At 42.3% G+C, this 60948-nt stretch overlaps 1 protein-coding gene across 1 annotated transcript; it reads left to right on the top strand.

Annotated features, from left to right (window-relative positions):
• The first annotated feature begins 754 nt into the window (after positions 1-754).
• Positions 755-46737, top strand: LPAR3 (lysophosphatidic acid receptor 3). The gene is made up of 2 exons (XM_032604210.1): positions 755-1490; positions 46395-46737. Exons 1-2 carry the CDS (start codon positions 755-757, stop codon positions 46724-46726), a joined length of 1068 nt encoding a protein of 355 aa, XP_032460101.1. The 3' UTR covers positions 46727-46737.
• Positions 46738-60948: the final 14211 nt, after the last annotated feature.

Raw genomic sequence — 60948 nt, 5'->3', positions numbered from 1 at the left:
GAGAATAAGAAAGAAGTGAACAAAAAGGTAAGGAAGGAGGATTGAGGCCAAAGTCGCCAGCCCTGCACCACATGCTTAACAAGTGTTGTCATTGTAGTTTGAAACTAAAAGATGGCAAAAGCAGATCAGGATTGGAATCAGAAGTGGTAGAAAATTAATCTCTTGGGGAAGCCATTTGGTCATGTGAAGAGTAACTCAACACCTGTTATCTGGGCAAGAATGTGCCTGGCATTACCAACCTGCCCTTGATTAATGAACAGAACCTATAAGTAAGAAATGAGCTGGAAACCACCAGGAGAAGCCTTAACGTGCTATGCTATAATTGTTACCAGTGCGGGGGGGATTATTGCAAGGCTCAGAATATTTGACCTATTCCTGCCTCCATGACCATTCATTCATTCAGCCAACCAGCCAGCCAGCCATTCAGCAAATACCTGTCTTGAGGCAGCCAGGGCAGATGGGTCCTGGGGTTATCATGATGAACAAAATAGACACAGACCCTCCCTCACTGCGCTTGCACCTAACCTGGGAAACAGACAACGATGACTGATATGAGATAAATGCTGTGATAGGTGGTCGGGGGCCAGGGTCCTGGAGCAAAGGACATTTACACTGAGATTTGAAGGATGAACAGGGGTTGACTAGAACAAGGGGCTTAGCAATGGCAATTGGTGATTTAGTGATTGACTTTTCCAAAGAGTGATATTTGTTTCTTCTTTAAATTTCTTTCTAGGATGTTCAGTTCTTCTCCACAATGAATGAGTGCTACTATGATAAGCAGATGGACTTTTTTTATAATAGGAGCAACACTGACACTGCCGATGAGTGGACAGGAACGAAGCTTGTAATTGTTTTGTGTGTTGGAACATTCTTCTGCCTGTTTATCTTTTTTTCTAATTCTCTGGTCATCGCAGCAGTAATCAAAAACAGAAAGTTTCATTTCCCCTTCTACTACCTGTTGGCTAACCTAGCCGCTGCAGATTTCTTTGCTGGAATTGCCTATGTATACCTGATGTTTAACACTGGCCCAGTTTCAAAAACTCTGACTGTCAACCGCTGGTTTCTCCGCCAGGGGCTTCTGGACACTAGCTTAACAGCCTCCCTGACCAATCTGTTGGTTATTGCCGTGGAGAGGCACATGTCAATCATGAGGATGCGAGTCCACAGCAACCTGACCAAAAAGAGAGTGACGCTGCTCATCTTGTTCGTCTGGGCCATTGCCATCTTTATGGGGGCTGTCCCCACATTGGGCTGGAATTGCCTCTGTGACATCTCGGCCTGCTCTTCCCTGGCCCCCATTTATAGCAGGAGTTACCTCATTTTCTGGAGTGTGTCCAACCTCATGGCCTTCTTCATTATGGTCGTGGTGTACCTGCGGATCTACATGTACGTAAAGAGGAAAACCAACGTCTTATCTCCGCACACAAGTGGGTCCATCAGCCACCGGAGGACACCCATGAAGCTAATGAAGACGGTGATGACTGTCTTAGGTAAGAGGAACCAAGTCAGCCGTTATTCCCCTTCATTCAGCAAATATTTGTTGAGCACCTGCTGTATACAAGGCACTTACTAGGTAGTAGGAATGCAGCAGTGAACATGAACAGACCTAAACCCTCACCTGTCTGGAGCTTATACTCGAATAGGGGAAGAAAATATAAGTATCCTAATGGGGACAAACAAAATAATTTTATAGTATATTCTATTATAAAGTTTGTAAAATAAGATGTTGAGTGGTCTAATGGGGAAAAATAAAGCAGGGAAGAGAGATAAGGAGTGTGCTAAGCTGTTATAGTTTGCAATTTTAAAAAGTGTTGTGAGGGACAGCCTCACCTAGCAGGTGACGTTTTAGCCAAGATGGGAAAGTGATGAGGGAGTGAACCATGTGGGTGTGGGGGGGAAGGGTGTTCCAGGCAGGAGATGCAGTGAGCGTAGGAGGCTGAACAGCAAGGGGGCCAGTGTGGCTGGAGTGGAGTGGAGGGAGGGTGGGAGGTGATGAGGTCAGAGAGTTGAGGTGGTATAGGTGGAGTGACTCAGATTCAGTCAGGCTGCACAGTTAATCACAAAGCCTTTGCTTTTCTGAGGGAGAGGAGGAGAAGCCATTGGAAGGTTTTGAAGGAGGGAGTGACGTGATCTGACTTGAATTTTTTTTTTTAACATCTTTACTGGAGTATAATTGCTTTACAATGGTGCGTTAGTTTCTGCTTTATAACAAAGTGAATCAGCTATACATATACATATATCCCCATATCTCTTCCCTCTTGCGTCTCCCTCCCTCCCACCCTCCTTATCCCACCACTCTAGGTGGTCACAAAGCATAGAGCTGATCTTGTGCTATGCGGCTGCTTCCCATGACTTGAATTTTAATGGCATCTCTCTGGCTGCTGTTTTGAGGAAGTACTGTAGTGGGGCAAGGGTAAAAACAGAGAACTGCTTAAGAGGGTATTTCAGTACTCAAGAGAGATGGAAATGACTAGGACCAGAGGGCAGTCTAGAGGTGATGCAACAAGGTTGCATTCTGAATTTTTTTTTTTTTTTTTTTTTTTGCGGTATGCGGGCCCCGTTGCGGAGCACAGGCTCCGGATGCGCAGGCTCAGCAGCCATGGCTCACGGGCCCAGGCGCTCCGCGGCATGTGGGATCTTCCCGGACCGGGGCACCAACCCGCATCCCCTGAATCGGCAGGCGGACTCTCAACCACTGCGCCACCAGGGAAGCCCCTGAGATTTTTTTACATGGTAGAGTCAATAGGATTTGCTGAGCAGTAAGGTATGAAGAAAGGCGGGAGGAGGAGGGGAGGGTGGAGCACGTCATTTGTGGGGATGCGGAAGACAGAAGAGATTTGGAGGGAAGGTTGGGAGTCTGGCTTTGGACTAGCTAAGTTTAGGATTTTATTAGACAGTGAATTAAATTTCTCCTATTGAATCAAGAGTTGAGGATTTAGGTCTGGGCTGGAGATCTCTATTTGAGAGTCGTTTGGGGGAAAAAATGGTATTTTAAACCACAAGACTGGATGAGCCCACCATGGAGGTGAGTGTGGATGGAAGAGAGAAGAGGACCGAGGAACAAGTCCTGGGGTACTCCAACGTAGGGAGGGTGGGAAGGCAGGAAGCAATGTCAGGAGAGCCCAGGAAAAGGAGAAGCCTGAAAACCCAGGAGAATACGGTGGCCTGGAAGCTGTGAGAAGGAAAGGGTGTATCAGCAATGTTAATACTCCTGAGAGGTGGAGCCAGATGCAGTCTTAGCAGAGTGGTAGTTGTTAGGTGACCTTGAGAAGATCAAAACTAGTGTAGCCAAGAGCCTGATGAGAAGGAAATGAAGAAATGGAGGGAGGAGAGTCTTTAAGACAGAGTTTAAACAGCTCTGAGGGGTTTTGCTCTCCACTGTGAGCCCTGGACCAAGAAGATACTTTTGGGGCAAAGAATTTTCCCTTCATTTTGTTTTCTCTATGGCAGGTAGCCAGTTGTGCCCCAATTCCAGTCCCGGGTTACAGGTAGAATTTGTGATATGTGGGCAAACAACTTCTGTGGCTTCACAGGCCTTGTGTTCTATGTTAGAGAGGTAATTTTCTCACCATGTGTGGTGGCTGCAGCCATGGGGACCATTATTGAGAGAGAGCCAGGAGTATATTCCTTTTAATTCCCAATGAATGAACTATAAAATGAATTCTTGGGAAACAATTCATAACGGAGGATGCAGGGTATATATGGTGTGGTATGGGAGCCATCATGATGTCTGTAGGTCCTGAAACTGCTAATAAGATTTGGAGGTCAGCAGACACATAGTGTGATAGTTAAAATAATTTCAAACTGAGGATTTATTTTCATTAACAAATATTTATGTAGGGTTTAATATGTGTCAAACATTGTCCTAAGTGTTTTACAGATACTAACTTATTTAATTCCCATGGCAACCCTGTGAGATAGGTGCTACTGTCATCCCCCTACCAGATGAAGAAACTGAGTGGAGAGTTTAAGCAAGTATGCCCAAGGTCATTTGTTGTTAATGGTGGAAGCAAGACTGACCAGTTGGCCTTTGGAGTCCACATGTTTATTACCCCACTCTGTAGCTAGTTTTGCTTTATTTGGACATTTTACTGGCCTCCTCTTTGTCCTGTCTTCTGCTTTGACTGCCTCATTCTCCTTTTAGTGTCTTGACAAGAACATAGACAACAGTAAGAAAAAGAGTAATCACATTAATCCATTTTTCCACTCTTGAGCTAGAGCTATTGATGTTTTTGGTATTTATTGGTAGTGTCAGCAACTCTGCTGCTTTCCCTGCTTAACTTGCAAGCACAATCATTTGCTTGGCTCTGTATCTTGAGAAACTACCTGCCTAATTAAAGAGAAAACCTTTTTTCCAGCATGTTCTGTATTATATACAGCACGAGATGGCAAAAAAACTTCTGTCATCCTAGGTAGGACTTTTTGTGAGATGGTCATCATGGTCACCAGCTTCAGTGTCATATGTAACTTTGTCTGGAATGTATGGAAGGGCTTAAAACAGCTGTGTGGTTTGGGCGGGTGTGGTGTTGGATAAGGACAAAACCAGAAGAAACAGTGAAATTGCTGAGTAGGTTAAGAGAAGTCAGGGCATCAAGATGAAACAACATTGGGGAATTGGTTAACATCAGGAAGACAGTTTGGTGTGGAGGACCTGGGGAAGTTCCTCAGTGGTGAGACAGAGGGATCTGGTGGAAGACAAGAAGTTTGGGGACGGGGGAAATGAAACCGAAGAGCTAGGTGGTATGAGGTTTTTAGGCTTCCAGCTCCTGACTTCTTCAGATAACAGATTTGGGTTTTAGCCCCACCTCTGGGATTTTCTACAGGGGTGATCTGAAGCACATTAGCTCACCTTTTCTTGGTTAAATTTCCTCATCTGAGATTGAATAGGTAAACTTTAAATTCTTTCCAAGTTATGAAATTCAGTAATCCTACCATGACAGTAAGTAGCCAAAGCCAACACAGAGTTCGTGGATTGACTGTGTATCAAAGCACAGAGTCCCCTTCCATGAGAGCATCTTTCATGGTGCTCCTTAGGAAGGAAGCCCCTTAGTTGCTCTATCTGGTACATGTAAGAATTTGGTTGCCTAATACAGGTGTCTCTCATATGGTAGTATATGCATTAGAAAAATCAACAGGACTGGCAGGACCTACCATCACTGTAGTCATTGGTTCTGAGTATATGGAAATTAATAGCTTAATACTTATTTCATTAATGATTACCTGATTTAAATATCTTCATGATAAAATGCTAAACCTTTCTGTTTACTCCTTGATATATATTTTGTAGGAAAGGTTAATTTAAGATTAAAGATTCTTATATATGTAACTTCTTTTAAGTCTTAGAAAGTTAATCAATAAATATATATCAACTGTCTGTTAAATAGCATCTAAGAGGCAAAGGGCTGCATGTATTCAGTTAGCTTAATCTCATTTCAGAGAAGGAAGAATGGATAATTAGGGGCGGTAGAGTTTGGGGAAGGCTTCTTAGGGAGCTTGGGGTGTGATCTGGAAGGATGGGTGGGATTTGTATTGGCAGGAGGGAAAGAATTCTGTGTAGGAGAAACAGTATAATCAGCAGTGTGATGGCAGAGACATGTAAAGCTTGTGCAGTAACACAAGGAAGGCCCCATGGAACTCAGATGCATGTTGAGGTACAAGGGGAAATAACTCAGCTATGAGCCAGAAAAGTTTAGTTGGCCATGCTCTTTGGAAGGAGAGGGGTAGACCAGATGACCTTTGTGTTTCTTTCTGGCTTTAGGATTTTGGTTGAACACAAAAAGCATACAGAGCCAGATGGGTCGTAGTGATGATGGTGGGGTGGATTTTAAATCTGTGTGTGACCGGAAAGGCATCTAGGCATTGTGTTCCCATTTCAGCAGCCCTGAGGCAGAATGCTGCTCAATTCTGGGTTACAATGTGTGATGGGCCTTTTACGTGAAAGAAGTTGCTTATTTTTTAATTTAATTAATTAATTAATTTATTGGCTGCATTGGGTCTTTGTTGCTGCGCACAGGCTTTCTCCAGTTGCAGCAAGCTGGGGCTACTTTTCGCTGCGGTGAGCAGGCCTCCCATTGCAGTGGCCTCTCTCATTGCGGAGCACGGGCTCCAGGAGTGTGGGCCTCAGCAGTTGCAGCACACGGGCTTAGCAGCTGTGGCTCACGGACTCCAGAGCTCAAGCTCAGCAGCTGTGGCGCACAGGCCCAGCTGCTCCGAGGCATGTGGGATCTTCCCAGACCAGGGCTCGAACCCATGTCCCCTGCATCGGCAGGCAGACTCCCAACGACTGCACCACCAGTTGCTTGTTGAATGTTCTCATCGAAAAGACATTGGAGACATATGATCCTACTTTCCACAGGGCACCAAGGCCCTGCCAAGAGAGACTCCTGTATTTTGAAATCTTACTTGTCAGCCAGCCTAATCAGTCACAGCAACCCCAAACACACAAGATACCCCGTGTGGAAACCTCTTATTTATTGTCAAACAACATACGATGTGAACTGTGCACACATGGATGTTTTATTTTCCAGGAAATGGGCTGGGCTTTCTTTTATTCTGCAGTATCTTGAAATGCAAAAGAAAAGAAAGATTCAAAGGATTTGTGAACCATACTTTTGAAATCTTTCATAAACCTTCCTGTCTCTTAGGATGGTGATTTTCAAATTGTAAGTTGTGACCTACTAGCAAGTAGTGAACTCAATTAGGAGACTGTTACTGACACTTTTAAAAAATGACATAAAGTAGAAAAGAAGAGAAAATATCAGAGTGCATTGCATATAGTAGGTATAAGTGTATTTCATAATGTTTGTGTGAGACTGGATTATGGTGTGTGTGTGTATATATATATATCTTGCTATGGGTTATAGTGAAGAACATTTGAAAAGCCATGGTCTTAGGGTCCAGGTTACTTTTTTGGCCAATAAGGATAGAGCTTTTCAAAAATATGAGCAACATTACAGTTAAGGGACTTTGAAAAGGTTTGCGGTCATCGAAACAAAGAGCTGGAATTTTTTATTTCTCCCTTCTACTTTTCCACTCCGATCAATGCTGAATCCACCTTGCCTTCTCTCAGGGGAGAGGTGAGGGAGACAAAGTGGTGGTAAGAGGATAAACAGTACCAGGAGTTCTCATGCTAGGAAATGGGTGAAAACTTAGTGCCATATAAGCCTTGCTGGAGTACTACTAACAATCATACATGACATTTCTGCGACACTATGTCTTTTTCAGTGTTTTAATACATTATTCTCATTTGGTCTCATGGAAATTCTGTATGGTAAGTGGGGAAGATAGCATTATCCTATTTTCTTCCTACTCCCCTAAATGCACCCTCTACTCAGCTATAGGTAATTATTTACAGTTTTTCACTTTACACTGCTAGGCCTTTGCTTCAGCTGGAATACCTTTCCTCTTGTTTTGCCTGGGAAACTTGCATTCATCTTGTAAGATTCAACTCAAGGGCTTATCTTCTCTGAATCTTGCCTAGATGAATCTGATCCTACCTCCTTTGGGCCACTCTCTATCTTGTCCATACCTCAATCAGTGTACTTCATTTGTTTACATGCCTTTATCTTGAACTAGGGTGTACATTCTTTGAAGTTGAGGGTGTACATTCTTTGAAGTTTACATGCCTTTATCTTGAACTAGGGTGTACATTCTTTGAAGTTGAGGTCTGTACCTTATTTATCTACCTTTGCATATCTAACATGTAGCACGCTGTCTGGAACACACTTGTTGAGGTTATAACAAGGAATAAGTGAGGAAATCAAGGTTTAGAGGAGTGGCTTTTCAAAAGCGGAAATAAAAGTAGAACCCAGGTTTCCTCATGTGCAGCCTGACCTTTGGCACGCTCTGGCTGTTACACGCCTGTGAGGTAAACAATGGCATGAGAGGAGTGAGTGGGTATCCCATTTCATAGGGTGGGAAACAGAGGTCTCTCTTGGGAAGAGGAAAACAAATGAACATTTGTTGATTGCTTACTATGAGGAGGTCTGCATCTTACACTCTTTTAGGATTTTATTTCATTTAACCCTCATGACAGCTCCCTGGAGATCTGTTTAATAGATGAGGAAACTCGGATGGACTTAAGCATCTTCCCCATAGACCCATACTGGAAAAAATAATAATAGTTAATATTCACCGTGTGCAATACATGGTGTCTGAGACACGTTTTATGGCATTTAATCTTCATGACAACGCTATGAGGGAGGTTCTGTTATTATTACCAGGAAACTGAGGCCCAGAGAGGTTCAGTGTCTTGCCCAAGATTAGTAGCAGAGCTGAGATTCAAATACACGCAGACTGGCTCCAGGAACCAATTTTTCAAGGTTAATTAGCAGCCTCTTGAAAGTGATAGGGCTAGAACAACATCTACCCAGGTAATGACATTTATAACTTGTATCTCCCTTAATTTCTAGTTAAGTTTATTTCAGTAAAGGTACTTGATCTCTCGATGTTTACCTTGCTCTTGATTTGTTTTAAAGATTCTGCAGCTTGGTGACAGTTATGACATCTCCCAGGGAATGACAGCTCCACATTCTTCAAACTTTATGTTCATTAAAGTATATGGCAAGAGTAGGGGCTTTGGAATAGGGAGGGAACCAGATTTAAATCCTGGCTTTGCAGCTTCCAAGTTGCATAACCCTGAGCAATTCACCTGACCTCCCTGTGACTTAGTTTTCCCATCTGTAAAATGGGGATAATATCAGTACCCCTGGCATGGCAAGTTTTTATGGAAACAATGAGACAATGCACTTAAAATACCTAGTGTAGTGCTTGACACATAGAAAGTACTAAACAATTTACATAGTAAGTACTAAGAAGAGTTAGGTAATCTGAAGAGCCTTGCCCTGTATTCAAGCAGAGTGCGCTTGTTCCCCAGTAATGTCACAGGTACTGTGGAGAGGGGGACTAGGGACCTACCGTTGGCGCCATCATAACGGCAGGTTTTGTACTGTGGACAAGTAGCCAGGAGGAAGCTAACTGGATGTGCTTTGCAAAGGCTATCCGACAGCAGACAAATGGCACCAGTTAAGTTCCTGGAGACCCAGGCCAATCTGAAAACACGGTCACCACAGATCTGAAAAGCTCTGTGCTTGCGTTGCTAAGTCCCTATAAACCATCTTCTACCACCACCCCCCCACCCCACTGCCCCCAGTGCCGGTGAAATTCTGTTAATGATTCCTATCTCTGCCAAATGATCTTTGCATTAATAATTCATTTTGCTTTTGCAACATTTATGAATAAAACATGATAAGTGAGACCCTGACCATCAAGTGTTAGCTTAATAAGAATCCTGTAATATAGCACCAACATCTTGTGTGTGGATCTATAAAACATTCCTCATGAGAAACTGTCCCCATCTTGCTAATGAATCCTACCAGGATTCCTAGTTAACCAAGTACTATTACCACCTTTACTAGGATTGGGAAATTTGCCCTTTGTCTGAAAAGAATTGGGAACACACACACGCACGCACGCACACACACAGAAACTAGGAGTGAAGAGAAACTAACTGTGGTCCCCAGGAATTCTGAAACGTTTGTTTTTAGCTTCTGTGACCTTGTAGTGGCTTCTACATCACAGAAGCCTGCTTTCAATGTTTGCTGCCTTGCATGCCTTTGTAATCAAATATCTGTTAAAAAAAAAAAAAAGTTAAAGCTTTGCTTTAAGAAACGCTGAGTGAAACGATCAGATTTTTGGCACTCAAGAGTTTGCTTGTTGCTGTGCAGTCATATCAGAATGACTAATTCTTTTCAGAGTCAAGCCACCCAGGCACCACTACTCAGTACATTTTGTCCAGGGGTGTTTGTACTTTTGTCTTGAAAACAGCTAATCAAAGGAGCACCTTTGTGGCAGACGCTTTTCCTCTGGGCTTCATGTCATTGCAGCAGGGGCCTTCGGGAGAGGGACCTTTGCTCCCAGGCAAGCTGTATATGAATGAAGGCAAAAATGTAATCGCTCCCCAGGTGCTGCCCCCAACAATACAGTGTGACAGACCCCTCCATTCGGAGGAGGAACGTGGTGACTGAGAAAACCTCAACGTCTGATGTTAAAGGGAAGATAGCTGCAAATTTTAAAAAAAATCAGTCACTGTATGCCTCTCCATCCCACCTTTTCAAATTGGCTGCGCTTCTTGATATCTTTTCTTAACCCCACAGTTTTAGGAGTCTGTTCCTCCCCTTCTGCCTCTGCTGTACGTAGCCCTTTGTTATCTTGAGTCTGGCTTTTGGTTCTTTTATTTTTTTCCTGCTTTACTGTTTCAGATGCCTTCCTTTGCAGTCAGTTCAAAAGTCATTTTACCAGATCTTTGTCGTCGTTTCCGGTGTAATCACTGTTTTGCCTTCTTCCTGCTTCTGTTTCCTCCATATACCCCTTCAGTTCTGTTCTTCTAAATCCATTCAGCTTCTTTTATTTCCCTATCACACTCCCTCCTTCAGAACTCTTTTTTTTTTCCTGGTTTTTCATCTTTTCAGAAACCTGAAACCTTCCTCTTCAGCCGGAACAATTATTGAATATTTCCTGAGTACCAGGTACAGGAACACTTCTCAAGTTCTACCTCTTTGTTTGTTTCCCCCCCAACTTTATTGAGGAGTAATTGTCAAATATAATTGTATATTTTTAAAGTACACAACATGATGATTTGATAGACATACACATTGAGGAATGATTACCAAGATCAAGATAATTAACACATTTCATCTGTCACATAGTTAACTCTGTGCCTTTTTTGTGGTGAGAATGCTTAAGAGATGCTCTCAGAAACTTTCAAGTATACAGTACTGTATTATTAACTACAGTCATCATGCTATACATTAGATCCTCAGAACTTACACTTCTTTTAACTGAAAATTTGTACCTTTGACCTACATCTCTCATTCCTCCTCCCCCTGCCTCTGGTACCCACCATTCTGTTTCATTTCTGTGAACTCAGCCTTTTGTTTTGTTTTTTTTATAAAGATTCCACATATATGTGGTGTGTACAGCATTTGTCTTTCTCTGTCTGACTTACTTCACTTAACAGAGAAGTTTCATTACCCAACTACATCCAACTCTCCTGCACCCAGCCTCCTGGAAGGGTTAGAGTTCCAGAACTCAGTCAGGCCCTCTCTCAGGGCCTTGACTTCTGCCAAAGGAGAATGTAGTTGTTACCTGTCACATCACTTGACTAACTTAACACCTGGAACAGCAAGGTATATGTTGATCCATGGTAGAATTTTTACCAAATCCGTGTTAACATTGTACTTTTAAAATTTCCACTGGGGACTGCATTCACTGTGTAGCTAAAGCAAACATTTTGGGGAGGAATTAGGAGTAAAGGGTGTTTGCCGGAATCATAGCATGTCACAGACCTAGGGGTCAGCATGGAAGCTGGGATAAAGGGTGGGCAAACCAGGCAGTATTGGCGGGGGTATACCAGGTAGGCAGCCCTTCCCCCTGCTGTAGGCCAGGTACCTACTCTTTCTCCCTCCTCACCAGACTGGTATCATAGCTCTGCAGAGTGTGAGAAGGAAAGATCCCATTACCTAGAAAATCAATATCTGTTGAGAGATTTATCCAAGTTCATCTTGTAAATCATTGCTAGTGTTGGGGCCAGAGCTCCGGATTTCCTAGTTTCTGCTGCTTCTTGTGGGTCTCTCTTCTTGCTTTGGTGAAAGACACCTGTGCTTGGGTGCCTGAGTGGCAGTGATAAACAATAAGTTGTTTATTTCCATCAAGTCAGAGAGTTTACGGTGGGCCTATTTTATCCTTTACATTTTCTTAACAAGAAGAGATTTCTGCTTTTTTATTGAGTACCTACTTGATTTTAGGCAGTATACTAACTCTAAGACATGGCCTCTGTCCTGAAGGCTACGAATCTGTGCTGCTCTGAAGTTTTATGGTTGTCGGGAGATAGCCATGGTTTGAGTCAACGGTTGGGTTACGTATGAGATAAATTACACCACGGCAGATCTGCTCCGTGTGGCGTTTTGGGCGAATGACTTATAGGGAACCCTGTTTATAGGCTTATCTGAGGAATGAAGAAGCTTACCCCAAAAAAGATAAAAAGAAATATAGGAAAAAGAAATATAGATAAAAAGAAACAAAGAATTATATACAAGAGCCAAGTGAAGGGTCCAGGCAAATAGTGCTGTGGGTTTGGATGGTCTTTGGAGGCCTCCTTGAAGAGAGGGGATATGAGTGGATCTCAGTGTGACAAGTGGAGAGGAGAGGGTAAGGCCTTACCGATAGGGGGAAAGATAGGGTAGGAGACAGGCATACATACATCTAGGGAGACCATGCCAGGGCCGGGACAGGGAGGAGGGGGGAAACAGGGCAGAGGCAGGTTTCTGGAATAAGGGCTTTGCATGGTTTGAGAAGTGACTGGACCAGAGATTGGAAGGCCTTGAGTCCTGAGATTGTGTGGACTTTATTGTCAAGTGTCTACAGAGACTGAGTAGAACACCTTGGTGTGTGGATTGGGCCTAGGGTAGGAATAAGGCACTAGGGAGGGGTGGCACCTGTGGCTAACGGGACAGTTCAACTTTTGTTAAAAGCCCTGCAGGCGAAGTTAAGTAGGTCTGTGGCCAGTCATAAGCCCATAGCTAAGTTGCCTCATCTGGCAGCAGAGAGCCCCTGTAGGATCTTGGGGTATTGGTGGGTTGAGAAGAAGGTGGGAGCTGCGAGGTGGGCTGGAGAGGGAGAGATCACTTAGGGGACTGCTGGGATTGGCCCAGGGCTCTGTGGGCGGTAGGTAGCTCAGATGCCCGAGAGAGACAGAGCTGGCTCGTCATAGTAGGTGCTGCAGGAAAGTACATCTGTCACCAGCAGGCCCAGTCTACACGGGGAGGGAGGAACAGCCAGGGAGGACCAACGGGGACTGCAGGGGAGCAGAAGGGGAGCATGAGCTTGTGGAAATCTGGTAGGAGACAAAGGTGGAATAAGCAGGTGGCCAAGGTCAGAGAGATCTGGAAGCAGGAATCCATCATGGGAACTGAACTAGGATTCAGGGCCAGGGGACTGGCAAAAACAAGATTGGACCTAATCAAGCTTTTCCCACTTCGCTTAAGGCTTTTCAGCTTTGCCCTTCCCCCTCCCAGCTGACTTCTCCTTCCTTGCTTCCTTCTAACCAAGAAGATAGAAGTTACCTGGCATGAATTCCCCTAATTTCCCTCCCTTCACCGGCTTAGCCAACCTACAAAGGCCCCCCCTGTAACCTTCTAGCTTTTCTGTGAGAATCATTTCCCACCTCCCCAGGGGCCTCATCCTTATTCTTGCTCTCCTGTGCTCTATTTTTGGTCATTAAGAAATATAACCCTTGATCTTACCTCCCTTTTCTAACTACTGCTCTGTGTCCTTCCATTTATTCTGTTTTCTTAATACCTTAAACCATGATAAGCTAGCTCTGACCCTGCCACTCTACTAAGACCGTGCTGATGAAGCCATACTGTTGCTTAACATTGAGTCTGTCTGGATTCCTTCCTCCCTGTTTTCCCTGCTCCAGGCCTTCCTCCATACCACCAGCTGAGGGATCTTCCTAAAAAGCACAATTAACTCTGATCTTTTCTCTCTCTTCCTACATATTACGTAAAACTCAAATGCCTTAGCTGGAATTGCAAGACCCCTTTCACAGCTCTGTTTCCGGTCTTCTTTTCCAAATGCCTCTTCACACCCACCCCGCCAGCCCATGCTTCCGTTGTGTCAGACTTCTCACCACCACTCTGGAGGAATGCAGGGATGGCTTGATACTCCTTGTGGTTTTTCTTAGCAGGGCAAACTCCTATCCATCTTTCAGGATCCTTCTCTGTGATATTGTCTGACTCTCTCAGGCAGAGTTAATTATGCAGTGCTTCTATAGCACACTATTTATATGCATAAAAGTATTTAGCTCACTTTATTACAATTTATTTACTAAATGCCCTTACCTCTACTAGACTGGGAGCTTGTCAAAGTCAGGACTGTGTCTACCTTCATTCTGAAGTGCCTGGCACACAGTAGGTACTCAACAAATGTTTATATAATGAACTAACAAACATATTTACTGGATGGGTCACTGGGAGGCAGCTGTCCCAGCCTCCATCCTTGTCCTTTTCATAACCACAGGGATGGTCCTACTGCCACTCAGGATCCTTCTTACTAACCCTAGGGTATCTTAACATGATTTCTTCCTGGAATGCAGGCCCCCTATGTCCTGCTTCTCACCAGTGGTCTTGTTTTGAGCTGGGGGAAATTTGAAGAGGGTAGCAAGTAAAGCTGGGATGGGAATTGACTTGTGTGAGGAGTGACCCTAAGGCATCAAAGGAGATTTCTTTGGGAGGCATGGGGCTAGAGGTTGAGGGAGCTCCAGAAAATACCTGGAGTTTATGTTACTTGGGAAGCAATTACATCAGGGCTGCTGACAGGTCCAGCTACATAATTTGTGGACCTCTTGTAAAGAAGGCAGGAAAGGGGAGGACTGAGAGTGGATTGAGAGTTTAGGGTTAGCAGATGCAACCTATTATATATAGACTGGATAAACAGCAAGGTCCTACTGTATAGCACAGGGAACTATATTCAATATCCTGTGATAAGCCATCATGGAAAAGAATATAAAAAAGAATGTATATCTATGTATAACTGAATCACTTTGCTGTACAGCAGAAATTAACACAACATTGTAAATCAACTATACTTCAAAAAAAAATTTTTTTTTAATTATAACAAAAAGGCAGGGGAAAGAAGTGCTGCCTTCCTTCCTTCTGCACCTCTCCTCTACTCACACCCATGCTCATCGTCCCGTCAAACTTTACTTACAAAAAAATAAGTTCAAAGGTACGCTTAGGATTTCAAGGCGGCCGCAGCAGAGCTTTAAGCCAGGCGCAGGGCCCTTGTGAGTGACTTGTGACTGCACAGGCTTCATGCCCACGGGGCTGGCCCTGGCTGCTGAGTTTGACCCCTTGACCTTAACTAGCCCAGGACCCAGCTACTGTGATGCACAGCACTTTGAACGACTTAGGTCTCATTGAATCTGCTCCTTCAGTTTTACGAGGACCAGCCATGTGTGTCGTTTCATGATGTCTCCTCGATTGCGAGAGAGGTGTTTTCTTAGAGGCTTCCTTGTCTTCACTGGGGCCTGTGCCTGTTTCCAGGGTCCTGTTTCAAGGGTGATGCTCCTTATCACCAGGCTTGAGTACTCATGGGAGGTAAAGTGGGGCTGTGTGACTGACACAGGCCCAGGGCTCTCGCTTAGAGCTTATATGTTACTGGGCTTTCAGATCTGGACTCACCCAGGAGTCAGGGAACGGTCTGTTCCTGCTCTGTATCTGCTCTGAGTTGCCTGTCTGGGTCCAGGGCAAGGCTTATGAGATAAGTGCTGTATTCAGAGCACTCCACCTCATGACTGGGTCACCTCAAGAACCCTGCAAGTGGACCTTGTGCGAAAGGTCAGGACTTGTCACTCGAATAATTCCTCCTTTGAGAGGTCCGTGTTTTCCTCCCCAGGACACGTTTCAAGCTCCTCAATCCTGGGGCTCCTCATTGCTAGGTCTGACGTTCTGTGGAAGGCTCTGGGTTCCAAAGGAGTTGTAGTGAGTTTATTCCTGAGGGTCCAGATGCTGGAAAGCATGTAGCCAAGTTCCTAGGATCTGCATGGCCGCTTAGGTATCTCGCTGTTTCTCCAGAGACACATGGCAAGCCTTTCTGTTTAGGCTTACAAACACACATTTATTTTCTCACAGTTTGGAGGCTGGAAGTCTAAGATCAAGCAGGGCTGGTTTTTACTGAGACCTGTCTCCTTGGCTTGTAGATGGATGTCTCCTTGCTGTGTCCTCACATGGCCTCTTCTCTAACCATGACATGGCAGACTTTTGAAAGCCATCTCCGAGTGGAGTTCAGTGCTGTCACCGAGACTAGGGAACATAAGGATGTTGAAGTGGCACAGCAGACCTGAGTGGTTCTGGGCGCTCCATTGACTCTCTGTGCAGCTTGGAAGCTGAAAGTGTGTCTCTTCAGTAGCATGGAATGGACCCTCAGAAGGACATTGAAGTGGTCCTACAAGAGGTTAATGCTAATTTATGGGGTAATAACTGGACTCCCCTCATTTGGAGGGGAAATCTTGTTCCTCTGCTTTAAGGCAACCTGCAGTTCAGAGACGGCAGCATTGGCATGAGCCTGGAGAATCTTTAGGATTCCTGATTCTTCTTTGTTGGCCTCTGTATAACAAGGGGCCATGTAGACCCTCCCGACTCAGGGAGTCTCGCTGAATGCAGTCCCCAGGGACAATGCCAAGAACCAACCCCTGAATTCTGGATTTCTGTCATTTGGGAGAAATATTGGCCAGCCTGGGAGCCCTGCAGGGACAGTCTGGAAGTTCTTAAGTTGAGGGCTTTCTTGGATTCCCTCAATCTCAGGAATGATGTAACATAGGAGACTTCACTGTTAGGTGGGAGAGTTAGGCCTTAACCTCCCCAGATGGAAAAGTGATGCTTGGGCTCAGCCTGGGGGTGGTCTCAGTGATTATAGAGTGGAGGAGCCGTGGCCTTCAGGATCTGGCAAAGAAGGATGGGGATCTCTAAACCGAGGAGTTCCCTGGGATCTGGCTCTGCAGCCCCTCTGAAGCCCCCAGGGTTAGGCTCTGGGAAGCTGGGATTTCAGGGCAGCCTCAAGAAGCTTCAGACTCTCAGGGTCTCAGGAGAGAGTGGCCTCTTTGGATCGTTTAGAGGCACTGGCCATTCAGAGAACACAGCCAAGCCAGAGCTCATCAGCCAGAGGCAGCCCTGGACAATGGAAAAGACAGTAGGCTAGGGTCCGAGGGTTCTGTAGGAGAGGCCTCATTCTCTTAAGGTCCCTTGAAGACTTTTTGGAGCACAGTAATGCCTGTTCCACATTTGTAGGTCAAGGGCATAGGCTGAGACCACCCTTCCTATGCTGAGCAAGGAAGGCTAGGTGCAAATCTCGCTGGATTCATGTCTCCATGGGAGATAAAGTTCTCTAGCAGCTGTGGGCTCCTCTGGAGTTTCCTAGGGAGCTCTCTGGGCATTCCCTTGGCATGGGAAGTGGATGCCTGGAGACCTGAGAGGGCAGATGTGCCCCTGCAGTCCGGTGGCCACCTAGGTGGAGCTTTTCCCCTGCACTTCCAGACCAGGATAGGGTCACAGAGTGATGGCAGGAGCCCCATGTAGGGTTGAGGAAGTAGTGCAGGTGGGGGCTGGCCACGTTCAGGAGGAGAGCACTGTTCCCTTCAAGCTGCCAGTGTCCGATCTCTGTAGCAGGTGCAGGCTGGGGCGGCTGGCAGGCGGGGGCTGGGCTGTAGGGGTCATAGTGGAGGGAGGGAGCTGACTCTGGGCCTGTGCCTGCTGTTAAAGGAGGTACTGAGGGAGTGCCACGGAGTAAAGTGTAAAGTGGCAGGTCCTCAATGGCAGCACGGGCCCGAGAATAGTGCCCAGGAGCCACCAAGGAAGGGTTTGGGATCCAGCCAGGAGAGCTGGTGACGACAGATGCCACTTCCTGCAGCAGCCAGGTACAGGCAGCCCTCTTGGGAGCAGCAGCTGGAAGTCAGGGTCAGGGAAACCTGGCTGTGGATAACGGGAACCTGATCATCGACCCAGACCCGGCTGGGATCACCATGGGTGGATGCATGCATGATGGGCGGGGGGCCGGAAGGTCCCTGACAGGCGTTGGGGAGAGGCCCAGCCTCAGCAGACCTTGAGTGTCAGGTCACCATGGAGACCTAATTAGTGGGGCAGGGATATAAGGCTGACACCACGGTTAAGGCTGAACTGAGGCTTGGGGCTCTTCAGATTCCTCCTGTTCAGAGATAGGCTCTAACTGGTTCGAAGTGCTTGGTTTGGAGGGTTGAGGAAAGAGGACCCAGACAATTCATTACAGAATGTGGTGGTACTTTGCATCAAGATCCCCCGGGCAACATTTTCCACATATGCAGAGCTCTCTCTCCCCTCCTACACACACACACCAGTTTCTACTTCAGTGGTCTGCTGGCACAGCCCTGACATGCATGTTTTGGAAAAACTACCAGGGTGTTCTGAATGCCCTCATCCCATGCATAAACACTTCAGAGGCAAGAGTTCCTGTGATGGCAGTGAGAAAAGAAAAGGAAAGATGGAATTAAAAGTCATTAAAATGATAGATGCCTCAGAAGGTGGAGACATATCGACATGAGGGGAGCAGCAAAAGGATGATTTCAGCTTCAGAATTTTACATTTGGATGACTGAAAGAACAAAGAAAATGCTGGTGTAGAGATGGGAGAAGTTCAGTGAAATAGAGAGATCCAGACCCAAATCTCTGATAGAAAATATCATTTCTTTAAAAACCTTTAGAAAATACGTGTTCCCCCAAGCCCAATCTCTAGGAGAATGACCTGCAGGGTAGACCCTCACAACTTCCAGATACCACATCAAAGCTGCATCATTTGCTCTGATAGGACCCATCTATTTAATACATTTCTTCCCTTCTGCCTCTATATCATGGAGACTTAACACATTTTTTGTCCTTGTCTTGTTCTTTTCTCTATAGGAATAAACTGTTTTGTTAGGTTGAAATTAGCCAGTGTGAATTTGTGTCAGATCTCATTTGCCCTGATACAAATAACCCCTTTGTGGGTCATGAAAACAATTTAATGGTGTGGTCTAAAGGAGAAGACAATATTACTCAAGCGATTAACACCAGGGGACTTCTCGCTGACCTCTCACGATGACCTGCAAACTGTGCTTCCAGTATTATTGCACTCTTGAGAGAGCATGGAGTGAAAGCTTGCCCCCAGATATTTTAGAGAATGCTTTATGTGGAAAAAGTCATAAAATACAGGCAGAGAAAGATAAGTAGCTATAAATAAGAGGGGAGAAGGGACTTTGGGAATTAACCTGATGACAAGGTCGACTTGTTTGGAGCAGCACGTCTTCAACACCAGTATGTCTGAATTGGGCACAGGACCCCGTTGCTATAGCATCTTGAAGACAAAAATTGCACGGGGTTCTGCAATATTGCGTTTTGCGATTCTCTAATAGGACTGCAACTTTCAAGGAAGTGCAAATTAGGCCTAGCATCTCTAGCCTTAATTATTCTTTTTTCTTTTAATATTTCTTTATTTTATTTCTTTATTTTCTTTATTTTTTTGGCTGCATCGGGTCTTAGTTGTGGCACATGGGATCTTTCCTTGCAGCGTGGGTTTCACTGCTCTCCATTGTGGCATGTGGGCTTCTCTCTAGTTGTGGCGTGAGGGCTTAGTTGCTCCACCACATGTGGGATCTTAGTTCCACCACCAAGTATCGAACCCGCATCCTCTGCACTGGAAGGTGGATTCTTTACCACTGGACCACCAGGGAAGTCCCTAGCCTTAATTCTGAGTGTCGGGTGAACGCCTTTGAGGCAGGGAGTGGTGCCTCCATTTGTTCATCTTTATATTGTACTGTGAACTACACACAGTTGGGCTCAAGAAATGTTTGTTGATTTGAATTATCCAAGCAAAGAAATCTTTGAGAAGACAGTCTTTTCCTGCCTTGAGACATGGATGATACTCCCAAGGAATAATAATTATTATTTAAAACTAATGTCTAGGAGCAGTGTAATTGGTAGTTGTTTACTGTTTAGTTATATAGCTGAAACATCTTTAAAATGCCTGTTTTAACACTTAGGAAAATTTATCTGGGAAGTCTTTTTGACAATCTTTTATGATCAATAAACATACTATCTCAAATTTGGGTTTTAGACCCATAGTAGTGGGAAATTGATAGAACTTTGTAACATTGATTAAAATTTTCTTGCTTAGGCAGAAATAGAGATACAGATGTAGAGAACAAACGTATGGACACCAAGGGGGAAAAGCGCGATGGGGGGTAGGATGAATTGGGAGATTGGGATTGACATATATACACTAATATGTATAAAACAGATAACTAATAAGAACCTGCTGTATAAAAAAATTCAAATAAAAAAAGAAAAAGCAGAAAATCTGAATATACCAATAACCATGTAATAAATTGAAACACTTGTCAAAGAGGTATTCTCTGAAAAGGTATGAAGCTCAGATGGTTTTAGCAAGAAGTTCTTCCCAATTCTGAGAAGGAGTATTTTTGTCCTGTTTGAACTGTTACAAAGCATGGAAGACATGCAAAATGTCACAGTTCATGTTATCAAATTATGTTGCTGTTCTTTATAACTACTCTTCCCCACACCCCACTCAGCCCCAAGCTTTATGATTTGTAATTTGCTGCCTCAAGGATTTTTGAACAGTTATCGCTCCTCTTTTGCAAAAACTCCATTGAAGAGATCAGTTTAAGTATTTTCATGGTGGAGACCAGTTTTTCCTTAGAGGAAAGCCACGAAGAAGTTCCCTTGAACTGGTAAGAAAGAAAGATTTATAATTCCCGAAAACATCAGGGACCTGTACTGTGTGCTCTGGCATATTCGAGAAAGCAGTAAAACCTCTGGGGAAAATGGCAGCACACGGATCTAGGACTGAATAATAGGTGGCTTGGGAGCAACTGAGGAGCAGAGGTGACTGATGACAAGGGTTTCTTCCAATGCCTTGGTACTTTGTAAGACCCCAGAAGCTTTATACTACCTCAGTAATAGGAAGGGGACTCAAGGATAACTAACTGAATTTCCTGCCAACCTAGGGGCATATGTGCTTGAAGTTGGAAGTAAATTGACTTAAAAGTAATAAAAACTGATATTTCTGTAACAATTGAGTTTGTACATTAAGATCATACCTACTACATACAGATTAAAAAATTTTAAATGTATTTCTGGTGAATTAAATCTGGGAGAATAATTTAAAAAATCACACTGGGATAATTCTACAAATATAAGAATGTTTAAATATTGAAAAAAATTTGCTTGATGGAGGGAATTCCCTGGAAGTCCTGTGGTAAGGACTCCACACTTTCACTGCTGTGGGCCCGGGTTCAATCCCTGGTCAGGGAACTAAGATCCCACAAGCCTCATGGCACAGACAAAAAAAAAAAAAAAAAAAAAATGCTTGCTTGAAGCTGAGGGAATTGGAGTCCACACACCTTATTTAGAAGTGAGCCCTCTTATTTGTTGAAGCCTTGGCAAGAGTTATAACTTACGGGACGATGGCTGGGTGGGACAGGTAGGACATGTCCCACCCACTTGTTTGTACACCGTTTGTATATAACGGTAGCAGTGCCACAACAAGCAAACCCTCAGAAACTTCCCAGTGACTGAAGTATCCCTTTCTGCAATTTGGTGGAATCAGTGTCCCTGCTTTTTTCTAAGTCTTATTTTTCCTCCAGGTAAATGCATGTTTGAATCAAGACCTACATTTTCTTCCTTTTTAAAATCCTGAATATTTATTCTGAAGAAGTTTTCCTAAACTGCTCTGGTTTTAGGTGCATAAAAGCATTTATTTGAGCATAATTCAAAAGGTTAATTGGCCTTGGTGAATATGGACCAACACACTTTGCAGGAAAAGAAACACATGGGGTATTTTTCGCTGCAGTTGTATGTTATTTTATAGTTCCAAAGGTGCTTATTACTGCTCCTGACTAGACCCAGTCCCTTTCACCTTGGAGGGAATCATAGTCTACAGAGTCTACTCACCTACCTTCTCTCTGGGTAATGCATGGGATGAAGCGGGGGTTTAACCTCAGAGCATTTGATTCTAGTTCTGCAATCTATGGGGGAAATTTAATTTCTCTCTGCCCAATTTTCTTTACCTGGAAAAGTCATAACACAGATCCTTCCTAGAGCGTATCCTTAGGAATAAATGATAGCATGCTAACAAGAAGCTTAAACAATATACATAATGGCTTCTTGGAATTTAAAATGTTTTTAAAACTCATGCCATCATTTTGATTTAGCTACCCAATAACCCTGAGCAGTAGCCTCATTTTATGGGTCAGGAATAAATAAAGCCTAGAGAGGTGATAGAATTTGTTAATCTGAATGTTGGCGACGAGAGCTCAGAATGTAAATAATTTTATAAATATTAAAGTGTTCCAGCTCCAGAGTTTAAATGATGTTTAAAACCTTTATTATTTTTGTTATTAGGAATGTGGCATTTGCTTGTTGCTAAAATGTACACATGACAAATGTATTATATTTAGAAAGTGAAAGTCCCACTCAGCCCTCTCTTTAGAGCAGTCAGCACCACTGTTAACAGTTTCATGTGTCGTCTTGGAGACATTTTCCCTGCAAATAAAAGTGTGTGATACACACACATAGTGATGGTTTTTGTACAGAAAGGTGTTGGGTTTTTTTGCGGTACGCGGGTCTCTCACTGTTGTGGCCTCTCCCGTTGCGGAGCACAGGTACCGGACGCGCAGGCTCAGCGGCCATGACTCACGGGCCCAGCCGCTCTGCGGCATGTGGGATCTTCCCGGACTGGGGCACGAACCCATGTCCTCTGCATCGGCAGGCAGACTCTCAACCACTGCGCCACCAGGGAAGCCCCCAGAAAGGTGTTCTTGACACTCATAATAGTTCTCTAGCTTGCTTTGTTCCCTTGTCCATAATATCTTGGATTTGTTTTTTTTGGTTTTTTTGGTCATGTCAGTATCAACATATGTATCTAATTCTCTTTGGTGACTATATAAGATTACATTGTATTCCATACTGAATTGTTGATAATTTACAGACTACTTCTAATTTTTCACCCTTATCAATAATGCTGCAGACTGGGATTCTAACCGCTAAAATCCAGCAGCAAGTCTCTGCCAGGGTCCAGCAGATGTGGAGTTTTCACACAGTCTCTCTCCCTAGCAGTAAGACTACCTGTGTTGAAACATAAAAGTTTAAAACGGACCCACTGCCCCTCCAGCCTGGAGAAGGTTAGACCAACACACTTTTATGACTGACATAGCCTTCCTCCTGCTTTCTTGCTTCCTAAGAACCCAGTTCTTTGTTAAAGTGTTTTAACACCACCGGAGAGAAGAAATCACAATCAAAAACCAAGTTTGTTTGGAAGATGGTTGCAGAAAGAAGCTTCCACTCTCCAGGCCTAGGTTGAAGAAAGAAGCTTCCACTCTCCTGTGTCTAAGGATGGGTCACCCCGCCCCCCCTCCTCTGACTCAGGCAAAGGCTGAGGGCAGCAGCCAGGAGATTGAGGGGTAGCTGTGTGGGGCGTGAAAGAGGATGTGCTGAAAGCAAAAAGGCAGCTTTAAATGTGAGGATGAAAGCTGGAGTTAAGAAGAGCCTCCATAGGCACTGAACTTCTGGCTCATCCCTGACACACACTCTAGGCTTGAGTTCCTTTTAGTGATGTGAAGACTGAGACAGGAGTTTACTTCCTCGTCAGCACGTGGTCCCCTCCTTTTAGAGCTCATCTTTTAAGGAAAGCATGAAGCTGCCTGGCCATAAGGCTTATAGAGGCCAAGGCCTTGCATATTGGATGGTTTCTGTTGCCTGCGTACCAGCTCCTCTGTGTCTCAACATGTGGCGAATCTTTTTTTTATTTTTCTTTGTCCTTCTCCAAGAGTCTTACTTAAGAAGGCTCAAACAAGAAAAACCTCCCTGTGAACAAAGCAGCACCGCTGGAAGATTTTGATATTCATGCCAAATGTGATACTGAACTTGAAATTCAAACATAGGACTGTTATTATTATCTTCTACTTCTAAAAGGAACTCCCAAGTCTACCCTCATTTACCTGCATGAAGAAAAAATGTGCTTACTCAGAAGTGCTTTAACAGATAATTTTTTTAAATGACAAGTTTGTAAGAGTGCTATGAATAAACAGACTGATGAGGTTTAAAATCTGCACGAATACCTTGCATTTTATAGAAATGAAAACTAATCTACTTAAGTGCATTTCTTTACTACATCTCTTCAAAGCTCTAACTTATGAAGCTAAAGGAAATGTAGGAAAATAATTTCTGCAAGTTTATTTGCATCATTAAAACCAGTTGTGTGGCCATACAGTATGTTCCCCCCATCCCAAACTCTTTGGGAACTTTTTGGCTCTTGACCAATGACTGAACTCCTTTTGTCTGCGACTCCAAAATTACAGCGAATGATTGATCTGATTGTGGTGGTTATGAAATATCTGGAAGAAACTATATATTTCAGTTTCTGGCCCTATGCTTAAATTTAGAGTTCCATTCATTTATTAACTATCCTCTTAATTGCAAAAACAGGGACCAACTCATGTCAGCTGAAGTGAAAAAGAGAGGAACAGCAGTGCCATAGAACCAAGAATGTGTAGGTCACCAGACCTAAGGAATGGCCTGGAACCAAGTCTTGGAAAGCCCTGTGTTCTTCAGGAAATTCTATTCCCTTTTCATCTGAGTTTCTCCTATGTGCTTATTTTATTCTTATCTCCTTCTGCAAACTGCTTTTTATTGTTCAGCTACTTCTATCTAGATTGTGCAAAATATAGCAGCCAGTAGCTCCTGTGTGTGTATATCAAGGTCTCTCTCTCCTATTGACATATTCTCTGGGATGGGACTCAACTGGCCCAGCCTGAAATCAGATGCTAAACCTTAGACCATTCACATCTGGCCAGAAGCTGGGGTGTGTGGATGGGATTTTGATTGGTCCAGTCTGAGTCAGGTGTTTCAAAGGAACCAATTTTGGTCAGGAGTAGAATCAGGTATGCCAGGAACCTCACCTGTGTAACCATGTGGATGGAGTGTGTGAAGGAGAGCGAGAAAGAGAGAATGACAGAGAGAGACAGAGACAGAGAGGGATAAGGGATGTGATACTTAATTACTACAGATCTGAGACGCAAACAGAGAGATTAAGAGGGGTATGCAGTCACCAGAGAAGAGGGAATCTTTGACTTGTAGGTGTCCATTTTAATCCCAAAACATGATGCCCTACACACTGCATAACTTGAAAGTGTAGAGGTGGGTACTCGGAGAATGACAGAAGAGCCACTGAGAATTTCCTAGAATCTTATGCGGAGAGGGAGGGGTCTTCCATTTTTCTTTACCACTAAAGGACAAACTCCACTTCAGTGAAATCTAAGGACTCTCCAGATTTTTAGTTGTAGTGGGGTTTTATTGTTACAAAAATTTTTTATTAAATTAATGAATAAAACAAACATTATCTGTCCTAAGGCACCATTGGTTGTTCTTCTAAACCTCTCAGGCAAATAAAGAATTTCATGATTATGCTACATTTTAAATAGGATTTAATCTCCATCACAAAAATGGGAAATGGAGTTTCAGGAATTCATTTTTGACTTGGGATCTAGAAAGAAAAGATAGGAACCTCAGTGAATACTGTATTATTTTCATTGCCAAACATTGGCAAAGAATGGATCATTGTTGAGAACTAAAGGATAACGTTTATAGTAAAAGTTCTGCTGTTTCTTCACAGGGAAATTCCAGTGAGTATTTAAATGGGTCACGGACATGAGGACCAAGGCTTTGGATTGCTCAGCAGAGGGTCTACTCTGAATGAAACTTTTCTCTATTTATGTGTCTCTTTTGGTGAAAACCAGCCACTGTTTCAGCAAATGGGGTCTCCATTCCAGTATTCTCTAAGCAAAGACACTGTCCCTAACAAGGGATGCAATACTCAGTTACTCCACAAAATCCTGGCACAGTGTCTATTCCTTTGGTTATATCTTTTCTTAGATCAAATTATTGTTTTAATAAGACATCTGCTTTGTTTTTAAGAGCAAACAATTAAATCCCTGTTGAGATCTGAGGATTAAGGTTTTTTCACTGTCAGTGAGTAAATTGTTCAGGAAAATTTCCCCGTAAAATGGAATTTCTTTGGTCCTAACGATTCTCACAAATCTGAGCTTGTCCTATTCCTAAGTTAGTCTTAGGGAACATTTCCCAAAAGCTTTCTTATAAATTTGTTCCTCATATGTAGGAGTTTATCTTTTATGTAAGTAAGTGGTGTGCTCTGAAACTTCTAGATCATTTCCTCTTTAGAGTTGGTTAGAGCCGACTTATTCATCTGCTCTTTTTGTTAGTTAGTTGTTTTTGTTGTTTTTTAAAAAGTCTACTGATGAGATTATTTTGTAAGGAATCCATCCTTAAGCTGTTTCCTTGATGCTTTGTAACAAGTATTTGGGCAGTGATGTTTAATTCTAAGACGAGCATACTTTTGAGGTTTGTCACTTTATCTTTCTCTTGCCTGTAAAGTTGAACTAATGATATTCATTCCATTTTACAAGTGCTTTTAATTTCTTCCTTAACGTGAATGCTAATAATAGCAAACACTTGTATAGTTCTTCTGTGTTCCAGGAATTCATCTAAGCACTCTACAGCTATCAACTTATTTAACTCTTACCTGAACTGTGTATTATCATTATCCCCATTCTAGGCAGAGAAGTTAAGTAACTTGCTCAAGGTTACACAGTTAGTCATTGGAAGAGCTGAGATCTGAATGCAGATTGCTCCTGGCATGTGCTCCTAACCCTGCACCATATCGCCAAGCTCTGTCATCACTTATTAATTCAGCAGTCATTCACCGAGCTTCATCTAGGAGACCACCAAAAATCAGACATGTCTTTCCTTCGGGACCTGCAGTCTGTGGTGCAGAAGATTGGGGAAATTGATAATTGTAAGTTTTATGATAAACACAGGGGGCTCTGGGAGCGCTTAGAAGAGGCACATAACCCACCTTTGAGAGATCATGGGATCTCATCTCTAAAAGGGGAACACGATAATCCCTACCTCAAAGGGTTGTTGAGAGGACTCAATGACTGGATGCATAAAAATGCCTTGAACAGAACCACTCCTATTAAGTGGAAGCTACTGTTTTTATTAAACTGAACACTGGAAGCTGTGGAGTTGTGTGAGGAACTGGCCCATGGATCTTTAAAGTGTGTTGGAAGCAGAGGGAGCTGCAGGGACAGAGACCCAGAAACGAAAGACGACATGGCCTGTTCAGGGCACTGCCAGTAACACAGAAGGGAGGAACAAGGGGTGAGGGGAGCAAGGAGGCTGGTGGATCAGTCAGGGAGAGGTCATCAGGGACCTGCTGGTCAGGCTGTAGACCTTGGACTTGTCCTGAAGATGTCCTAAACAAGGAGGCAGCTTTGTCAGACTTGACTCATATAGAGATCTCTGACCACACTTTGCAGAATGTAGAGGCAGGAAGGCCATTTGGAAAGCTATTAAATTAACGCAGGCTTGGGATGATGGTGATCTGACCTAAGGGAAGCATAGGATGGTTGGAAAGAAACAAACGCATTAGAGAGATATTAATGAGGTAGAACTGACAGTACTTGGTGATTGTTTGCATGCGAAGGTGGGAGAAGGGAAAAGTCCTTTGGGATGACACCCAAATTCTGGCCTGGACAACTGAGTGGACAGTGGTCCTATTGCCTGGAACTCATGGCATGTAACCCATATATGAGTGCAGTTTCTGGTAGCATTGAGAAAGGAACCATGAGAGATGGTAGAGTACACAGTGAAAGAGGATGACCTATAAAAGAATCCACGATGGATCCGGCAACAATACAGGGTGGCACAGATTTCTTAACATTTGTACAGAGAGGCTAATAACCAGACTGTTGGCCACAGTGATCCTCACCCTCAGACACCTTTTGCTCTGAGGATCCCCACTGGCCCCCTAGCCTCCAGAGCCTGCCCTAGCAGGAGATGAATGCGACTTGTTTCTCAAGGAGTTGGCCTCATGCTCTTTATGCCCCAATACATGTTAGACCTGTGTTTTACAGAGCATTGGTGTTCTAGGGGGAATTTTAAAATCACATGCTATTATGCCAGGAGGGATCTCAAAGGCCATCTAGTTCAACCATCCCTGGAGGATATTTCACAAGCAGATGTGATAATACTGAATTACATGTATGGTAAGGATACCGTTCCTGAGTCACACCATTTTTCTTCCAGCTCCGAATAAGATTGTTTTCACCCTAGTTTTTGTGCCAATAAGAACATATCTCTCCCCAGCCTCACTACCCTCCTGTTTCTGTATCTTGTTACCTCCATTGGATTTCAGCCTTTCTTTTCAGTGGCAACAAACTGATATGAACAGTATTTGTGTGTCATATATATATATGTATATATACCAAATTTCCATGTTTTATGATGAGAAACTCCTGCCTAAGTTTGGCATTTCATATACCTTCTGTTAATTCAGTCAGAGTGGATGTCACTTGGGTTTTTTCTAGAATAGGAAAGGACCCCAGATTCTCCTAACTGGCCCCAACCTAGCTCAGAACCTGCAGGAAAGCGTATCTGCTGACCATGTAGAGTCAACCTGGGGGAAGTTTCTGTCTTTCTTTAACTAAAGTGCTATGTTCATATCAAGGGAGTTTTTAAATAAATAAGTGATAAAGTAAATGTTTTTCTTTCAGGGATAGAATTATTTTTTTTTCTTAAGAATATAGGGCTTTTAATTTGTTAAATAGATCAGCCTTAATTGTATGGTTCGCTAGTAAGATTTACTAACCCCTCTGTGTCTCAGTTTCCTCACCTATGAAGTGAAGCAATTAGAAAGCACAGAAATGACTGTTTATTTTGAGACCTGTGGTTTTAAGATTTTGTTCTAATTTTCTAAATAAAGTCCCAAATGAGCAATTATGGCTGACTGTAAATGAAATGTTATTCTTCTTCCCTAGGATGCGGTGTATACGTGGGAAAAACAACAGTTTTGAACTTTAAAATTTTAAATTTCATTTTCTGACCACCTTTACAAGATCTTTGAGTATTTTACAAAGATGAGCAGTTTTGTATGAAGTCAGAAGATAAGTCATGAATTCATATTGCATAACTAACTACTTTAATGTTTGATGAAGAGTCTTACATGCTCAGCAAAATTGTAGAATAGATTTTTAACTAAAAAAATAAGAAGTGGTGCTCGTAAAACACCACATAAATTAAATAACGGATTAGCTCAGTTTATAATTTGTGATAAGGTTGCTAGGAGAGTAGATAAGAGCATGCTATAGATAGTATGTATATGTGGATGTCAAGAAGCCCTTTGTTAATTGGACGTCGTATTCTGGTGATCAAGAGGAACCGTGGGCAGGATGATAGAATAGTCAGAAGATTCACCAGTACCTGAACAGGTACCCCTGAGCCCTGGTGATTAGGGACAGGCTTGATGTCAACCTAGCAAGAATCTCAAGGATGCCAGAGAACTCTGCGCTTGGTCTGTATTTCCCCAGCAAAGCAGCAACGACTTAGAGAAGATGGAAGAAACATTACTTGCAGGTGTCAAAATATGTAGGTAGCAAAAAGAGAGAAGAATAGCTAATATGTTAGGTAGGAGGTTCCTATTCAAACAGCTGTCAACAGAGTAGAATGATCTGCCAAAGCAAGCGAGAACAGCACTTTATAAGAATAGATATGGTCGTTAGGTTTAGACAAAACACACACACACACACGTGCACACGCACACACACACACACACACACACACTGCAGTTATACAACCAAAACATAAGTAAGATCTTAAAAACAATATATGTATATACGTTTGGGGGAAAAAAAAGAACTAAGGGTTTTTTTTTTTTTTTTTTTTTTTTTTTTTTGCGGTACGCGGGCCTCTCACTGTTGTGGCCTCTTCCGTTGTGGAGCACAGGCTCCGGATGCACAGGCTCAGCGGCCATGGCTCACAGGCCTAGACGCTCCGCAACGTGTGGGATCTTCCCGGACCAGGGCATGTACCCATGTCCCCTGCATCGGCAGGCGGACTCTCAACCACTGTGCCACCAGGGAAGCACGAACTAAGAGTTTTTACTGACCAGAAGTGCTGTCGTGTCGAGGACATCACACTGTACGACTGTCCCAAAGGGGAGTGTGGTCATAGGCATGTTCATGGAATATGAAGGATCTATGCTTAGGAAAGAAAGTGTGCTGCTTTCTCTGGATACAAGGACGTCCACAGTGGTACCGTAGGGCCAGATCTGGACATCGCATTTTGAGAGGAATATTGTCAGTGTAGTCAGTACCTACTGGAGAGTGACTGGGGTTTGAAAGGATCCAGAACAGATGAAGGAACTGGAATTGTCACCAAAGAAGAGAAGAAATGAGGACATAACAGTTATTTTAAAACATTATGTGTTCAAACAAAGGAATTATATTTTAGAAGTTTGGAAGTTAAAGCAAGGATTAAGGGGTAGAAATTAGAGAAAGAATATTTTAACTCATTATCAGAAGAATTTTGTGAAAATTAGAGCTGTTCTCCAATGGAGCTGGCTGCCTAGTGATACGGGTGGGCTTCCCCTTGCTGGAGGTGCTGGGTAACTGATAGATGACTCTCATGTGTAGTGCTACTTAGGGATTCTTACACAACGTGGGAGGATAGATGGACAAACTGTAAGAACGCTTGTGAATCTCAGAGTCTATGACTCTATAAAAAATGTTTGTTAGATTTATTGATAACATTTTTGTGCAGGTATGGGAAGACGACCTGATCTTATTTGAACTGGGAGCAAGCATTAAATACTTTAGTTGGTTGGGTGTATATCATCTACATAAAGCAAAACAATCTTGCCAAAGGCCTCATGCAGTACATTAGCTCTGGCTGGGCTAATTAGAATTGCCAAGCAAATGAGAGGATTCATAATAAAACCTCCACACGGTGAAAACTAGGTTCTGTGAAATTGAGGTTCCAGGGTATAGACGTCACTCCTGTTCATTTATCTTCTCATTTGCTGTTGGCTCCTACCTGGTGATGCAAGAGTCAGATTCTGCTCTGATAGGATGAAAAGATCTTCTTGTACTTGGACAAATATCTACATGTATCTTTAGACCATTCTTCAATTCACTCATTTGATCACTCACTCATTAATAAGTATTGGTTAAGTGTCTGCTTTATGTCAGGCATTCTGCTAAGAACTGGGAATGCAAAAGTAAATTGGCTGTATCTAGTCGTAATCCTTGAGGTACATAGGGTCTAGTAGAGAAAACAGGCATGAAAATGAAAAATATTTGCAGCATTGCTAGTGCTGTAACAGAGATGTGCTGAATGGATGGGACTCCACAGGCTACTTCTGTCGCTCAGGTCTTTTCACTTAGTTCCTCCTATACAGCTATGTTCTAAAAGACTTAATTTTAAAAAATAAAGACTAAATATATTGAAAAAAATCATTATCCCTATGGGATTACTTAGGAGATAGCAGCTAGTTACTGCATCTCAAATAACTCTAGTTTCTTAGTATTTTTCCGCATCTTCCCACTCTGGAGTTTGATTCTGACCATCTTTAAATCTGGAAAGCAGGGTCAACAGCAAGAATGACTAACACATCATGTCTCACTCAGTGCTGAGCAATGATCTGGGTATTTTATGTATAATCAGTGATGTAGCCCTTACAGCAATCCCAGGAGGTGGGCGTCCTTATTATCTCCATGTTACAGATAAGGTAACTGAGGTACAGGTGGGTTAAATAGGTTAAATAAGAATCACCCGAGGGTACCCCAAAGCAAGTGTACCTCTGGGATTTGAGCCCAGTAGTTTGGCGCTAGGGGCCGAACTGTTAACATGCTCCTATGACCAATGCTGTTTTAGGTTTTACAAATATCAGATCACAAAAGGAATACACATAAGAGATGCTGATCACGATGATGTCTTTGTGCTAAATGCTGCACTGAAATGCCTTATATCTATTCTCCCATCTGGGCCTCACCAACCCCACGAGGGGAATTTTAGTGTCTGTTTTACAGATGAGGAAACAAGGCTTAGCAAGTTTAAGTAAATGACCCGAGTTTACCTAACTAGTAAATCCTTCAGTGTATGTATATCATTAGGTTAAAAGATCAAATTACTCATTGTACCCAATAATAAACACATTTGCTTCAGGAAAATAAAAAGGTATATGTTGAAAGAGGAAGGGTTTAATGTTTTCCTGTGGGGGAGGGGCTAAAGGATAAGAAGATGAGCTTTCTGTTATTTGAGTAGCACGATGTCTTTAGTTCCACAGTTTCAGTGAGACAGTATCTCAGACGTTATTTATTTGCCCTTTATTGAACTTAGGGTATTTGATGTACCCAATATCCCGGACCAAGGTAAATAGATAGTCTCTAGTTCAAAGATAGACTCCTTTAAACTTTGAACAATCTTTCTCAGCATCTATATTTATGTGATTTGGATGTTTCGTCTTCACTGATTAACAATGTATAAACTATTTATTGTCATTTACACATTTTGACTTATTAATATCACTTGATTAATAGGATAGTAAAAGTAACCTTTTAAACACAGAGTTCTTTCAAGCTATGATATAATAGGGCTTAAATGTGTTTGATTAACCCAAATGTGGAAACACTTGGACTGTAAGAAGAACCTCAGACTCTTCTGTTCTAGATTATAATAAACCATCCCAAATCAGAAGAGGAGTCCTTGGTTTTCCAGGTACCTATGATAACATGGTTTATAGTTTCTCTGAGAGGAAAATGCACGGGGGGTTGTCCGAGCTTACTGGTATTACAGCACCAAGTACAGTGCCTGATCTCAAAGGTATTGGTATATTTATATGTCATGTGTGTGGTCAGTAGGTTAGGGACATTTCAGCTTTCCTTTCCTGCTTCCTTGGAAACTGAGCAACTACTAAGCATCCAGCCCCAATCAGGTGTCAGGAATCCAAGGTGAGTATGGCAGCATCTCTGCCCTTCAGGTGCTCTCAACCCAGCTGGCCGGATGGAGGGATAATCCACTAATGGTGTCTGATTTGACAGTAAGTATGTGGAGAGCCTATGGAAATGTGGGATGGGGACACTTGGCTCAGCCTGGGAGGAGTGTCTGAGGAAAGCTGCACATAGGAGGTAACAAGGGAGCTGCTTTCAAATGAGGAAGAGGAGACCATCAGGCCATCAGGTGGCAGAGGGGAGAATGTGAATCAAGCATGGCACCACAACCGGTTTGCCTCCTTCCTTCCTCCCTTTGGCCTGCCCTCTCTCTGGATTGGGTGTGTGTGTGTGTGTGTGTGATTAACTAGAATGCCATCGTATTTATTTGGATGGAGGAAATAAAATTACCAAGAGGTTTAGATACTCAATACCTGGCAAATCAAGTTACCATTGGATGTTTTTTTGTACAGAATCGGAAAATAGAGACATCCCAGCCATGAGAAAGGCTGACCTTGACCAAGAACTCTTCTCCCTCTCAATTACATACAGTTGTTCTAGACATCCCTGGCTCTGATGACATTCTTTCTTCTGAGATGTTAGTGCCTTTCAGTCAGATTTCAGAAAAGGTGTTGCAGGTCTGGGAACTATAATGTCTCTTTAAGATGACTTTGGTATAGGGCTGAACTTAAAAAAAACACCTTTTTCCTCTCATTTCCAGGTTCTTACAGGATACTTTGTTGGCATCTCCTTGTACTTGGCACTCCTGGCAAGTGTACCCCTGGCACTCCTTGTTTGCAGTGTCCATAGTCTCTTTCACTGTTATCTGTTATACATATTCTATTTATGTCCTCCAACCTTACTTTGCTTTCTTATCCTTTCATCCTTACTGTATACTTAAGCCACCCATTCCCTCATATTCCTTCTATCAAGCTTTGAAAGTTTGTTCAATGCAAACTGAGAATATGCTTCCAAATAATGTTTTTTTTTCTTTTTCTGATTACATAGTTTGTTCATTAAGTTATTAAGCAGGTTGTGCTTTACCAATAATTTTCTTTTTCTTGAATATGAACCTGATGGAGAATGGCTTTTCTTAAATTCCTGTAGACCTACACCATTCACTGTCACCAAATTACATTTCACAGAGGAGTGCACAGAGTATAGCCAAATCGAAGACTTTTCCTTTTCAGTGGAAGGATCCCTAAGTGGGATGTAAGCAGATATGGTCATCAAACTTTAAGACCTAGGTTTGTATAAACTCCAGCACTTCACACATTCACCCTGAGCATGAGACTCCCTTGGGGCATCTGTTAAACATTCAGATTCTTGGGCCCCACTCCAGGCTCCTGGAATCAGAACCTCCAGAAGGGAACTAGAAGGGCTGTATACAAGAAAGGTGTTTGTAGGTGAGTTAAATGGGCAAAGTCCTCATTTTCATGTTTTCTGTCCAACTGGGATGATGGGCAATTAGTAAATGAAGCAACCAACCAGTCAACAAATAAACAAGGTAGGTGCAGAGAGTGATATAAAGAAATCAAACAGAATAATATTTTAGGGAATGGCTGGGCTGGGCTACTTTATATGGCACAAAGGAAAAGCTCTCCAAAGGGTATACCTGGAGCTAAACTATGAGAAGGAGCCAGTGAAATCAGGAACTGGGAAAGAGCTAGTATGTCTCACCTTATTTACCTGTGTCCTGGGTAATTGACACAATTATTGGCACCTCTTGGGGCTCAATGAATTTTCCTTGGTTGATGCATGCAGTCCTGGGATAGCAATGCTTATATCACAAATAGGATACAAGCACAATTCCTGAAGAAAAAGAGAAAATGAAGCAAAGTAGATAAAGGAGAGCATCTGGGATGAATAGGACATGGCTGGGGGTTGGGGAGGGTGGCAGCAGGGCAGCTAAGGAGTTGAGAAATAAAGAAAATTAGAAAACAAGGCTATGTTTGCACCTCTAGCATCGCTGTATTGCTAATTAAAAGGTTAATCAGTAATTATTGCCATATTCTTGGGATTTGAGCACTGTGCTCTGACTAGCCTTGCTTTCTAAATTACAAAGTAAACTGAAAAAAGTCTTTAGAAAACGAAGACGGTGTCACATTACATTCCTTTAAAGCAAATTATGGTAAATACCAATTCCAACAAGCTTAGGGACAAGTTACATGTGATCAAAAGTAGCAAGTTAAAGGTGTTTTGACAGATTCTGAATGGCGCTCTGATTCATACACCTGGCAAGTTGAAACTGTAGATGTTTGTCACTTGGATTCTTTTTTTTCCTCACTTGGTAGCGGAAAGCATAACAAACGCAAAATGAGTTATTGGAGAAGCTGGCTACTTCAGAACTAGTGGGGTGGATTTACAGCAGACCATCTGCACATCTACATGTGGAGAAGGAAGCTGTAGGTGAAACTCAGAATCAGCCAGTGTAGGAGCCAGAAGGAAACGTACAGGTCATTATGGTCCAGATCCCTTAATATACAGATGGAGAAATTGGAGGCAGAGACGTAGAATGACATTTTCAAATTACTCTAGTCCAAGGTCTGGATTTGAATCAAGATCCCTTACTTCTTCATTTAATAAGCTTCTATTAAGTACCTATTATATGTATGGCACATGGCCAAGCACTGTGTATCCCAAGCTGAAGAAGGTGCAAAAGGGATCTCCTCTGAGGATGTCAGTGTAGCAGGGTAGCCAGAATAGGATAGAGTGTAATTGTGTACGTGTGTGTGTGTGTGTGTGTGCGCGCACGCGTACACACAGGTGTGGGCCTACGACAGCGACCAAAGCTTTCACACTTCAGCAAGCTTTCACACGACAGCAACACACCAGATGTGTTCATAAATTGCCTGAGGAAGCACAGCAGGGGAAGTGTCCGACACCATCTGGGCAGTCACGATGAACATTTTCTGAGTGTCTTCTGTGTTAGGCACTCTCCACCCATTATCGCAGTAAATCTCCCAAAAAATCCTGTCAGGTCAGTATCCTTCATGCTCATTCCATAGGTAAGAAGTGGAGGGAGGCTCAGGAAGGTGAACTGATTTGCCTGTGGGCATAAACCAGGATTTCAACTCTGGGTCTGCTTGATCTTTAGCCTATGCTCTTTTTTTTTTTCTTTTTTTACCGTAATAGGGATGGTAAGTGGATGTCATCTCAAGGGCAAATTCCAGCTGATTGCTAGAGGCTGAGCACTGTGCTGTGAGGGCTTCCAGGCCATATTTGGGCTCAGAAGCGCATGGTGGATTAATGATGGCGGCCATGGGAGTAGGACGGAAAGGGGTAGCCCTGAGTCAGGACTTTGTACTTCCTGAGCTATACCATACCGTCAGGCCCAACTCTCTCTAAGTCAAGTCTCCTACATCCTGTTCCCTTCCTCTGAGCTCAAGATGGTATTTTGTGCCATCTGGGTGTCTAGAATCTTGTCTCCTTATCAGGTCAGCTCCCCTGTACATTGTCCCATGCTGCAACCCTTTTCAAAATTTTCAACCCCATCAAAGATATCCCTTTTGCATTGCCTCACAACCCTGCTCCGTGCTGATGACAGCTTATGTGATATGTAGATTATTACATGCCTACAGCTTAATATGTTCATGTCTAGGTAAGGTGCAGGCCTTCCTAATTCAAAGGAGTGACTCCAGCAGAAAGAAGTTCAGATCCTTGGGCAGGCTAGCTGGGATCTGTCAGTCTTTAAGATTACACCAGGCAAATAGCTGCTGACCTCACACCTTTTCTTAGATGCTGTAGAGCCCTTGATATAATAGTGAGGTACTGAGGTACTGTAGGTCCACGCATACGGTGCTTAAAGAGGAATCTGGAGGTGGAGGTGATGTTTTCTTACTATTGCAGTTTATGATTTCCAGCTGTAGCCCTGAGTTAGACACTACAATTAGGTCTAGGCTGTGGTTCTAGCTAGTACGCCTCTGCTTTAAATTTTATCTCATAACTCCTTGGCAGCAAAGAATTTCAACTTTCCAAAGCTGGCCACAAATTTGAAACAAGTGTCTAAAAGCAGTTGTTAGAGTCAAAAGATACAGCAGTAGTAACAACTGTGTTAAATGAATCATTTGTGGAATGCTTAACTGCTCATCATCTATTTGAAGTTTCTCAGTGTTTCTTGTTTTCTGCAGTAAAAATAAGTCAGGTTTACTCAAGGTATATATTTTCATTCCTTTCACATATGTGACAATCTATTTTCTGAATTATTGGACTTCTAAAACACTGTGGGTAAATGAGTATGAATTTGAATGCAAACCACATCTGGAGGTGTTATTTTTAAATTATTGAATAAATTCTTTATTATCATAAGAGCACTTTCACTTGAGTATTCTATTAATATGTAACTTACACATTGTAATACTTCTAACCAAGAATAGCTATTAACTTTAAAATTTTACTTTTAAAATTCTTTTCAAATAAGAAGAGAGCTTCCATAGGATGAGGTTCCTAGCCTGACTTTTATGTAGAGTTGTAATTTTCTATTTTAGTAAAACAGACAGCCCTGTGGCTTAGTAGGTTAGCATTATTGCTGGTGCCCTGCTGTTTTTTTCCTGGATTAAAAACAAAGAATAACAGAGTGAACATATTTAAAATATATCCTCTTGTTTGATGAAATGAGTAGCCCGTGTGCCAAAGTGAGACTATTCTGTGTGAGTGATTGCTTTTATCACTATGGATGTTTTATTTATGTGCCGCTCACGTGTCAAGTTTTCTTTTTAATTGTATGTGTGAATTTTTAAACAGAGGAAAATAAGGCTAACTAGATGGAATAGAAAAGTATGAGTCCTAAAGAACAGGAGTCATACAACTTGAGGTCTGAATCTTCTATACATCTTGTCTGTCACCTAAACCCCAAGAACTATCTTAAATATATTGCAGTGAGGGGCCCTTCTCCCATATGGACTGGTGTTCTTTCCTATAATGTGTATATCTTCTTTCATATAATGTAGCCATGAGGTGTTAACCAGAGTATTGTTTGAAATATTTTAAAAACTTCCAAATAAGGGAGATGGTGGTTGTAGATTATTTCAGCCTAATATTGACTAGGGAGTTTGAAAGATTTTTGATTTCACTTGTCACCAATATTTTCAGTTGTAATCGTCTCTTCTAAAGTGTTAGACATTCCTTAACTTGATGTTTCTGATTACCTTAAATTGCAGTCATTAAATATCATTTCAGTACTTAATTGAATATTCTAGTGTATGATTCACTAGACTTTAGAAACTTGTATTGAATTCATGATACTGGTTTTTGAGTACAGCACTGAAACTAGTTGAATTACTAGAGGAAAGCTCAGTGGTAATCTAATTGGACTATTAGTGAGTCTCTTAAACAGGTACTGAAAGAACATAGAATATCATTAAAATAAAAAAAAACCCAATTGCTCCTTATCAACATAACTGACCTGTCACGTGGCACTAGAAGGATGTTATATTTGTTATTCAAATGTAATCATCTGGAAGACATTCACTCTTAGTGGCTGACACATGGCAGGTGGTTGCCTAGTAAGTATTTATTAATGAAAGAACATATGGCTTCAGTTCCACCTACTGCCGATGACTCCCAAGTTAACATTTCAATTTGGAGCTCTCAGAGTTCTGACCCACATTTCTGGCTGCCTTCTACTCTTCTATGCCTGGAGGAGCCACAGATATTCTAAGTGCCCAGTGCCTAAAACTGAATCACCATCTCTTCCTTCTAAGCCTGTCCCTCCTCTCTCTCCCACTTGGTTATCAGAATCCCACTACTCAGTCATCCTGGATTCTTTCCTCTCCCTCACTTCCTGGATCCAGTTGTTTATACATCAAGTCTTACAGGTTTTCCTCCTTACCACCTTGCTGACCTGGCTACATCTCACCAACTCCATCAGATCCTTAGACTTTCCACCTGAATTTTAGCTGGTCTTCAGAGGAGTCTCCATGCCTAGGTCAGTGGTCCTATACTTCACCCTACTAAAGCGTTCCCCAGGAAGCTCGTTAAAACCGGAGATACCCAGATCATACCTACATCAGTTTCTCATTTGGTAGGTCTGGGTGGGACACAGAAATCTGAATTTCAAGCAGTCAGCCCAGGTGATTGTGATGCAGGGGGAGCGTCACATACCTCCATTCCATCCTGAGCACTCAGACACAGCTTTGCTTTAAAATATAAGACTTATCCATGCTCTTGACTAAAAATCTTCAAAGAACTACCATTCTACAGCGGTCATTTTCAAACCTAGGTCAGCGAGGTTCGCAGGGGTTCCTCAGAGGTGCCTCAGTGTATGTATGTGGGGGTGGGGGGGTGGGGGGAGCACTGTAGTGTGAAGATGGGAGTGAATTCTCCAGGAAGATCTTTAGTCAACTCCCCCCACCATCTCCTTCTTTAGTCAGAGCAGCTCTGATATTGAAGTTTAACAAGAGATTTTCTTTGGGGAGTCATCCTCTACTTAAAAAAAATAATAATGATCTATAGAAGTAGGTTTCAATTTTTTTTTTTTTTTTTTCAGTATGCGGGCCTCTCACTGTTGCGGCCTCTCCCGTTGCGGAGCACAGGCTCCGGACGCGCAAGCTCAGCGGCCATGGCTCACAGGCCCAGCCGCTCCGCAGCATGTGGGATCTTCCCGGACCGGGGCACGAACCCGTATCCCCTGCATCGGCAGGCGGACTCTCAACCACTGTGCCACCAGGGAAGCCCTCAATTTTTATTTTTTAATCAGGACCCCACAGTGAGAAATAATGTACATTCTCTATCATGGCCCAATACATACACATATTTTTGTGTGTAATTGAAACAAGTTTCATGAAACATACCATTACTATACTTGATGTATCCTGATGTTTTCTGTTCTATTTTATTTTTTAGAGAAAAGCTGGTTGCAGCCTACTAAACTGATTTCACAAGCCACTGATGAGTTGCAACTGAACCTGAAAAACCTCAGCTCTTAACCTTTCTCATTAGGTTTCCTTTGTGAACCGTGGAACCTAGAAATATTTTCTTAATCCTCCCATGATGGTGTATGACTCATACCATTCTAGGTGCTTGGGAGAGAGGTTAATTCATTACATACCATGGATACCTGAGGGCATTCACCTGATGAACTCCTGGTTGAAAAAGACTTATGGGGTGTGATCTATGCAATAAATCCAAACTCCTGAGAACTGCCCAAAGGGCCCTTCCGGGTCTGACCCATGTTCATCTTTCAGACTTCATCTTAGTTCCCTAGTCACCTTCCTGGGTTAAAACCATCCTAAACTGTTTGGAATTCCCCAAGTACATCATTGGTATTTCTCACCTCTGCACAGTCATTCTTGACCTTCAGCTCAACTGAGTGTCATTTCACCTGACACCTTCCTGGACAGTAATCAGAATCATCACATCCTGGTCCCCTGCCTGTCAGTGCCCGAAGGGCAGGACAGCACTGTTTGCATCAGCAAGTGCTGCAGCTAATGCGTTACCTGGCCCCATGTGGGCTCTTAATAAACTTCAGTTATGTTCAATGGACTCATCTTCTCTGCTACTGAGTATGGAGCTCTATCCTTCATTCTGAGGACACAGACAGGTATGAGGCACAGCCTACATGCTTAGGAAGCTTGCAATGGGCCCAAGAGACAGGACGTATGTTATTAAAAACTACCTCAGAATAGCACAACGCTCAAGCGTTTGCGTGGGGGAATCAGGCCTGGCTTCAAATTCTGACTCTTCTATTTGTTGGCTTCTGACTAAACCTAGGACAAACTCTTGAGCTGTTCTGAAGTTCAGATTCATCATACGTGAGACTGAAAATAAGAGTGGCAACTTCACAGGGCCATGAGTTTTAAACAATGGGTGTATGTAAAGCTGTAAGCACACTGCCCAGCCCAGAGCTCTTGGGAAATGTTAGAGTGGAATTAAGCAGGTAATATGCCCAGTGCCATGTGGATCTTGTAGGTGGAAAATGCCACAGGAGTTGAGAGGAGGGAATGGTCACTGTGGGTTGGACATATGGGAAAGGTCCAGTGGAGGAGCTAAGCTTAGAATGAAAAGTAGACCTTAGATTAGGAGCCAGGAAGGCATTCCTGGCAGGGCGAACCAGAGCGCCAACCAAGGCCAGTGGAGGACAGTATATGCCTTGCCTGTAGACTAGTTTCCCTGCTAGTGTTTGTACATTTCATTTATGCATAAGATGTACTCAAACATTCTTTCCAAATAGAAGCTGAAGGTATTGATCTGAAGATGATTTTCTTGTTCTAAAGAATTCTGCCCCCTTTCTCTTTTCCATGACTTTTTGCCAAGTGTGTATGGAATCTACAGTTTTGCTGACAGTATCAGCTTGATTAAACCATTTTGGTCAGCATAGAGAAATGGTTTGTAAAACTGGCCATGCATCATAATCACCCAGGGAACTTTTTAGTCCTACAGATTTCCATGTACCACCTCAGAGAGTCTGACCATTGGCTCTGATCTAGGACCAGGGGATCTGCATTATTAAAAAGCTCCCCTGGGAATTTGATGGCCTGCCAGCTTTGGGAACTGGTAGCTCAGAGAATTCATCTTAATCAGTTTTTAGCCATACTGTCTGATAATGGTGTCTGGGAAACCAATATGTCGAATTTGTTTGAATTTTATGGGGAGTTGAAACTCATAGTTTGTAGAATTTAGCAGTTTTCTACTTGGAAAAGAGTTCGGAAGCCACTTAACCCTCTCTCTCTCATTTAGGAAAAATCTCTTCCCTTTGTACATCTCAGGATGATCTGGGCAAAGTAAATACCCTGGCCGAGGGAGGCTCTCTGTCTGCCGAACAACAAATTCCTCCTCCTAATAGCTTCATTTTCTTAAAAAGAAGTCTTACCTTCAAATTCTGCCTTTTGGTACTTTTCTGCTTGTCTCAGGGTGACCTTCAAGATAAGTCATGCTTCTCTCTATGTGATGGCCCTTCAGGTCTTTGGGGATAGTTAACATAATGTGGTTTTCCTTTGCCTTTTCTTTTCCAAGAGAAACATGCTTGATTTCTTCTATCAGTTCCCAGATAGATACCTTTAGATCTGCTTTTACTTGTTAATGCCTGATTTAGGGGGGAGGAGGGAAGATCCGGGCTTGGCATGTGTCTCTTTGAAAGCCTTGTTTGGTCCCAACTATCTTGGTCTGAGCATTGAGCATTGAGTTTAAATACTCAAAAAACATTCATCTTAGTTTTTTCCTCTACAATTTTTTGGAAATTGATAAGGGACTGACTGATATCTATTTCTCAGGAACTATTCAGGAACTATTTCTCTGCCCCTCTTTTAAGAACTGGGACAGACAGAAACATTTGTATGTTTCTGACATCTTCCACATTCTCCAAAAAGACAGATTCCCAAGGCCAAAACCATTCCTGACATTTTCTTCTCTTTTAAATGTTTTTGGGGACCTCATATCTGCTGCTGCTGACATAGAGTAAAAATCCCCAATGAATGAGCTGTTTAGATAAGCTGTGCCCCCGCTCTGAGATGTGTTTGGAGGTAGAGCTTGGCCGCTGGTGGAGGAGTTGGGGAGCTGCAGTTTCCCAGGGTTCTTGCTTGGAGTGCAATCATCACTTCAGACAGCACCGCTGAAGTACCCATCAGCAGCGCAGTGTGTGGCGGCTGTTCTGTCAGAGACTTGCCTTTTGTTGTTCTTGGAAATGGTGTAAAGAAAAGGTCAGCAGATTTTTTTAAAAAATAAATTTTATTTATTTTTGGCTGTGTTGGGTCTTCGTTGCTGCGCGCGGGCTTTCTCTAGTTGCGGCGGGGGGGGGGGGGGGCTGCTCTTCGTTGCGGTGCAGAGGCTTCTCATTGCGGTGGCTTCTTTTGTTGCAGAGCGCGGGCTCTAGGCACGCGGGCTTCCGTAGTTGTGGCACGTGGGCTCAGAAGTTGTGGCCCGCGGGCTCTAGAGCGCAGGCTCAGTAGTTGTGCTGCACTGGCTTAGTTGCTCTGCGGCACGTGGGATCTTCCCGGACCAGGGCTCGAACCCTTGTCCCCTGCATTGGCAGGCAGATTCTTAACCACTGCGCCACTAGGGAAGCCCCAGGTCAGCAGATTTTTGTTGCTCTTCTTACCTGTATTTTTGTTGAAATTCTTTCTCCTTTCTTTCCTCCCCTTCCCTTCCTTCCTTCCTTCCTTCTTCATCGTTTTCGCTTCCTCCCTCCCTTCCTTCCTTTGCCAGAAATTCTTTCTGTTAGCAAAGCAGAGAATGACTTGGTTGTGATATACTGTTTCACAGTCAGGTATGATATTCTATGAACGGGACTTTAAAGGTCAGAAGTACCCTCCCCCCTTCCCCATCACTTACTTTAGAAATAATATCCTTTGCAGCTCACTGCTGAGCAGCCTAGCATGTGAACAGGAGCACAAGCCCTGGGGCCAGGCTGCCTGTTCAAATCCTGGCCCTTCCACTTATCATGGCTTTGAGCAGGTTACCAATTTCTCTGTGGTTCACTTTCCTCAGGTTTAAAATGAGGGTTTTATATATATATATATATATATATATATATATATATATATATATATATATATATATTTATATATACCTATTTCCAAGGGTTGCTATGAGGATTAAATGGTTAATTCATATAAAATGCTTACAACAGTGCCTGGTGTATAACCATTGCTCAGTGAAAAGTGTGTCAGTGTTGACTGAATGAATTATTTTATGAAATTCAATGCAAAAGGAAAGTGTATGTGAAGTACCACATTATGACAAACAGGGCATCAATTTGAAGATTTATTTACAGTGTTTAGGTCCCCTGATTAATCCAAACTAGAGTTTTATGCTAGGGAAAAAAGCTTTAATGATTTTTAAAAATCCAATTTTAAAAACAGTCTTTAGGAAAACATATTGGCAATTTACTTTTTTCCTTTTTTCTGATGTGTGTGTGTGAAATATATCGTTCAAACAAAATTATATAAGATATATGTACAGTTTAAAGAATAACACTTAAAAGAGTATTAAAAATTTAAAACACCTGTGTACTTGCCACCCAATTTAATAGAACATTTTCAGTGTCTTTAGAACCTCCTTTGTGCCCTATCCTGGTGGCCCCCTCTCTCTTGTAGAAATAGCCATATTATAAATTTCATGTTAATCATCTTGCTTTTCTTCATGGTTTTATCACATATGGTTATAATGTTAGACATCAAATTATTTAGATTCACTTTTTTAGCTATACAATTAACATTGATTTTGTTTATTAGTATACCGTTGACCCTTGAACAACAGGGGTTTGAACTGAGCGGGTCCATTTATGTGCAGATTTTTTTCAGTAAATACATGCTACAGTGCTACATAATCTGATCTGAGGTTGGTTGTATCTACAGATGTGGAATCATAGATACGAGGGCCAAATGTAAAGTTACATACGGATTTTCGACTGTGCAGGGGTCAGCGCCCCTAACCCCTGTGTTGTTCAAGGATCAACTTATCTGTATTCATTTCCAGCATCTTAATTTTTTCTTTATCCCATTTTTCTATGTTTCCCTCCTTTCTTACGCATTGAGACTTTTTTTTTTTTTTCCTTTTCTTTACTTGCATCCTTCCCCCTCCATTGGTTTGGAAGTTATATACACTATTAAATTTTGACATGCGTATTTAACTAAGTATAAAGTTTATCAATATTTCTCCCTCCTACCCATTCACACAAAAACCTTGGAACACTCCCACTAGGATTTCTTTGGAATTCTGCAATCTCACACAGAAAGGACTCTTCACATCAAAGTTGGTAGCTACAGCTTTTGATGTCTGCTTTGTTTAGTTATTCCCTCCTGACAACATAGTAACCCTGTCTCAGAAATGGCAGAGAGAACAAAAGTGTTACTTCTACGGGAAATACAGACCGATGGAGCTGGATGCAGCCTTAAAGGTTATCTAAATTAGTGTTTTTCAAACTTTTTGACTAATCCCAACAGTCAAAAATAATATTTTATTTTATAACCAATGCACACATAAATATAGTATGTAAAACTGAAACAAAAGTTTCATGAAACAATACTTCTCTTGGTCTGTGTAATATACTCTGAGCTATTCCATTCCATTTGCATTTCCATTCTTTCATTAAAAAAATAAAAAGAAACTTTTCCAAATTCATTAAATTGATTGCATACTCACTAAGGTGCCTTGGCCCACAGTTTGAAAAACCCAGAACTTGCCTAACATCCTCAATTTACAGTTTAGGAAGATGAAGCCTAGACCGATGACATGGATCTCCCAGAGTTGTACAGTAAGTGAAGAATTAGGACCCAAATCCCTGATATTTTATCTCTAAGTTCACTTCTTTCTTCACATATGTCAGCCAAACCAAAAATAATACAGGATGAAGAAAAAAGGGAGCCATTGGAGAGCTGTAGTTCTGAAATGGGAAGCGAAACCCCCTGAGAACTCCTGCATGTCTACTTTTGGCAGATGTCTTTGACAAAGCATCTCATGATAACCACTGCTGAGTGAACCCAACACGGTATTAGACACCACTTTTCATTACCTCTGACTCTTAACAACCACTTCATGAGTCGGGATCATTATCCTTATTAAACAAGGGAATGAGGGCTCAGAAGAGTTATTTGCCTCACTAGCGGCGTGTAAGGTGAGGGGCTGGGCGTAGCTGTCTGACCCCATAGCTTTCGGAGTTTCACGGCCTCATACTGCCTCTTTATAATTCTTGACCTGCTTATTATTATATCTCTCAGAAGGAAGAGAAAGCACCACAAGGGATACTGTCCAGGTCTGACTCTAACCAGGAAGAGTAACTAGTTGGTGATACGGTTCACAGACTTGCTTGTTCGTTCTGTCTCTCCCATTAGCCCTTTTGTTCCTGCACTGCATGGTCTTCACCTCATTCACTGTCTGGTACAGTTCTTGGCACATTGAAACCTCACAATGACTATTTTGTTCAGTGGATAAGTAAGGGCCTTCAGAAATCAGAAGGAGTTTGGCAGAAAGAAACCACGTCCCAGTATGGAGGCAGGTCCCATAGTGGCCCAGTGTACAGCCTGTGGAGGAAGACTGCCTAGGTTCAAACTTCAACGTCCCTTACAAGCTATTGGCCTGTAAGCAAGTTACTGAACTTCTCTTGTGCCTCAGTTTCCTGAGGATGATAATGATGTCTATTTCAGAGTGTGGGTTCTATGAGTTAATAAAGGGAAGCGTTGATGTGTTAGCTGTCATTGTTATCTGTTGTTATGATGACTAAGTAGGGACATTGAACATGTGTCTCATATTTTAGGAAAAACATACCAGAAAGTTTGAGGTAAGCTAAGTATGATCATGTGGGTAGAGACTCAGAACAGACCCCCCTTCATGTGCCATTGGTGCTAACATTATGCTAAATAAATAAATGTGTTAATAAAATACACATTGATATCTCATCGTGAAAGAGAAAGATTTATTTCTGACAAAAATATCTCAGCCTAGAATAGATTATTAAGCAGATGGCCTATGACCATGTCAAAAAGAATTTAGTGCTTACTCGGCAGTAACATGGATTTGTAAAGAATACAGTTTTTGAGCAGGTGAGTTGATAAAAAGACTAGGAGACTCCCATAGATGCAATGCATCTTATTTTCAGGAGAGCATTTGGAACGTCTGATTTGGAGAACAGCAGAGTGCAGGGTTAAGTGTGTGAGGCTTCCCCACATAGACCCTGGGATTTGGCCTCAGTTTTCTCACCTGCAGAGTGTGGATAATGACTGCACAGCCTCCTAGTGTGATTCGGAGAACAAACAGAAATAAGGTCCGCGTTGTGCTCAAGAAGTAAGAGATAAGTGTAAGCCCCTAATTACGGTACCTGGGTAAGCAGATAAGAAGGTGAAGTGGAACGTGGTTAAGAGTCTGTTTGCTTCTAAGAAGCCCAGTCTCAAATGCTCAGAGGAAGGCTGGAAGTTTGCTTTGCAGTTGTCAGAACAAATCCTCAAGGTCCCTTGACACCACTGACCGAAGACCGGGCGAGAAGAAACCCAAATAATTAGCCTGAGGTCTGAGTGCCTGTTGCTTCCTCTCTCTCCCTCCAGGGGCCTTTGTCGTGTGCTGGACACCAGGTCTGGTGGTTCTGCTGCTCGATGGCCTGAACTGCACGTGGTGCAACGTGCAGCATGTGAAAAGGTGGTTCCTGCTGCTGGCGCTGCTTAACTCCGTCATGAACCCCATCATCTACTCCTACAAGGATGAGGACATGTACAGCACCATGAAGAGGATGCTCTGCTGCTTCTCGCAGGAGAAGAACCCAGAGAGGCGGCCCTCCCACATCCCCTCCGTGGTCCTCAGCCAGAGCGACACGGGGGGCAGCCAGTATATGGAGGATAATAGCAACCGAGGCCAGGTCTGCAACAAGAGCAGCTCCTAGGCTTCAGTGCCCCTCTGCCTGGCCCAGCCTTCGTCTGGGAGAACTGTTCAGAATGGTTACCTGTCTGCAACTAAGCCCACGTACAGTGTTATTTGAGCTCTGAATGAATCATTGGGAAATTTTTTTAAAAATTGTTTTTCATCATTTAAAAGCATGGGCGGGAAAGAGAGGATACAATGCATTTAGAGAAAACGCACAGAAAGAGGGAAGGCAGCACGGTGGATTCCTGCCTGACATCCTGTGAACCCCTTGGAGCATTGCCCACCAGGCCATGCATCCTGGGCTCTGCCACCATCTTGTAGCCATTCCCTTTGTGTTTCCAAAGGATGCTGTTAAAGGGCTTAGGCCAAAATAAATAAAAATGTTACTTGAGCCACCTTATGTAGCTGCTTGGAAAGCCTATGTAGTTCTTTCTGCATGCATCTGAAATTTTAAAAAATGCTTCAGCAGTGATGTTTTTCTCCTCAAACAAATCATGGCCAGTAGCTAGGTGTTCAATAGGAATCTCAGAATAACAAATCAGTCAGGGCTCCAGATTAATTTACTTGATTTTTAACTGAAAGAACATTCTGAGGAAAAAGATTTACTTTGAAGTAATAACAAAAAAGGTAAACGTTAAAAACTCTTCTTGCAGGAAAAAGAAAAAGAGGCTTTGATGTGGTCCTCTCAGTGTGCGTGCGTGTGTATACACACCTGTATATTTACACACTTCGAATTTGTATTTAAAGACATCACAGACAGTGATGGTGAAATAAATTCACTGACCACCCAGACTTTCCAGTCTAGGACTACAGTTGTAGAAATGACCTGTTGTGCTCTAAAATAGAAAGAGGTGATTTGTTTGAAAACAGACATTCAGCAGGGTAAAAAAGTATATTAGCATGCGGGCTGAGTTCCTTGCATATAGGATCAAATTTGAGCTTAAATGAGTCTTTCCAGTTCCTTCCATGCCACTGGTGACTTGTCAGATTTAGTATTTAGAATAATTTTCACACCTCATATTTTATCCACAATTATTGACATGTTTCCACTACTTGTTTTACTTGTGGATTGAAGTTTGATCTGGGTTCTATTTAAAAGTTTTCTCCTTCAAAGACCTAAGTAGGCAACATGAAAGGCAAGTCAGTAAGAAAAAAAAAAAATTTATATACATAGGCTACTGACCAGAGTTTTCTATGTAAAGCATATAGAGTATCTTCTGATTCTAAAATGAGAATAACTTCAAGGCAGATATTATAGTATTTATGTAGTTTGCAAAAGAAGTTTACATTTTTTTTTTGCTGTTGTGGTGTAACATTTATGTGCAAGAACTACTTGTAATAAAAGGATTTGAGAAGTCATGCTTTTAGATATAATGGCCTAAAATAGAGAGTAGTATGATTTGAAGGTATAGATTTCACAAACTGTGTAATAAGTGGGTCTATCTAAGCTTATACCAAAGCTACCTATAAAATAAAATAAAAAAAGAGGATCTGTTTTCTATGGTTGGAGGTGCATTATTACCTTGTGTGTTTTCTAAGTAAAAATATAGTTTGCGGTAACTATAGCACATGCGTCTATTGCAGAAGAAAAATCAGATTTGCCAGGAAGTACATACTCTCAGTGTTTCATGTAAGCATTTTGAACCTACAGCTGGGCAAAGGGTGGAGAATTGAGATTGAATTCCCATCCCTGAATAGCTACTAAGGGATCTTTAAAGGTTTTATTTTGAGCAAAGCACCATTTTTAGTACCCTGCAGCAGAGTGTCATGTTCAGAATGGTGTCTGGAGGGGCTCCAACTATGGAGACTCGGGGTGGAAATATATAGCTTTTGTTTTTATGCACACACATATCTTAGCACTGGTGCCAGAGTAGAGGAGTCATGTATATTTGCAGATGACAAGTGCCAGCCATCACAGGGCTCACCAAGAACACAGCAAACCCATCTCTTAGTTGGGGGAAAAAAACAAGGAAAGAATGTTCCTATTCAAATCTTAGGACCCCGAGTTTATCTGCAAGTCATTGTGATGATGGCTCTAAAAATTTGATCTAGACCTTTCCAGACCAGCCCTTGACTCAAAGCATGGGCTACTCCCGAGCCAAGCAAGATTTCATTTTCTCCTTAGATTTGTAGCACTGTCCAAGGTGTTCTGTTAAATCTATATGGGTGAGGGCGTTTAGTCCTTTGTGAAGACTGCCTGCTTGGAAAGAAATAATTTTTTGGAAGTAAACTGAAGTTTCTTGGTGACATTTTTTTTTAAGTGACTGGTAGACTTGAGGCCATAATGTAACTTTTAGAAGCCCTAAGCACTTATGCCTCCATTTGTGTAATTCCAAATAAAAACCATACTTAACCATAGAACAAATGTAAGCCTTGAAAAAAACTCTAATTTCCTTCACAGTTAGCACTTTGATGCTTTATATAAATGTTGATAATCAAAATTTAGCAATTTCAATGCCCCTGCTGCCCTGGCACCCTGAGTTTGGATGTCCCAGGATCCGGGCCTGAGAGAGCCCAGCAGCAGCATCATCAGGCAGTGGGGGGACCAGGGAGGCATGGGGAGTGCAGCTCTCTTCATCTGCCACTGCCCCACATGGACTACAAGGCATGCCATGCCCCGTGCTTGTAGACTAACTGTAGGAGGTTGAGAGTGTTTTGTTCTTATTAGCTCATCAATTCCCTAATCATTCAGGGAGTGGGGGCAATAAGAATGCTTGGCCCTCTTTTAATTGATTGACTAGGCATAATGAAGGCAAGCCCCACGAAGACATTCATGAAGGTGACTTAACGACAAACACAAGCCCTGTTAGAACTTGGAGTGAAAATAACCAGAGCGTTGTTCTACACGATGATGCGACTCATGGCATACTCAAGAGAATTTAAACACACACAAAAACAGATCTGTTTTCTGGGATGTTTACCAGAGAATTCTATCCCCTTGGTGGACCACTAAATGTGAGCTTAAATTGGAAACTCCTAGAGCTCCTTCCAACTTTACACACTGTCTTTCAGGCATAGGAGTTGGGGTTAGAATCACTTAAAGACATGAAGGAGCTTTAAGAGAAGATGCATTTTGTGAGGGATGCTCTCCTGAACACGTCACATAATTTACAATACTCATAATGTAAGACTGGTTTTCACAGAGGAGTAAACATTAGGATGGGAGATGCTGTTGCTGTAGGGTTTTTTTTTTTTCTTTTCTTTTTGGCCCTAATCCTCTATCTATTTTTACATCATTCTCTCTAGTGCCTTTTAGAGTGTGCTCTCTCCTAAATTAATAGATGGTAAAGTTTTAATGGCAGTGGTTATGGGTTCAGAGTATTTTATTATATATAACTTCTGAGCTAAAGGTTTATGGTGCAAACAATAGGACAATGGTCACTAAAATCACACGGGGAGATTCCGGTACACGTGAATAAGAGGGTGGGTCATGTTATATATATAATGCAGTACCTCTGCCTGTCAATCCATGAACATGGTTTGCAATTTACTGGGTCAGCCAATTTTGGAATTTGCAGTTCTTGCCAGCTTTTTAGAGAGTTGCAACTTTATAAAAAATTTTCTGTATTAGCAACTTCAAGTTTACATAATTCAAATTTCCAAAAACCTCATCTGTATTGTATTTGTTACTGAGATTAGCACTTACACATTCTTTGTTAGTCGTAAGGTCGTATTGAAGAAAAGCGGGTGGCACCTGTCAGAAGTCCATGTTACATCTTTGTGCATATTAGAAAACACCGTCCCTTCCTCAAGACACTTTACCTGCATCTATTGGAAAGCATCTAATACATTCTGTATTAGAACTTTTGTTAGAACTTTACTACTACTTGTCAGACAACTTCCTAACACCTATGCACATCCACAGTATGATCGGCACACACAGAGTCGTTCAGTTCACCACTCACCCAAATGTTATGACAACCACCTTAAAGAAAGCACAAGATTGAAATTCAGAATACCTAGGTTCTGAGTTCTGTTCTGTTCTGTCCTAAACTATCTATGAAATTCTAGAATTCATAGATTTCTGATCTCCTAAATGATAAGCTTAAATGATCTGTAAGGATCTTTTCAGCTCCAAAATTCTGTCATTCTATACATCACCTCCCAGATGTGAATCATGGAAAGCACCCCAAGTCTTTGGATTCGTTGGGTTTTACTCCTTGCATAGGGATTTCAAATAAAACGAGCTCTGTTTCTATTTATTGCAGTGGTTCTCAAGCTTTAGTGTACGTAAGGATCACCTAGGGGAGACCATATAAAATCTATGAGATTGAGGCAGGTATGAAATGTGTAACTGTAAACCCATCATCAATAAGAGAAGGAATTTCTGGAATACAATGGAACTGCTAATCAAAATGGAGAACCTAAGAGACTTGAAGATGTGCTTATGTGTGCCAAAGTGAACTTAAATTCAAAGTGTGTGAGTCGATGTTTACTCCATCAAGGCAAATGGGAGCCCACAAATTTACTTTTACATGTAATTTAACCAAAATCTTTGAATAGTCCCTAGGTGCTAGGGAACAAACAAGCAAAAAGTCCCTGCCGTTAAAAGAATGAACAAAACCATAAATTAAACATACACACAAGTAATTGATGGGAAATAAAATGAAAGGGAGCTGAAAATATTAAGGATGGACATATGTGGAGGTAGCCATCCTTCAGATATCATTTGGAACATTGTTTGATATTGGTGGAGTATTGTTTAGATCCGGCCTCTGTAATATAATTCTTACTATAGAATTCTCCAAGACCTAGGGGAAGAAAAAGAAATCACATAAAGGGACTACTCTGGGAGTTAAAATCAGTTCACAATTTATGCGTTGGGGATCTGGTACTGATCATCTAAGCTAGACTTGTCTTTTTCTTAAGTGGACACCTGACCACAGGTTTATATAAATTAGGAGATGGGATATTTCAGTCTTCAGTTCGAAAAACAGAAACCACTCTGGGTACTTGAAGCAGGAAGTACTTAAAATAGGCAATTAGGTGCTTATAAAATAGTTGGAAAGGCTAGAGGAGCAAAGGTGGGGGAAGCCCATTGTTAGCTGTCAGGTTTGCAGCTAACCTGTAGGGAATTATTGCCACACGGGTCAGGAACTTGTGGAAGCTGCTTCCTGAGGGATACTCAGAGGCCACTGCAAAATCTAACATCTGCTGCTAGGGGAAGAATATGGCTCCTGCTTCCCTTCTGTCCTCCTCATCTCTTGTCTTTGGCACTGGCAGAATCTAAACCGGGATATTTGCTGGCTTTGTACTCTGAGAAATAGAATTCCCAGGCTTCCAAACTTTCAGATTCAATGGAGAGCAGAGAAAGGACCAGCAATCCAGCTGACTGCTGACAGACGATACAGCAGATGGAAAAAGAAAAAAGGAAGGGAGTGGGTCATCTTGGCTTGTGAGACTTTTGCCTTGCGGAGATATGGGTCCTATTAGTTTATCTTGACTGTGGGTAGAAGATAATATAACTAGTTCTAGAGTAAGGGATGAAAATTCTCTAAAAAGTAAAGTGTTGGTATGTGTAACTTATGGGTTCCCCCTTACAGTGTATGGCTCTTCTGAAGGCTGAATGGGTAAATAAGACAAAAAAGAGCATAAGAGCATGGTTTACTTACTGGCTATTCATTATCCAAACCTGTGATATCAAAACTGAGATTAGAGCATGAGAAATAAAATGTGTGGTCACAGTTGATATACAGCCGTGGCAAATTTAGTACTACTTAATCTTTCCTTTAGGTTTCCAGATGATGAGAAGAGGACCTTGAAACAATAATGAGCGAGCCAAGGTAGGTGTAAAATGCAGATGTGCAAAGTTATTTGAAAGTCAGAACTGTGTGTTCCATGGCCTTAAAAGAGGCAATGGATCAAGCCTTTTCTAGAGTTGAATGGTAATAGATCTAAGTTTCAGAGTTTGTGGTTTTTTTGGGGAAAGTAACACTAAAGTTTCTTCTTTTGATGGAAATAAGGGCCTGATTTATGCATCGTTGTGAGGAAGTTGTAATGTAGGGATTATCTTGATTTTACAAATGAGGAAACTGAAGACCACGAGATTGAATGAGTACTTAAGTGACTGAGTCAGGATCAAACTTAGCTAGCTAAGTTCTTCTTCAGAGGTTTTTCTCTGTTAAGAAAAAGTTTCCTACCACTGTATATAACTTCAGATTTCAAAGAGCCAATGTTTACTAATAATAGGTTAGCCATTTCAGGGACTGAGAACGTTTACGCTCATTGAGCAATTCAACTTCTAAGAATGTATGTTGAAGAAATGACTCTAAATTAAGAAAAGGTTTATTACACAAAGGTGATCAAAACAACATGATTTATAACACTGGAAACTTCTAAACAATGTAAATATTCAAGCATGTGACAAATGTAAGGCATTGTAGTCAAGCACATGGACTCTGGAATCAAATTGCATGCATTCATGTCTCAGCCATTTCACTTACTAGCTCTGTGACTTTGGGCAACTCCTCTGTGCATTAAGTATCTCACCTATAAAGTGGGGATCAAGAGTCTACCTCCCTCACAGAGTTGTAGATTCAGTAAATTATATGTCAAGCACTTAGAACAATGCTGGGCACTGTGTACTTATTGTTATTGATGGAATGCTTTTTGGCGATTTTAAGTTATGGGTATGGTTAATCTAATAACATTGAAAAATGTGTATGATGTAGGATATGCCAATGGAGTGGATATGGCAACAAGAGATTTGTCTTAAGACAAATTCAAGTATTTTGATCCAAACCACTACAAAAATGGGATTTCTTTTTACGATGGAGAAGGTGGTAGGAGCAGCAGATTCGGGGATGGGTAGGAATCAGGAATTCAGCTTCAGTGTGATACTAGATGTTGCAGAGGTACATGCAGGTGGAGATGTCGAGGAGACAACTGGAGAAACAAGTCTGCTGCTTGGGGGGAGAGGTCCAGGCTGGAGATATTAATCTTGGAGCCACCAGTGTATGAATAGTATTTATAACCACGAGGCTGGACTAAGTCACACGGAGAGTAAGTATAGATGGATTAACAGATTTGAGAACTGACCTGTGGGCATTTGCAATGTTGGAGGTCAGGGAAATGAGGAGTCAGTTGAGGAGACAGGAGGAGCAGCCAGTGGTGTAGGGAGAGAACCAAGAGTCAGTGAGACCCGGGAGTGATCAACTATATCAAATACTGCGGCTTGAGGCTTGAGAAGTGACTGCTGATTTGGCCTTGGAGGTGTTTGCTGACCTGACAAAGCTGTTTCAGTACCGTGGTGGTGAAAGCCCAATTGGAGGGGGTTCAAGAGAGATTGGGAGGAAAGGATAGGAGACCAGTGAGGACTGTTTTTTTTTTCTGACCACGCCACGCAGTATGCAGGGTCTTAGTTCCCTGACCAAGGATCAAACCCGTGCCCACTGCAGTGGAAGCACGGAGTCTTAACCACTGGACCGCCAGGGAAGTCCCAGGACTAGTTATTTTTAAATTACTGTTTTTATTTTCCTAAAAAGGCACCAGAGAAATGGGGCAGTAGCCAGAGAGGTATGTGAGGTTGGGGGGGGGGGTCAGGGGTGGGATTTATTTTCAGATGGGAATTATTACAGCTTATTAGCTGCTGGCGAGAATGCTCCAGGAAAGAGGGAGTAAGTGATGATTCGGGAGAGTCATGGTGGTAATTGCTGAAAGGAATGGGCTCCAGGATATAAGTGGAAGTTTTGGCCTTTGACAACAGTGGGGACATTCCATTCATAGTCAGAGGGGGGAAGGCAAGGTATGCACACAGGGAGCTGGAAGATATGTCGATGGGGGTGTGTTCACTTTTTTTTCCTATCTTGTCAATGAGTGAAGGCTTCACATCCTTAGCAGAGAATAAAGATAAGGCAAGAGGAGTTGGAGGTTTGAGTAGAGAAGAGGAGGTGAGAAATCACTGTCCAAGGGAGTAGGCCGGTGAGTGGACCAGGGGATTTAGTAGGGCTGCTGGACCAAGGCCCGCCCAGTGAGATTTAAGACCATTCAGAAAGTTCACGTGTTTCCCTTCAGCCTGACTAGTTGCCTGGTTGCAGTAGTGGTGCAGACAGAGAGTCGAATTGTTTGTCAAGTCATGTCTGGGCTCCATCCTAACCAATTAGATCAGAATCTCTGGGACTTGGCCCAAGCTGTGGGTACATCCAAAGGGATTGCCATGTGTAGCCAGAGTTCAGATCCATGGATTAAAGCAAGAAGGTGAAGGGACGGTTCACAGAAGAGCCTGAGATCCAGTACATCCTGCTGTGAAAAAATTCAGTGTCTGTTTAATAACCTAATTGTGGGCTGAAATTTTAACTGAGAAAAGAAGGCAAGATAGGGGAAATTAACACTGATGGAGTACCCATTATGAGTTAGGAATTGTGTTGTGCCCTATATACTTAGTACCCAGAATCAGATAAGAATTAGATAAGAATCTTGGAGATAAGAATTTTAACCTCTACTCTATAGTAAATAAGCTGAGATTTAGACAGGTGATGTGAGTTGCCCTCAGCTCCACTGCTAATAAGTCGTCAGGCCAGGATTTAGATCCGGAACCAATTTACTCTAAAGTTTTGTGTAAGATTTTGTGGAAGATGTGAGACTTGAGCTGTGTGCTAAAGGAGGAGTACGGTTTTGATTTTGGAGAGGCAAGAAGGCTTCCCAGCTAGAGGGATACTGTGAGAAAAAAGGGCATGGAGTCAAGAAAGAACGTGATGATTACATGGAAAATTCAGGAAGAAAGGCGCCTCCCATGGCCAGGTGGGTTGAAGTAAATGAAGGAACAAATGATTCAACCAACCAACCAAGTGAGGGAGTGTCTGCTGTAAGTGATCAGACAGCTGGGCAGCCTGCCAGCATACTTAGGGCCCCAGGAAGTTGCATTGCAGAACTGCTAAGCAAACGTTCCCTGCATTGTTTGTACAATTCATTATTTTTAAGAAATGTTAGCTGTTGGGCTCCATTGAGATAAAAGATGGCCTCTGAGTATAATCTCATTATCATCTGTCACCCTGGCTGGGGAGATTTATGTGTCTGCAGAATCTTAGAATCTATACTTCTCTAGCTTTAATCTCAGGGTCGATATCCCAACACAGCACTGCTCATAATAAATAGCTACTAGTAAATGATGAAGTAGGCTACTGTGTTTTATTTTATTTGGCATTCAAGCCAATCAATTTTATAGCTGTCCGTTTGAGTGCTGAAAAAGAATTCTGGAGACAGCAAAGAATCATATGAAAAACTAGAGCACACTGACAAAAAGATTCTTTATCTCCCCCGCCTCCCCCATGGAAAGAGGCCCTAGATAGACTGTTGATTATGCATCTAATAAGGCAGCTGCGCATGGAAATGGTCCTTTTGATTGGTTTGCAGAGTAACTATTTTATGCCCCTTTGGCCAGTAATACAGCTTCTCATAGGCACCTGTGCGATGTACTCGGCGACGACATTGGTTTGCTTGCCTTCTCACAGAGATTTTTTACTTTGAGGATATGGAAAATCATAATTCCTGAAGTGGTAGCAAGAGAAAAAAGAGAGATACGAAAAATAAAATAGCATCTGTCCTCAATAGTAGTGCTGATTAGAAAGCTGAATTTCTCCTTTCTCTGCCTAGTTATTGCTTTTGGAAATACATGTGGTTCAGATAAGGTGGAAAGTAGTTTGCCTGCCCTGCGGTAGAAACAAAAGTATAAATGATCCCATCAAAAAGTATGCAATAAATTCAACATAAAAGGCCACATTTAAGTATACTTGTTATGCTCGTCTGACTTTCAGTTTCTGACCAAAAGTTTTTTTTTATTTCAAGTCATTCATTAATGCAACATGCTCTCACTATTCATTCATTCACTGAGCATACTTTCAGAGAATCTACCTTAAAGCAGACAGTGTGCTGGGTACTGAGAAAGATACCGAGGAAAATGAGGTTGACTCTAAGCTCAAAAAGAGCTTACATCAGTGACTAAGCCTCTTCCAGTAGATATTCATGGGGCAAGAAAGGGGCTAAAATCGGTGGTTGCCCACACTGTCCAAAATGTATCGCCAGAGTTATACCCAGAAGTGCTATATGGATTGCCATTGCACAACTTACAGGCTATGGCACAAAATTCACTGTTGTTATGGAACTAACTGGAATTTTCCTAAGAACCAGTGACTGCAAGGGCATTTGCATTGTGATGTGCACATTTTATATAGATTATGTGAACAAGTTATAGGCATACTTTAAAAAAATTATTATTGCTATCCCAAGGTATATCTCTTGATTTTCATTTCCTTTATTATTTTTAAATTATTAAAACCCATTTGATTTCCCCTACAGAAGTCTATGCAGAAAGTCAACAGATGTCTAGCTAGAGAGGAAGAGTTAGGGGAAACTGGGAGGGCTACAACAGATGTCACATGGACTGTTAAGGGGCTCACTGTCATCGAGTGGAGGGCATTTCAAGTTAACTACAGACTCTAGCACCGTTGAGGATCAGCCCCTTGCTTCCACGACACCAAGTCTCTTGGTTGCCCCTTCTCAGTCTCTTTTGCTGGTTTCACTCTTCTCCCTGGCTCCGCAATGCTGATGGGCTCTGCCACCGGTCCAGTTCTCTTTTCTATCCACCTCCACTGTGTTGGTCATCTCATCTAGTCACGTGGCTCTAAATACCATACATATTACGACAGCTCCGAAATTTTTATCTGTAGCCAAGACCTCTCTGTCTCTCTCTCAAACTCTAAACTCATATAGAAAATTCTCCCTCCCTGAGGGAGAGATAAATTAGGAGTTTGGGAAACATATACACACTACTATGTATAACATAGGTAAACAACAACCTACTGTATAACACAGGGAATTATACTGTACTCAACATCTTATAATAACCTATAATAGAAAAGAATCTGAAAAAAGATATATATATATATATATATATATATATATGTACAACTGAATCACTTTGCTGTGCACTTGAAACTAACACAACATTGTAAATCAACTATGCTTCAATTTTTAAAAATTGGGAAAAAGAAGGAAAGCTCCCGGGACTTCCCTGGTGGCGCAGTGGTTAAGAATCCGCCTGCCAATGCAGAGGACACGGGTTTGAGTCCTGGTCCGGGAAGGTCCCACATGCCGCGGAGCAACTAAGCCCGTGCACCACAACTACTGAGCCTGCAAGCCACAACTACTGAAGTCCGCACACCTAGAGTTCGTGCTCCGCAACAAGAGAAGCCACCACAATGAGAAGCCCGTGCACCGCAACTAAGAGTAGCCCCTGCTCGCCGCAACTGGAGAAAGCCCCCAGGCATCAGTGAAGACCCAACACAGCCAAAAATAAATAAATTAATTAAAAAATTAAAAAAAAGAGATTTCCCCTTTGAATGTCTAGTATACATTCACTCCCATCCCACACCTGATCTACTCAGAGCCCGCCCTGTCTCAGTTGATGGTAACACGATTCTTCAGGTTGCTCAGGTCAGCAATCTTAGTGCCTTCCTTCACTTCTTTTTCCTTCACATCCCGCAACCAATATGTCAACAAATTGCCTAAGCTCTTTTTATCATAAAAGCAGAATTTGCCCACTTTTCACCACCTCCAGTGCTACCTCCTGGTCTGAGCTACCTTTGTTTCTTGCCTAGATTCCTACATAGCCTCTGATTGGTCTCCCTGCTTCTACCCTTCCCTTCCTCCCATCTATTCTCCACACTGTATCCAGAGTGATCATTTTAAAATTCAGATTAAATCATGTCATCCCTCTGCTCTTAACCTTGCAATGGCCTCCCATCTTATTAAAGAGATGCTAATGACCTTCAAGATCTAGCCCTGTCACCTCTCTACCTCTTTCCCGTGTACTCTCCCCCTCGCTTACACCACTCCAGTTACACCATCTCTTGCTTGTCCTTGAACATGTCAGGAATGCTCCCACCTCAGGACCTTTGCACTGTTGGTTTCTCTGTCTGAAATGGTGTCTCCCCATATATCTGCATATCCCTCACCTCCTTCAAATCCTTACTCAAATGTCTTCTTCTTCATGAGGTCTGCCCTGACCAGCGTATCTAACGTGCAGCCCACCCCACGCCCGGCACTGTTCTCCCTGCTTCCTCCACTGCATTTTTTTGGTGGTACTTATCCCCTTCAGTAAGGCTCCTTCCACTAGAACTTAAGCTCCATGAGGCAGGGATTGGTGCCTGTTTTGTTCAGTGATCCATCCCAAGCACTTAGAACAGTGCCTGGCAGATAGTAGATGCTCAATAAATATTTGAATATAAATAAAGATGAATGAATGTATTATATGCAGGAGGAAACCTCCTTTTAGGGACTGTCTCTATCTACCACAATTTGTGTTCATATAGTCCTAAGGGAACATAGGAACACTCTTCTGAACATCTGCTAGACACACAAATTCTAGTATTCTAAACACTAACATTTTTTTGCGTGTTTGTTATAAACTGGGCACCGTGGGAAGTACTCTACATGCACTTCTCTTTTAATCCTCACAACCCAATGAAGAAACTTGGAATGATGTTACCTCCACTTTATAGAGAGGGGTACACCATCTCAGAAAGACTAAGTAATTTTCTCAAGCCACACAGCTTATACATATAGAATAGTTTCTTAACCACTCTACAAATCCACTCTACAAATCCACCTCCTTTAAGTAAAGACCTACTGTCAGAATTCGCTCTTTGAGATTCATTTTTCAATGATTTGTTTAAAGTCCTAAGAGAATTCCTACCCAGCTGTTTGAAACTGGCAGTGGAAAGACCTTAGAAGCGGGACCAACGAGTCAGGCAAAACCGTAACAAGAATGCCAGAATTCAAGTGGGCACCATTTTAATCACTAACCCTAAGAGTTGATGAGCCTAACAGATTGAAAGGATATGAAAAGAATCCAGGATTCTGAAGTTCAAATGTCTTTAGAGATAACCAGAAAATATATTTTTATATGTTGAGTTAATAAATGCAAAACCTCATCAAGTGAAGTGTGTAGTCCATGTGGGAGGAAGGTTGGTGCAGACTTCTGTGAGACGTTAAACAAATTCAGTAAAACAGAATGTAAACTCAGGGCTCGATTATGAGACAGCCTCATCCAAAGGGCATTGATAGCAATGCTATAAATAGAACTACTCCCAGCAGTGTTGCGATCAGAAAGGCACCCTTTGACCACCTCTGGGCATTACCACGTGATTCACTGGAATGACAGCTCCTTTGTGCAGATGGTGGGTTGAACGGTGGTCCCCAGAGAGACATGTCCATGTCCAAATCCCTGGAATGTGTGCATGTTACCTTATGTGGGAAAAGTCTCTTTGCAGATGTAATAAAATTAAGGATCTTGAAATGAGATCATCCTGGCTGGACTACCTGAGTGGGCCCTAAATCCAGTTGCAAGAGTCCTTATAAGAGACAGAAGAGGAGACACACAGAGAAGGTTATGTGAAGATGGAGGCAAAGATTGGAGTGATGTGGCCTCAAGCCAAGGAATGCCTGGAGGCACCAAAGTTGCAAGAGGTGAGGAAGGATGCTCCCCTCCAGCCTCCAGAGAGAGCAGGGCCCCGCTGACACCTGGATTTCAGACTCTGAGCTTCCAGAACTGGGAGAGAATAAATGTCTGTTGTTTTAAGCCACCCAGTTTGTGATCATTTGTTACAGCAGCCCTAAGAAAGCAATACAGACCTTAAGCATCACTCAACCATAGGCTGGTTTAGATTTAAGTATGGTTGTGTTTAAGGAGATCAGCCTGTGGTATATTAATATTTTGTGTGAAGGTAAAGCATATATTTGGTATTTCATGAGCCTGCAGTGTTTAACACAATTTGGCCTAATTTTAAAATTACCAGATATTAAATTCCAATTTATAATGTGTGAATAGGGGCTCCCCTTGTGGTGCAGTGGTTGGGAATCTGCCTGCTAATGCAGGGGACACGGGTTCGAGCCCTGGTCTGGGAGGATCCCACATGCTGCGGAGAGACTAGGCCCATCAGCCACAACTACTGAGCCTGCGCGTCTGGAGCTTGTGCTCCACAACAAGAGAGGCCGCGATAGTGAGAGGCCTGTGCACCGTGATGAAGAGTGGCCCCCGCTTGCCACAACTAGAGGAAGCCCTCGCACAGAAACGAAGACCCAACACAGCAAAAATAAATAAATTAATTATAATGTGTGAATAATTGCTTTCAATTTTGTTATAATTTTACTAAGTTTATACACAGTATTGAAATGTTAAAAGAAGTTAAGGTCACCCTTATTTATAAGTTTGAATTATGATGATTCCTTGTTATTTGAATACTC

Source organism: Phocoena sinus, chromosome 1 (genome assembly GCF_008692025.1).
Source record: "Phocoena sinus isolate mPhoSin1 chromosome 1, mPhoSin1.pri, whole genome shotgun sequence".
Classification (NCBI taxonomy): domain Eukaryota; kingdom Metazoa; phylum Chordata; class Mammalia; order Artiodactyla; family Phocoenidae; genus Phocoena; species Phocoena sinus.
The sequence above is the reverse complement of the archived record's forward strand: the minus strand, read 5'-3'. Positions and strand labels throughout refer to the sequence as shown.

Coding starts and splice junctions, on each gene's coding strand:
- LPAR3 (XM_032604210.1), top strand. CDS start 755: ATGAATGAGTGCTACTATGATAAGCAGATGGACTTTTTTTATAATAGG. Junction 1,491..46,394: donor GACGGTGATGACTGTCTTAG/GTAAGAGGAACC, acceptor CTCTCCCTCCAG/GGGCCTTTGTCGTGTGCTGG.